Raw genomic sequence first — 72,089 nt, forward strand, 5'->3', positions numbered from 1 at the left:
CTTTAATATCGAGGTCTAGTATGAAGTTCTCGCTCTTCTTGGTAGCAAATGTCAACACTTCCTCCTTTAGAATGTGGAACAAGCCCTCAGTTGAAATTCCATTTCTGATGGTTACGTCGCGGCAGGGGAAATGTTTTCCTTTTCTCCGAAACACTGTAGGTGTGCTTGTATGACTAAGTCGAAAACAACGTAAGTGAAATGGGTCTGAGTGCACCGTAGGTTGGTTTCTTTCCTGGTTTACGCACTGTGATCATCGTTGCCTCTTCCCATTCTGTTGGGGCGTGACCTTTGGACAAACAGTGCTCGTTTGAGTAATTGGTAATCTCCTCAGTTGAACTGAACTTTTCGAACTTTTTGCGTGACCGTGGCCTACTGAATAGGGTACTGTGCTCCCGCTCTATGCATTCCTTTTATTTATTTGTGTTTTTTTTTATCGCGTGTCTGCTTTTCTCTCTTTTCTTTCCATCTTTCCTTCCCTTTCCCCCTTCCCTTAGTGCAGGGTAGCAAACCGGATGCTAAAATTCTGGTTGACCGCTCTGCCTTTCTCTCGTTTTATTATCTCTCTCTCTCTCTCTCACTCTCTTCCATTACGTTGTCACTAAGGTTCCTGATCATAGCGTTTGTAATTCGATCCGAGCCTGGAGCGGAATTTTCTTTATCGGCCTGTGCTGCTGTATAGACCTCCCAATTTGTTATGGGACTATCTAGTACTTTCTTTGGGATTCGCGAGTACGTGATTGTACATTCAGGTATCCAATTATTAGACGCGAAGCAGCTTTCTGCAGACGCGCGATGAACGATATTCTGCAGACGCGCGATGAACGCACGTGCTCCCGCGTGGCGTGGCGATGAACCCGCGTGACGTGCTCCAACAAGAGTTCGGGACGAGTAACAGCAACAGCAACTACAGTGAATTCATGGAGTGATCCACTTGCAAGGACGCGTTAACATCGGGCAAGGTGCCCGTGATGAATGGTCTACCCATGCGCTCCTTCGCATCCCCACGTGGTTCCCTTTAGTGGGAGATGGTCTAACTTTTTGCACGTGTCATGGTCCTTGAGTGCCTGAATAAGCTTCTTGTCCTCACCAAAGAAGTCATCAGCTATTCTTTCGAAGGTTCTCTTCATTGTTGTTCTGGATTTATGAGATTCTAGCATATTTATTAGGATTGCCCATGTCTTTACAGTACCTGAAGTGTCTTGCAGGGGGCTGCAAAACTCGATGCACCCTTCTGTAGCTAAGTTTTTGGCGTATTTATTTGCTTCTTACGATGGGGCCGTTATTCTTCTGAGAAGGCGTTTGTTGGGCGCTATTTTTTTAGATTTTTAAGAGTCTCCGCCTGCGAGTTCAGGATTTTCTTTCGGGAGTATCGCTACAACATTAATGAAAAACCCGTATTTTCTTTCTTTTGCCTTATTTTACACTGATACATTCGCAATAGTGAAGACACGAAAGCCTAACAAACAACAGAAAGAAACACACACAAACTACGCACTGCGTGCTTTCTTTTGTTTACATTAACGCCAACACAAGCTGCAAAAAGCCCACGTTGCACGCGTGATTGATTGCTGCAGCGGCTTGCACGCAGTATGGCTTCCGTTCGACCATCATTTACTAACTGGTGGTGTGTCTCATTCTATCTTTTCATTTGACTAGCGTATGTTGTTTGCGTATTAAGACTTGTTTCCTCTTGTGATGTATCCATGTTTCTTTTCACAGCTCACGCATGGTATTCGTTTGCGGTCGCTTCACGCTGAAAAATCTTCTGCGCACACCGTTCGCGCGGAATGAAGCCTGGCTGCTAGGGGTGTGCCGGTACCGAGACTTCGTGTACACCTACGACTTGTCTACGGAGTTGAAAGAGGCAGAAGCTCTCGAAGGCAGCCACGACTGGCGACGTGATCGCTGGCGCTATTGGGGCAGCAAGTTCCATCGCATCATGACCTCAAGTAAGCACTAAGCACCCACTTAAATAGTGAGCATGGTTTTAGGGGCGAAGCTCCTTATAGCATCACCTCGTCGGTCGTCACACCATCCGGCGTTCCCCCGCCGTCGCGTCTCCCGTATCATTCAATAGATGGCGCTGTCCCATAGAGATGCATGCGCCGGGTTCCGCGCCGGGTTCCGCGCCGGGTTCTGCGCCGGGTTCTGCTAGAGGACGGACGTGTTTTTCATGGGCTCCGGAATGACAGCGTCAGATAAGTTTTTTTTTGCATGATTCGAGCTTGTTTTTTTAGTTATATGAGTACATAAAGAACTAGATTGAAGCTTAATAAGGCTTACAACATTGTACTGTTTCCTGTGTGACAGTCGCCTGGGCTTTTTTATTATTTGTTTGTTCGGCCACCACGTGGCTGAAAGGTACACATGTGCTTTGAAGTGTAGCATACTTGCGGAGTTTTGTGATACCATTTGACTTTAAGTGTATCTAATCCGTCGTGTGAACGGTCTAGCCATGGTAAAAAAGACCGTAAAGTGTTCAGGGTGCGGAATGGGATGGAAAATAGAGGTTTGTACGGATGAGAAGACAGAGGGAGCTGACGCGAAGTGTAATCAATGCGACTTAGAGGCGAAAATGGAAATAATGATGGCTGCCCAGAATGAGCTCATGGTAAGAATCGCCGAGCTGGAGAATGCGTTGGCGACAGAGCGGGAAAAAACGATGGCTATGGGGGAAAGGCTTAAGTAAGCCGAGGAGGGGTTAGCAAAGGTAGTCATGGTGAACAAGGAAGCAAGCGACAGCGGGAACAGCGGGGCATCGACACCCACAGTGGTAGACGCGAAGGGGGAAACAGGTTTGGAAAATACAGGTGCAAGGGTCACAGGACCCAGCTTCCGCGAAGTAGTTTTGGGAAGGGGAGGGCACAAAACACCAGCAGTGGCACGCGCTAGTAACCGAGGCAGTGGCCAGGTGAGGGACAGTCCAGCAGAAAAGTCGGAGCACGTGAGAATCGCCGGGGACTCGAATTTAGTTAGATGCGCAGAAGGGTCAAGGAAAGGGTGAAAGGCGACAAACGAGTTTTAATAGGGAAGTTCCCGGGACATAGACTGGAAACAGTGATGAGACAAGGTAGCGCAAAACTCGCAACTAAGGCTAATGGACGTAACCTCGTGATAATCACGGGAGGTATAAATGACGTCTTGAATGAAGAATCAGCCGAACTAGCGACCACATTGGCGAAAGGGGTCGATGACATGCGCGCCATTTCCCCTCAGGTGCAGATAGTGGTATGCACAATACCGGAGGTAGCGGTGCGTGACGCGAACCTGCAAAGAGCGGTTGTCGACGCAAACAAAGAGATATGGCAGATGAGTCGAGAGAAAGGCATCGAGGTAGTGGAAATAAACAGAGAGGTGCACAGGTGGGGTGGTTTTCGAAGAGACGGAATACACTTCGATAGGAGGCTTGGTCATGAGGTGGGTCGGCGACTTGCAGGGCGCGCAGTAGCTTTTTTGGGGGGCACGTGGGCCCTTCGGTGCCCAGGGTAGCTTGTAATGAGGAAAACAACCAGGGGGACTCTTTGACAGGCAGTATAGCGAAAAACCAGAGAAAAGGTAAAAGAAGGGAGAAGGCGCGTGTTGCAATTAGTTACATTAACATGCAGGGTGGCAGAAAAAAGGCAAAATGGTTAGAGATTGAGGGACAGTTAAACAATGAGCAGATAGGTGTTTATGCGGTTACAGAAACACACCTTAGAGACTCGGAAGAGCCACCACCTATTGACAATTATATTTGGGAAGGATGTAACAGGATCACATCAGAAAGGAGAGGTGGGGGTGCTGGAATGCTAATTAATAGCAGAACAAAATGGGACAGAGTGAAACAAACGTGTTCTGAGCACATATGGGTTTCGGGCACAGTAGGTGGAAAGAAAACTTGGCTAGGTGTAGCTTACTTGTGGACGGGGAATAACTGCAGAGAAAAGAATCTGGAGATAGTGAAATGCATAAGCACCAATATTAAAGAATTTGGTCATGATGCCGAAATAATCCTTCTAGGGGACATGAACGCTCGCATTCATTACCTTGACGGATATTCAGACGCCAATGGCAAGTTATTGCTAGATCTTTGCGAGCAACATAGTCTTGAGATAGTTAACGTGGGGCCTAAGTGGGAGGGGCAGATCACGTGGGAAGTCGGAAACAGACAATCGAGCATTGATTATTGTCTCATGACAGAAGGAATATATGACAACGTTAGAGAGATGAGAATAGACGAGGAAGGCATTAACAGCTTGGGTAGTGATCATAAACGCATAATCTTACAAATGGGATATAAAACTGAAAATAAGAGCATAGAATCAAAGTTTGCCAGCTTGTATCTAAATGACAAACAAATAACAAATATAGCCGCAAGAGTCGAGGAAAAAATAGACGAACTACCAGGCAAAGACTGGAAGTATAGTGAGCTGCTACATGTAATCACGAAAGAAATGGAAAAAGAGAAGAAAACTATTTGTTGGAAAGGAAAGAGAAAGCCAAAAAAGTCACAGTTTCGCCGCAAGGGCGAAGCAATGAATGCAATAGCAAGAAATTAATGTTATACGAAGTGAGGCTCGCCGATGGATACTCTCAGTTTGAACAGCGCTCGTGTTGCAAAGGCGGCCGAAGCAGCGAAGAAAACTAGCGTGCTTCAAGTGTCGAGCTGTGACACTTGATAGTTCTCGCTCATCTTCTGTTTGTTCGTTTAGCGGCGTCCCTTGAGCTCGAGTGACTTTCGTACGCTCCGTAACATGAGCGCGGACATCACGGTGAAAGCTTGAAACATTACTCTTCCCCTCACCACCAGAAAACCGCGCGAGCAGACAGCGGAATGGCAAGGTTCTCCCAGCGCAAATATAAGAAGCGAGCGAGCTCGCCGAAGAATTTTAGATGCGCCCGTCGCGCTCCCAGCGCCACCTCGCTGGTAATGAAGAAACGCTTATTATCGCCTGCCGTCTCTGAGTCCGTCCAGCGGTAAAGGGTGTGTATATAACGCTCGCCGTTAGCTACGTAGAGGATCTGCGTTTCGTGGCGTAGTGGATAGCGCCACTCGCTGCGGAGCAAGAGGTCCCTGGTTCGATTCCGCGCATCGGAAGCATTTTTCTGAAGTATTTTTCTTTGGGGCTTTTATACATATATACATACTTATACATATATACGGTGCATGACGGCGGCGACGGCGACGGCAAAATCCAGCCGAGACTGTCCATATAATTGCTATCGCAATAAAAGTTGGTGGAACAAAGAAATCCGGGAGGCGATCGAGAAGCGACGTGAGGCATCACGGGAGCACAGACAGGCAAAAAAGGAGAAGCGGCCACAGTACGGAGTCAACCAAATGTGGGAAATATATTTAGAGAAAAAATCCATTGTGCAGAAATTAGTTGAGGCAAAAATTAAAGGTGAAAGTGAACGCTGGATGACAGAGATTCCCGAAAAGAAGGAGGCCGCGCCTAGGATATTTTGGAGCCACCTAAAAGCGCTGGGTAGGAAGTCTGTCACAATGCAACAACGTTTGGTAGATGAAGGAGGAAATCAATTGGAAGGGTATGAAGCGCTAGGTTACATCCGAAAGATAACAGCCGATTCGTTTAAAAAGGTCGCCCAGGGGATTCCCCCGGTGAGTAAAAGTACGCAAAGGAGTGCAACCGACGAAGATGTAGTACTAGAGAATTTCTATTGGAAGAAGGCAGAAGGAAAAATTCCTAAGCGCACTACTCCGGGCTTAGATGGGGTTCCCGTCAGCCTCATTAACGACCTCGGACATAACACTACAAAAGCACTGCTGAAAGCCGTAGAAAAGTGCTTACGGGAGAGAGAAATGCCAGACAGTTGGCGAAAAAGTAGAATGAACTTAATCTATAAAGGCAGGGGAGAAAAGGATAACATTCGCTCGTATAGACCGCTAACCATTACTTACATCGGTGGTATACAGGTTGGCGATGCAGGCGGTAAAATAAAAAATAGAAGCGTGGGTAGAACAAAATGATATTTTGGGCGAACTTCAGAATGGATTTCGAATCGACAGGCGGTTAGATGATAATCTGTTTGTTCTTACCCAGTGTATAGAAATATCGAAAATAGAAAACAGGCCCTTATACGTAGCTTATCTAGATATCACCGGGGCGTATGACAACGTTAATCAGGAAATTTTGTGGGATATATTGAAAGAAGTGGGCATAGGGGACGACTGTATACAGCTTTTGAGGGAAATATACCGAGAAAATACAGTTTGTATAGAATGGGAAGGAATAAGTAGCAAGGACAGCGTTGAAATTAGCAAGGGGCTGAGACAGGGATGTCATTTGTCCCCGCTGTTATTCCTGCTGTACATGGTGAGGATGGAAAAAGCGCTAGAAGGTAGCAACATTGGATTTAATTTGTCACACAAACAGGTCGGCACGATGGTTGAGCAGAAGCTTCCAGGTCTATTTTATGCCGATGATATTGTCTTATTTGCGGACAGTCAAGATGATATACAGCGACTGGCAGATATATGCGGAAGGAAATATGAGGGTCTAGGACTAGGATTTAGTTCAACAAAATGTGGATTGATGGTATTCAATGATCACGAAGGCCATGCGGTCTTAATACAGGGCCAAAAAATACCGAGGGTAAGCGAGTACAAGTACCTCGGAGTATGGGTAAATGAGGGGGATAAATATATGGAAAGAGGAATGCTGCAATTATGAAGCACATAGCTTTATGGGGATAAAATAGGTACGAGCTGCTTCGAGGGCTGTGGAAGGGTGGGATGGTCCCGGGGCTTACATTTGGGAACTCAGTGGTGTGCATGAAGTCAGAGGTACAATCATGAATGGATGTAAATGAAAGGACGGTGGGCCGCCTCGCGTTGGGCGCTCACGGGAAGACGACAAATGAGGCTGTAAAGGGTGATATGGGATGGACAGGCTTTGAAGTGAGGGAAGTTCAGAGCAAAATGAGATTCGAAGAGAGGCTGAGGAAAATGAAGAAGAGTAGATGGGCAGAGAAGGTTTTCAGGTATTTGTATAGAAAAAGCGTTGACACGCAGTGGAGAAAAAGAACTAGGAGGCTCACCAGTAAATATACGGCTAGCAGTGTGGGCGATATGGCAACAAGGAGCATTAAGCGGAAGGTCAGAGAGGCGGAGAGGACTTATTGGATGGCAGCGATGGAAAAGAAGCCGGCTCTGAGTAACTACCGAAAGGGAGAAAACGAAATAAGGAGGGAAAGGTTTTATGATAATTCAAGGGGAAGCGCTTTACTGTTTGAAGCAAGGTCGGGCTGCCTTAGAACGCGTAGTTATAAAGCGAGATTCAGTAACGAAGAAGAACAATGTACATGCTGCGGGGGAACTAAGGTAACGATGGAACATGTACTGATTGAATGTGGCGATATTCACCCAGGTATACGTGTGGGCACGAGTCTACATGAAGCATTGGGTTTTAGGGACAACAATGGAAAGCTGAACACGTCCGCGATAGAAATAAGTAAGAGACGGTTAGAGTATTGGTGGCAGAAAAGTAGAGATAAAGTACAAAAATAAATAGGGAAAAATAAGGTCATTCTGCCTTAAGAGGCAGAGAGATGGACCGTGAATTTATATTTTTTTGGTATAATAACGCAGATTTAATCAATGTAGATAAGGTATTAGGACAACATGAAACAAGGAAGTTTTTTTTTGTTTTTTTTTTCATCAAGCCTGGTGGAAGACATGTCACCGCCCCGTTGTAAAGGGGACGCTTATAGCATCCATCCATCCATCCATCCATGCAAACTGCAGTTGGGTGACGATATACTAGATGGCGCTGTCCCATAAGATGTGTGCAATATGTATGCAAAAAAAAGAAGAAAAATAAAAAAAAGAAGAAAGAAGAAAAAAAAAGAGAAAAAAGAAGAAAAAAGCAGCGGCACCCTGCACGCTAGATAGCGTGCAGTAATCAAAGCGGCGTATCGCTTTGATTACTGCTGGTCGAAACGACTGAACATTTCACGGTGTAACCATGATTGCTTCAGGAGCTTCGCCCAAGCTCTTCATCATTCACCCGTGGATATGCTGTAATTTGTTTCTTCTTCCAGATGCTAGAAGCGTTAATACAGATTTGGTATTACCTTGGAGCCCATGCATCCAAAGCGGCGGCTCAAGCCAGCGGATTCATTTCTCGCGCTCCCGTGCTGCGGCAAGCTTTAGCGTTTATTTTTAGAGTGACTACTGCTAAGATGACGTCAGAATCGAGTGGGAAGCACCTAGAAAATGAAGGTAATCGCTTATTGCACTGCACCGCATCTCTGCTTAAAGGGGCCCTGCAACACTTTTCGAGCATGCTCAAAAAGCGCTGCCGATCGGTAGTCGAGGCTCCCGAGAACACGCCAGCCAAATATTATAGCGATGCGCACGGCCTGGAATTTACAATAAATTCTCAAAGTCAGCTGAAAATCGCTCCCTCTTCTCTCGACAAATGATGTATTAGTCCGCAAAATATGACGCGATTGTCGGCAGTTCCACCATTGGCTGATGTTATAATCACGATAACACCCTCATTATTACTTTCGTTGTTAATTTTGAGTTCAATAAGTACATAATATGTACGTTTATATTATGTTATCGCGTTAAAAACACCGAACAAACATTAATATTAGCACTTCCGGTCTCACCGACAGCTCGTCTGCTCGTTGTTGCGTGGTTCCGTTTTCTTCGCCATGCGCAGTGCCGAAAACGTGAATATTTCTGTGCTTTTGACCATCGCCGGTTGCCGTTGAGAGTGGCAGGCGTTCGAGTGTTGCCTCGTCAGCTGAGAACTGCATCGTCGGCACGTTCTCACGACCGACCGAGGCACGGGCGCAGCGTGTCTCCGATAACAATGCTGGCGTCCGGTAATGGCGGCGCTTCGGGGTCGTCTGCCAGTGCCGTCTTACGAGGCGGTGTATCGGAGTATGGGCCGAAACCGATCTCAGCTGTCATTCGTTCCAAACGAGCGCGCACGTTTGCTTCCATGGTTGGCAGAGCGATGAAAACACTACGGCGTTCGAGGTGCACACCCAACATTACCAAACCGACACGCAGTTTTCAAGCACGCGCGATACACAACGCGATCGACTCCGCTCGACGAGAACGACGCAAGCCGACCGGAAGTGGCGGCACAGACCACGTAGTTGCGCCGAGACGCCAGAGAGAAAAAAATGAAAAAAATGCCGCCGGCGCTGACGTCGCCTCCTCGCACCTCCGCCCTCCCTCCCTCCCCTCACGCCGCGCGCAGCTTTCCGCGCGCTCGCTGCGTTGAGTTGAGAGAGAAAGCTGCGGAACGTGATCTCTATAATTTGGTAACACCACTATGGTCCCTTGAATACTGGCTAGTCTACCGTCCGCATGGCGCACCGTATGGAGAGGGGTTGACGCTTTCTAAATGACCCCGCAGGGGGCGCTGCACGCTTTCGGAATGTCACCCTCTGCCCTCGCCTGCTTGTTCGTTGTGTTGTGTTGCGGTGCTGTGGATCTTCCGTTGTGTTACTATGACCACAACTGCGACGGTGTGTTTGCTGGACTACGTGGACCTCACCTCATCAGTCTGCGGGAACGAATGACCATCCAACTGCAGCACAATTTTTAGTGATAGTTCACCAGCATTTTATAACATTGCAAAACCACATAAATCAGGAAATTGTGCCCCAGAAGTTATCACCGCTCTGGCTTCTCTTCCTGAGGTACAAACGGAAAGCAAGATTGCTGTACTGGATAATTTGATTGATGGAGGAATGTTTGGTGATGCTGAAAATGCACTGCAAGGTTGCGCCTTGCGCAATATCAGTTCGTCGGACCACGCGTCTTCTGTGACGGCAAAAAGCCATGAAATGCTATGATGTGGCAGGGTACACAGTAAGAATTACAGGAAGTATCCCTCGGAAGATCCCGAGGGACACTTCCTGTAATGAGTGTACACTGCTGCTCTCTGTGGAAAAGCGTGGTGCTGTGTATGATGCTTCTGAATCCACGTCAAATTTCGACAATGGAGGTTTGATATACCCTTCGGGCCCTCTTAGGGATATTATAACCATCCTTGAGAACAGCTTAACGACATTTTTCAGGGTAAATAAGCTACACGAGCAAAGAAGATGACTCTTTTAAGGGCCCCCTTTTTTTTGTGAAACACACTATTTCATGAGAACTAACAGACAATAATGTGAGGAAAAGCATACGGGATATTATTTGTAGTAATTAGGATATAAATGTGAAGAAAGTAAAGTGGACGAAAAGATAACTTGCCGCCGGCAAGGACTTTACTATTTCACATTTATATCCTAATTACTAGAAATAACATCCCGTTTCTCTGGCATTATTGCCTGTTAATTCTCATTAAAATAGTGTGCTACACGAGCAAAGCATTCTCGACTTTGCCAATTTCATTACGTGGGTACAGCGGCCTGCACTAACATGCACTGAGCATGCACAGCAAATTACTTGCCAAATAGTGAAGTTTTACATTCTTCTACGGCTGCGCTTTTTTGTGAAGACCCGTTAACAATGAGAGAACAGCAAAAAAAGAGCAGCTGAAGCATTTGAAAATGAGAAGATGTAAATAATTTTCCTACCTGTGCAATTCTTCATATATTATTTGCTTTCATAACCACTTTCGTTTCCCCGTTTTAGTTTTTTTTTATGCTCATGCCAATAAAATTTTTGAAAAAAAAAGTAAACTGGTTCTTTCAATGTCAGTTGGTGCCGTGCCACCTACTCACCTACTCACAACCTACTCACAGTACTACCATGCATTCTTTTGATATATGTGCCTCGGCAAAGCAAGCCTTTGCGAACGAAAGCACGTGAGAACGTGTTAATCGAACCGGTTAGTATTTGCCATGGGCACAATTACGCTGCAGCAAAAAATATTGCAAGAAATTGTCAAGCTGAACTATGCTGAACGTGCGCCCGCGCTTCGGCGACACGCAGCTGGTCGGCGGAGCGCCGCTTCCCAGCATGAGGACTGCTCGAAGCGCCACCACCCGCATCATTCGGTAAGCGTGCTCGCTCCCCTCGGCGGACGGCAGACTAGCCAATATTCTAGGGACCCTAACACCACTTAGACTTGACGGATTCGAAAAATGTTTGCGGCATATGGCTCGTGAAGAGTCATACGTCAATAATGGGACTATTCCAATATAACAAAGAAAGGTGTTGCAGGGCCCCTTTAAGCGCCTGAAAGTTTTAATAGCCCGGCGAGGGAGGAAACGTTCACGACAGGAAAGCTGACTTTAGAATTTGTACAAGATTACGCATATCTAGTTGATTTACTAATCGTAGAGGCTGCTCGTGTGAAGAAAAAAGAAGGAAGGGCTGTAAGCAGACTTGTACGTGTTACAGAAAATAAGTAACCGATTACAATTACAATTATTTCCTTTCAATCGCAGTTGATTACAGTGGTCAATTACAACCCCTGAACAGTAACTGAGCAATTACAGAAGTCTAATCGGTTACTTTTGCGTTGCCTTTCTTCAAATTTTTTTGCCGTAAGACAACAACACAAGTTAACTCAATCTACAACAAACAACTGTGGCTTGCATGGTAGAGAGAAGGCTACACGCTAGCGTGAAGGCTGGGAGGCTTACTGTGGCTTCTGTGATACAGTGTTACGCGTTGTTGACTTTCAACAGGAGTTATTTTTCATAGCTGTTGTCGCTGATTCTTTCAGGTTTCCTCGTTTGAAGGTCAGCTGCTACACTGAACACTCTCTCAATGCATACGCTAGATGGAAGGCGGTATTACAACGTAGGAAAACCTTGCGCGCAAGCTCGTAGTTTAAGATAGGTTGCGGAATATTGCGCTGCATTGGCGTAACAGGGGGGACACTAACGGAGGCACAGAAAAACACAACCATAACAGGTGGGCGCAAACTATCAACTCTAAATCTTTCGTGAGGCGCCACCTGGGGCTGCCCCACGAAAGAAAGAAAGAAAAGAAGGAAGGGGTGATAGTGTGAAGAAAAAATGTGATAAATCAAGCTAAAGTAGTGAAACTGATATTAAACATGGTGCGCGTAGCAGTGTTGCGCAGCGCTCCTCAGCTCGCTCGTTTTTGCAAGGGTAGAAACGTGTCGCTTTGGGATTCAAATTTACTTTGCTGAGCGACAATGTAGGAGTGGTTACGCATGCGCCGAATTCTCTCGATGCCTCGCTGTAGCCCCCAACTATTTCCCTCTTTTGCTGTTTTTTCGTGCGAAACGAGACACTGGTCTGTTCAAACAAGGCCATGCATCCGCGCTCTCTGTAGTGCGAGGCCAAGTTCCCTGGCCCGCTGACCTGTCCGCATGCATAGCGGTGCTCTCGCAGTCTGGTGTTCAGGCATCTGCCTGTTTGTCCAATGTAGCTGTTGCAGGTCAGGGGAATGCGGTAAACCACACCAGCGGAGCAGTCGACAAATTTGGTTTGGTGTCTAACTTCGCATTTAGATTTTTTCGACGCGTTAACCTCGTCCTGGTTCACTCTCTTGCAAAGGCCTTTGAGTTTTATTGGGGCCGAGAACTCTACGCCCACATCGCGCTTAGCAGCAACTTTCTTAAGCTTGTGTAGAATCCTGATAGGGGTGGAAAAAAATAGCTGGGCGGGTGTCGTAAGGCGTAAGAGAAATAACGGATGGTAAATGAGAACGACGGAGTGGATACCAAGGTATGGGAAGCGCAGCCAAGGACTGTAAAGGGTTGGGTGGCGTCATGAAATGAAGAAATTTGTAAAATGTACAGGCATAATAACATGGATTCGGCTCGCGCAGTAAGTGGTAAATTATTACATTGAAGTTATTAAAATGTTAAAATTACGGAGCAGGGCAAAAGTGACTAAAGAGCGTTTTAAGATTCTGATGTGAGTTATTCGTTTTATAGTGTTTTGAGTTAATAAAAATTTGGGCCAGCTACAGATCTACTCCATGTTTGTAAACAGCGGTAGGCGTCGTCGATATATCTAGGGCCCTTGTAGCGACGTCGAGGCGCGTAGGCTCCGCCCAGCCGGCCCAGCTCGAAGCTCGCTACCGCCCTCTATGATCACTTGACAACTGGTGCAACAGGTGCGAAAGCTGCCTCCGAGCACCGCGCGTCGGGGAACCTCCCGCATGTTTACAAGTGGCCGCTGCAACAGAGGAAGTTGCAGTGGCTGTAAGAGGGACTCTGAATTGAACGAGCCATGTTGACCTGTAACTCTAGCTCTGAGAACCTCATCATAACAAGAGGTATCTTAACGGCGGGAATGTGACTCATTTGCGAAATGTCATCGCCGTTGTGGCAGTCTAGGTCGCACATGCAGGTTTTAATTTGTTAACTAACGCGAGAACGACCGACCCAGTTCAGCAAGAGGCTCTTGGCTACGATATGCAAATGCGCGGAGTAAAAATACACAGTTGCGAATCGTTACGCTAAATCTTCGCATGTAAGAAATTTGCCGGGGAAGCTATTCATGCAAACGACAAGGGAGATCTCGGCGACACTTTCATCCGTGATATGCTTGCGATAATGCTTCAACTGTATACATGCTGTGGACAAGGCGTTTCCGTACCTGTCAGGTCTGCTAACCGCGGGCCGCTGCTTTCTCCGTACGCTGAAGTCGAGACTGCGGATTGCGTGCAGCCCTTAAATAGACGCGGCAAGTTTCCCGATTGTTGTTTTTATGTGAATTCTGACAGACATGGAAATTTCGCGAAGCGCAGCGCAGCCAGAAGAGCCCTGTATGATACACTTGTGTCACGTGTGTCATCGCAGCCACATACGATTTGGAAAAGTATGGTCGAAGTCATTCTTTCGTTCGCTGCTGCGTTAATGAACCGTGCCCACGCGGAAAGAAACACATGTACCATGCGGAGCCACACGTTTAGTTCACGCGAGTTCAACGAAAGCTTTTTGACGCGTCTGTAGTTATATCAACAATGGCAACCGTGAAGAATTATCCGCATATGACAATGCCATCGACAACGTTAACGTGCTTTGAGGTAAATGTGCTTGCTATGCCTCCACACAAGGCTTATGCCAAGAAATGTGGTGCGGTACATACAAAGACAAACGCTTGACAAGGCATGGCATGGCATAGCAAGAACCTTATTATGGTCCAGAGAAACTACGGCCCGAGGGCAAAGCCCCCAGGCTAAGTCGGTGGCTCCGCCCACGTCGGCACCGGTAGGCCAAAGGCTGTCCCGATGACATGAGCTCTCGGACGGCCAGGAGTTGATCTTGGAGGTCTTTACTGGTTATACGCCGACTCCAGTCCTCCTCACTGGTGAGATCCGAGGCCCCTTGGTTGGGGCACAGCCAGAACATATGATCAAGTAGACACGGAGTGTGTCCACAACGTTTACATTCGGCGGGAACATCCCCGTCAATTTTGCTAAGCACAAAGGGTGTGGGATAGGGTTTGGTTTGGATCAATCTTAATGTGACTGCCTGAGCTCGGGTAAGCTTTGATGGGGGGGAGGAAAGAATCTTCTAACGTCCCTACAGTGTGAGGTGATCTCATGAGAAGTGCTAAAAGGGTCTTTGTAGGAGCCGCAGTCATCCTGGAGCAATTCTTGATCTGGTGCGCGGCATGTGAGATCTCGCACAGCAGAGTGAGCTTGCTCGTTAGGATTGCAGCTATTGGGGCTGACCGAGTGGCCCTGATGAGCTGGAAACCAGATTAGGTGTGTGAGCTAATCCTTTCTTCTGTGTAGGCAGCCCCAAAACATAACCGATCAGCCGGCGTCGGAGACGAGTTCTCGCGTTTTATAGCTGCGGCTAATTTCTTGCGACGGTCTTCGTAAACAGCTACTGAAAAAAAAAAACATAAAAACTTATTCCGTCTTTCTCGTGCCTTCCTGCGCGAATAACCGTGACACTGTTCGTCGGTACACCGTTTTTTTCTTCTTTGCACGACGGCAAACAGCGCACGCACCAGCGAAAACACGGCAGCAACTGCGGCAACTGCGGTAGGCACCGCGGCGTTTGCCTATCGCGCGAAACTAAACGCCCGACGACAGCGCCACCGCATTTTCGTGACGTATGTCCGGTGGAATTCGTCTACACGCACTAGCGGTGCGAAGACTGAGGAAAGAGCGGAGCTGGTGGCTCTCACCTCCTCATTTCCCTCCTCCTCACCTTCCCATCTCTTCCCCCCCCCACCCATTCCTATATTACACTACACATTGCTAGGCTATGTTTACCCTCTCCCCTCCTCCTCACCCTCACATAACGCCTCCTAACCCTCACTTAATTGCCTTTCTCATCCCTCTGTAAACATACTCTGCATGGTTATGCTATGCTAGGAGCTGGCGGGCACATATATTCCTTTTCCACGCCTTGCTATGTTGCACGTTACATGATTATGCTATGGTTTACCCTCTAACCTCTCCTCTTCTTCCTCATTTCGCTCTTTCGCACCCTATCATCAATTCTCTTAACCCTCACATTCCATTCCCACACCTGCCAACTCTTCCGATTTGCCCGGGAGACTCCCGACCAGTGCTCCCGATTGTATACGGGTGCGTCCATCAGTCTCCCGATAAAGAACCCCTATTCGACCTGAAATGAAAACAACACAGCAGAGCTGTTATGAAAATTTCTGGCCTTAATGAACCCCTACAGCTTGCCGCGCAATCCGCCTCTCTTGCCCATTGATGCAAATGGAGGGGAGGCCGCAGCGTTTTTGTGTGGCCTTGGTTATTTACGGTTAGGCACGTTATCTTTATCTCGACGACGAACTTGCCGTGACACAACACGACAGCGCTTGCAGATGCCTTCGATGGCATACGATGTTGTGCGGTGAAGCGTGCTAAGTGTGGGAAGGGGCTACTGAGAAGAGCTGTAAGGTGGGCTACTTTGTGTTGATTCATCTTTAAGTGCGCTTATTTAACACAGACAGAAACGAAAAAAATACAGAACATCAGGCAACGAGCGCAAACTACCAACTGGTTTATTGTCTGTGAAAGAAACGTGGCCCAGACAAAGGGGTGTGTCGAACGAGCATGCGCAGATGCTCATGGAAAAGACTGACGGGGCAGGGCAAGAATGCACAGAGGGGGAGTGAGAAAGAAAGGAAAAAGGTGAAAAAAGAAAGGTAAAGAGAAGCCACGATTCGCAGAAGCAAGATCGAGTCAAAATTAGCTCGTAAGTTTTGCAAAATCTACCTCGGACGCCGTTAGGGCAATAGAAGGAGCACTAACACAAGCATCCTCGCCATCTTTCCCAATGTTGGACGTCTCTAAAATTTCTGGGACCGTTTTTTCTTCGGAGCACGCTACTACAGCTGTTCTTTCGAAAAGAGCATTACAGCAGCATTTCTTGCAATGTGTCGCTAAGTTACTAGCGGCTGGCAGGCGTACCGATGCTCTCTTAGCCTTAGATTAAGGCATCGTCCCTTCTGTCCAATGTACGACCTACCAAATGATAATGCAACCTTATAGACCACCTCTTTCGTGCACTCGACGAACCTGACTCTGTGGTTAACATCGTAAATTGGCTTTTCAGTCAGTTGACGTGCATTCACTTTTTTGCACAAGCCTTTCAGCTTTTGCGGGGCTGGAAAGATAACCGTAATATCGCATCGCGCAGCGGTTTTCCTCATTCTCTGCGAAAGATTATGTACGTATGGCAAAACGACGGGCCTCTTGCTTTTATCTATAGGTAGTTTAGCCTTGTTGGAGTCGCGTTTTAGTTCTTCTATCTGCTTTTCACACATTTGTGTAGTCATTCCTTTAGGATAGCAACTGCTCTGAAGTCGCTTAATCGGGGCTGCCATGCTTTCCGCTACCCTATGGTGGCATGATTTCACAAGGGCGTGCTGCAGGGACGTGGTTGCGATTCCTGTTTTAATTATTTTTGAGTGCCCCGAATCGAAAGGAAGAAGCCCATTTTCACCCCGCACTTTGTACGACCAAGAAGTATGTTGATCCCCCATTTCGATTTCCAAGTCAAGGAACTGCAGTCTACCTTCCACTGGAAGTACATGGCTGCTCTATACTCTACCCTCCCTCTCCTCATCTTTCTCCTCTTCACCCTTACTTTGCCTTCTCCCTTGCTATACACCAGAGCACGCCTGTCTTGCGCCCAGGCTGCTGACGAGCCGAGCAGATACTCTCGCACCCAGACGCCGGGCTGGGCGCGCTACCAAGGGGCGCATGGGTTGCGCCAAGTAAACAGGGGGAGCTGCAGTTCTGAGGCTTTAAGGTGCGAAAACAATTGGGCCATCTCCCCCGAAGGACCCCGATGGGATGCGAAGCAGCAGCGTTGCGCACGGGTGGCGTCACGGGTTCTGCAGTTCTGCGTCACGGGTTCCAGCGTTTGAAGCGAAACTCGGTGTAGCGTTTACTGGTGTAAACGTTTGTTTGAAACGCAGACACGGGAGGCGAGCGGGCGTTGGAGCCAGCAGCTGCGGGCGCTCTGGCGGGTGAGGGAGAGAGTGACGTACGTGCGCACCTGCGAGGGAAGCGTGCGAGGGGAGCGTGACGTCAACGCCCAGCTGCGGCGTGACCTACTTGGCACCGCCCCAACACCTGCGCCGAGGGAAGCGCGTTGCCTCGCGTTTGTGCGGACGGAGGGACAGCGTTACACAGGCTAGTCAAAGAGCTGCTTCGCATCTAAAAGTACCCGTTCACGACGCTTCCGCGTATAAGAATTCGTCTGGGTACTACTGCGTCGTCTTTGGGTGCCAAAGCAAGCAGCGCAACAAGAGGATATTACTTAGCCCTGTCTGCGAGGATCACGACACTCCAGGGGAATAGTGCCGGTGCGCTGTTTTCAGCTTCGCCGCGAGTGGATAATTGTAATTCAAGCAGAAAAACTAGGAGCCGAGTGAAAATGCGCGAGTTAGTACACTAGCTGCGTGTATTCTATAGTGTGATATCCACCTATTCCATTTTACGAACCTAATCTGCGTGACACGCCGGTGGTTTAAAGGCAGACGCAAGCTTTGTGTGGGGGTGCACTTAATAGCTTTGAGCGTTTCCTTTGACGAAATTGTAGTGCAAGGTAGTGCTTTCAAGCATAAGCAATCAGCGTGCTTTGCCACTTTCAACGTAGTATCAAGCTCTCGTGCTTTCGATGGCATCAACGCCTTCAGGGATACAAGCTTTCGTCTTCAAACGGTAGCAACTGGTACGATGTTCCTCAACAGCTGACTAGAATTTCGTGCTTTCATTTCAGTGTTTGATGTCCACAAATTTATTTGGACGCGAGGCATCCAGCCGCACATAATACATATATTGGCACGTAAGTAAACAGTACTCGCGCCAGGTAGCTTTACGTTGCAGGCGTAGCGCTAGCTCAAGCAGCTGAATTTTTAGCATACTTACGCAGCACACATTTAATAAGAGACAGCTGAATTCCGCCCATTTCAATATCAGCTTAAATAGGAGTAGCGCACTTTCGCTTGTAAAGCATCGCCGTTAAAGGATTAAAATCGCGTAGATAGCTTCCAAAAGGAATCGACGAACGACACTGCCGGTGATAATCTCTAATAGCACGCTTTTGTGGGCAAGACGCATTATTGTAAGAGCGCTGGTGAAATAAAAATTATGTTACGCGATACTGCCCGCAAAGCGTACTCAATTATTACGCGATGCATGTTAAAATGATGAGTTTTCACGAAACTTTGTGCACAACTTGTAATATGCGGCAACAAAAAATCTTTTCAGTCATCTGCGAGCTGCACTGGAATTATTACGCACGCCTACTACAGCGAGGACGTTTTTTAACAAATGTAACAGCGTACGTACCTGACGAGGTTGTTTCCGTAGCCTGCTCAGCACGTACTGTATACATTGTGGACTTGCATGAGAAAGGTCTTTTTGATGTTCCAATAAAAACGGCGAAAATGTCCAGGCTAGAAAAAGCACGAAACACGCTCTCCGACGGGCTGAGTTTCGGGAGTTTCGTGTTTCCTCTGTGTAGCGTCTGCTGGCATGGCAGCCCGGGCATGTTGTTTCGTCGCGTGCGCGATAGGTGGCGCGACGCGCGATGTAAATGTAAATTCGCTCGTATAGACCCCTAACAATTACATCGGTGCTATACAGGTTGGCGATGCAGGCAGTAAAATTAAAAATAGAAGCGTGGGTAGAACAAAATGATATTTTGGGAGAACTTCAGAATGGATTTCGAATCGACAGGCGGTTAGACGATAATCTGTTTGTTCTTACCCAGTGTATAGAAATATCTAAAATAGAAAACAGGCCCTTATACGTAGCTTATCTAGATATCACCGGGGCGTATGACAACGTTAATCAGGAAATTTTGTGGGATATATTGAAGGAAGTGGGCATAGGTGACGACTGTGTACAGCTTTTGAGAGAAATATACCGAGAAAATACTGTTTGTATAGAATGGGAAGGAATAAGTAGCAAGGACAGCGTTGAAATTAGCAAGGGGCTGAGACAGGGATGCCCTTTGTCCCCGCTGTTATTCATGCTGTACATGGCGAGGATGGAAAAAGCGCTAGAAGGTAGCAACATTGGATTTAATTTGTCACACAAACAGGTCGGAGCGATGGTTGAGCAGAAGCTTCCAGGTCTATTTTATGCTGATGATATTGTCTTATTTGCGGACAGTCAAGATGATATACAGCGACTGGCAGATATATGCGGAAGGGAGTGTGAGGCTCTAGGACTAGGATTTAGTGCAACAAAATGTGGATTGATGATATTCAATGATCAAGGAGACCATACGGTCTTAATACAGGGCCAAAAATACCGAGGGTAAGCGAGTACAAGTACCTCGGAGTATGGGTAAATGAGGGGGATAGATATATGGAGGTACAAGAGAAAGCATCGGTAGCAAAGGGAAAGAGGAATGCTGCAATTATGAAGCACAGAGCTTTATGGGGATACAATAGGTACGAGGTGCTTCGAGGGCTGTGGAAGGGTGTGATGGTTCCGGGGCTTACATTTGGGAACTCAGTGGTGTGCATGAAGTCAGAGGTGCAATCAGGAATGGATGTAAATCAAAGGACGGTGGGCCGCCTCGCCTTGGGCGCTCACGGGAAGACGACAAATGAGGCGGTGAAGGGTGATATGGGATGGACAGGCTTTGAAGTGAGGGAAGCGCAGAGCAAAATGAGATTCGAAGAGAGGCTGAGGAAAATGAAGAAGAGTAGATGGGCAGAGAAGGTTTTCAGGTATTTGTATAGAAAAAGCGTTGACACGCAGTGGAGAAAAAGAACTAGGAGGCTAACCAGTAAATATACGGCTGGCAGTGCGGGCGATATGGCAACAAGGAGCATTAAGCGGAAGGTCAGAGAGGCGGAGAAGACTTATTGGATGACAGCGATGGAAAAGAAGCCGGCTCTGAGTAACTACCGAAAAGGAAAAAACGAAATAAGGAGGGAAAGGTTTTATGATAATTCAAGGGGAAGCGCTTTACTGTTTGAAGCAAGGTCGGGCTGCCTGAGAACGCGTAGTTATAAAGCGAGATTCAGTAACGAAGAAGAACTATGTACATGCTGCGGGGGAACTAAGGAAACGATGGAACATGTACTGATTGAATGTGGCGATATTCACCCAGGTATACGTGTGGGCACGAGTCTACATGAAGCCTTGGGTTTTAGGGACAACAATGGAAAGCTGAACACGCCCGCGATAGAAATAAGTAAGAGACGGTTAGAGTATTGGTGGCAGAAAAGTAGAGATAAAGTACAAAAATAAATAATTGGGGGAAAAAAGGTTATTCTGCCTTAAGAGGCAGAGAGATGGACTGTGAATTTATATTTTTTGTTATAATAACATAGATTTAATCAATGTAGATAAGGCATTAGGACAACATGAAACAAGGAAGTTTTTTTTCTTTTTTTTTTCTTTTTTTATCCTTCGAGCCTGGTGGCAGACATGTCACCGCCCCGTTATAAAGGGGACGCTCATAGCATCCATCCATCCATCCATATGGCGCTACGCACGCAATTTGCTGTGTTCTGCTCAATACTGTACATTACTCGCGGACAACGTTTCTTGGCAATCAAGGAAGGGCTAGGGGGGCGGAGCTACTGCACATGTACTGCTCCGCGATGCAGTCCGGTTCAGTGCGCGTTTCGAATTTAGTTTCAGTTTCTGAACCTTCCGTATCTTCTGTGACGGCCCTTTTATTATTAGAGCGGCCGTCGCAGGCTTATAGGCAGTCAATTGCTAGCGAAATTCGTCACAACCTCCTTCGGCGAGTCGTCGGAAAAGCTGGAGGGTGACGAGAGCTCACCTGAAGACTAAGACGCCATTTTGACAGTGCCGTGCACGCAAATGGTGCGACGTGTTCACACCCGGAAAAACGCGAAATGGAACTGCATAAAGTAAAAAAAAAATATAAACATCTTCTTGGTGCGTGGTGACCTTTTCAAACAGCGTCCCGTAGAAAATAAAGTAATGTTTTTTTATCCTCACGCAGAAAACACGGACGCAATTGTGGGACTATATTCTTCAGCGGTAGGCACGCGCGTAGTTCAGGTCTGTAGCCTACCCTTCATTGCGAAGAAAAGTTGTCCGCGAGTATACACATGGCTATGTTACGCCTTACCCTCCCCTTCTTTCCCTCACCCTCACATCACTGTTCCTCACCCTCACTTTCGTTTCCCACCCCTTGCTCTACTGTAGTACACATGGCTATGCAAGGCTGTACCGCGGCCGCTGGGTAAAAGCGCACGAGGTGCGGCCTGCTGCGTGTGCCGAAAACAGCAGGAGAGACCTAGCTCACTCGACTGTCACCATGGCGCCACTCGTCAAGGACAGTTTGCGCGGAGGAAGCGGTGCGCGTCTGGCCCTCGCAGGCTCGCTGTGTCCGCTTCGCAGTGCTACGAGCGGACACGTCGAGTTCGATGCCCGCTCAGTGCATTCTTTGATGCCACAACAGGCAATTTTCTCTGATGCAAATGGTTTCCTTTTCCTGCGGGCGACGGCGTGGTCTTCACTAAGTTTGCCCTTCCCTGCGGAAGCCAACTTTGACCTCATGTTTGAACATTAGAAAGCCTTAATGACAAGGCCTGTCCCGTCTCCGCGTCTCAGCATTAATACATGTCTTTTAAGTTCTTTTGCAAAATGTCCTGAAAGCGCTATTGGGAGCTTTTGTGCTATTTGAATATTGCACGATGATTTCAGCAACTTGAATATCACAACGTTTTTTCTGCTGTTTGAATACTGCCCAACGCGCAAATTCTGTGCGTAAAATGAATCGTATCACAATCAAGCGAAAATCTCCACTCGCAGAAATCTCCAGGCAGCACAATAATTTTGTGTTGCAAAGTAAATAAAAAAATTGAAGTGGGTATATGCCGTCATGGCCTCGAAGGCGCTGCACTTTTCTGCAGAGGGGCTTGTGTGCCAGCTCTCGCAAGAGATGCTGCACAGTTGAGTTAACGTTCCCTGTCTGGTTGGCTCTCAGTGGTCGAAGCAGAAAGACATCACAGATGTGGCTGGTGTGCTGCCAGAACCACACCGTAGTGCAGGGCATGTTACAAAACGTGAGAGGATGGCTGAGTGAGGAAGTTTACACAGATTTCCACTTCTCCGGACTTCAGTGTGCCTCTTCACTGACAAATCACATGCGAGCTTGCAAATTAGCACCATCTCCATTTGGTGACACCGAAGTCGTCCATTATCAATCTTCTTTATGAAGTCATACATGCCGCTACATGGCTTTGGTTCTTGTGGGAGAACCTTGCACGCTTCGCAAATGAACTGCAATATAGTGAAATCAAGGAAAGAAGAAATTGCATCAAAAGCACAATGCAGCGAAGAGTGCATCGAATACCTTGCCTACTTGGCATAACAAAGCAAAAACATTATCCAGATTTTTTACAGCGGGCAGATGAACATCATGCGGAAAGAACAGTGGCACTACATGTATATCTAGTGGGGACAGTTATAGTGGCCGCACCCCATCATGACGAAACCCTTGTCTTGGTCAGGGCTTAAACTTTTTCGCCGGGCTGACCTGGTTCTCAGTACATGTCAGACCGGTCCTTGGTTTTCAGTCTTTAAAAGAGGGCGAAGGGAGAGCAGAGTTGCGAAATAGGGGCCATTTTTAGTTAACAAATTACGGATAGCATTTCGAAGAATGCGAAATCGCAGTGGGCAGGGTTTGAGACACCCTCGGCCTGGACTGAACAATGCGTTAGCGCAGCGTTCGAAGCAAGCCCGCAAACAGTGCAAAATGTCAATGTATTCGTCTGTACATTGTCCTCACATGCACGTGTGAGGTATCCGGCCAGGTAAGCTAGGGGAGCTAGGTACGTATCATCCGGTATAATAAAGGAGACGTTTAAGAACTCCAGATCATGGGAAAGCCGTTCAGCACCACGCAGTTACCGGAAGTCGCGCCGATTGCGCGCTAATGACTTACTTTCCTACGGTTTGTTGACTGACTTTAGGGCTTTCGCCTTAATAATCGGCGCGCGAATCCTTTGTGCTTGTCCAATATAACGAGGCTCCTTTGCGCATTCTATATTGCTTCGCCAGTGTGTTAGTGCAGTGGTTCTCAAATGGGGACCCGCGAAACCATTACTCGAAAACACAAACACACACGCACGCACGCACGACACGACACACAGCACGCCACCACGCTACACACACACACACAACACAACACACACACACACAACACACACACACCACACACACACACACACACACACACACACACACACACACACACACACAACACACACACACACACACACACACACACACACACACACACACACACACACACACACACACAAACGCGTTTTTTGGAGGCACATTATGTGCCTTGACAGCGGCCCCTTCTGACTTTTCGTATCCTTCACAGTATAGCATTTTTGATCTGCGGTGGAGCTGCCTTATGTTTCCCCTTCTCCACAAAATAGCCGTAAAGCTTTTTTTGCAGTTTTTTACGTCATATGCTCGTCAGCATACTTTTTCTGGGCTTGTATATTCGAAAAGCAAACATAGCCAGAAAAAGGTTGAATGTGGCTGCAGACCGCACAGCTTATTGTCAAGCTGTTGAGATCGAATTGACGTGGCACTTTAATTGACCTTTCTTTGCCAAGAAGAAATGAAACGCACCGATTTCATGCTGCATGTCGTGTTAATTTATGACCCCCCCTCCCTCCATCTTTTTGCTGTCACTGTAAGGGGTCCCTCACCACTTCAACCGGTCCACAAGAGGCTTTCCGAGGCATCCATGGCTGAGAACACTGTGCATGTTAGTGCGTTAAGCGTTTACGCGTATGCGGAACTTAGCTAATCTTGTGGACCGTCTGTGTGTTTTCCCACTTTCGCACTCTTTGTGCTTGTTGGTTTGTCACGGGTAGGGTGTGGCCTGTTCAGAAATGTCACCACCCATTCCTTTAAAGCATATCACTAAAAAAACAATATGTAGCAAAGAATGTAAGTTTGCGCTGAGCCAAATCGGCATTTACTTGGACCGCAGAGGAACCTGGAGCTGCCCCCGATGACGACGAGCTGCTCAGGGAATCGGAGGCTTACACCGTCATCCTCCGCAGCAAACTCGGATCGCACTCTATTGTGCTTGGTGCCGAAGTGAAAGCGGTGGACCCCTCCGTTGAATGCGAGCCGGGATCCACGGCTAGCTACGTAGAGTTCAAGGTGACTCGGGATCAAGGCGGCTCAACGGATGAACGGCGGGACAGTTTCAAAAGGTGCGTGTCTGCCACGATGAAGTCAGTGCACGGGGAACGACCGCTTTTGCTCGCCTAAGCACAAGCGAAACAAACTTCTGAACAGTTAAAGCGTCCGTGGAATTCTTTGAACTGGTGTCTAAAACTGCCATGATTGGCTAACTTGGCGTTATGCAGAAATTGGAAGAATGGGAATTTTAGTGTTTTCGGGACATATTTCGGATGCGCATTTTCTCGCGTTGTGGGTTCATGTAGCAGCGATCAGTGCATGCACAAAGTTAAATTCGCAAGTGTTATTTCTAAATGAATGCATAAGTACTTGCTGAAAGCGGTTGACATTTTGTGCAATGATTGTCTCTTTCCGCAACTTGCCATATGCTTACCAGATAACGAGGCAGCCAAAATGCATATCATCAAATAATGTAAAGTATACATCATTTCGGAAATCAATATGGATGATTTGCAGCAAAATATGCAAACATGTAATAAAGTTAAGATGCTAGGCACATAATACTTATGCGTGCGCTTGCCATGTCGCGCGAAAGAATGAGGCTTTCTGTGTCATTCCTTCAGTGCGAGACAGCGTTCACACACACAGCGTGTGTCGAACGGACTTGCCCAGAAGAAAAAGTTGCCAAACAGATGCGTGAAAAATGACGAAAATCAGGGAGTAGCAACAAAAAAAAAAAATATTGCCGTATTGGGTACGCGGTAGGCAATGAAAGTTTGCTAGAGCTGCGCGAAGTTTCCGTTTTATCGGCCGCGCTCTTTTCATGCTAGGGCCTGTGCCGACTCTCTTCGGAGCTGTAGGCGCTTGCATGCGACAGCAACTATATGGACACTCTCAGCGGCGTTTTGCCGGCGCTGTCATGTTTTGCATATGTATATGTATCCATATGTAAATAAAAGCGAGAAAGAAAAGCGATTCAGGAAAAATATTTTCCGAAGCGCGCGACTGGGGATTCCAACCTGCGACCCCTCCGTCCGCAGCACGCTGTGTTTGACGACTCCGCCACGCAGCATACGTCCGTCAGCATACTAACAGAGAGCTGCCTATATACGCCATTTACCGCTGGCGGTACGCAGAGCTCGGAGGTGCTTCAGCGTATTTACTACAGCCGCGAGAGGGCGCGAAGGGAGCTCTTTAAAGGTCGTCGCCCCCCTCGTGCTTTGCCGGAGTTGGGATACGCGCCTCTGACATGTACTTTGACGTACAGAGCGTGGTCGCCCGTGCTAGCGCGCTTTTCTCTTGAGGGGTGCGGGGGGGGGGAGGGAGGGGGGCTGTACGCCTTGTGCTTTCATCGCAGAGTTTGTGTTGAAGCTGTAGACCTCGCGCAGGTCACTTCGCTCGCTGCAGCGGCAGCGTTTGCCAAAGGAGTGAGCTGCTAGGTGGAAGAGCCGAAGTAGAGGCTAGTTGAAATAACAATTGTGATAGTCGCGCTCGTCCTGTGTTTACCTTTGCGTTCTTTGCGTGCGTCTTTTTTTTTTGTGCTTGAGCAGCGTACTGCAAGTGTCGAGATATGAGAGTTAGTTCGCGCTCGTCTTGTGTGTATTCTCTTCGTGTCTTTTGTGCTTGAGCAGCGCGCTGCAAGTTTTAAACAGGTTGCCGTTCTTCATGTGACATCCCAATTTGTTGTTAGCGCATTCATTGCTTCGCCATTGCAGCGAAACTGTGACCTTTTTTACGTCGAACAGCAGATAACATGCTATTTATTGGCCAATAGCCGACATTAATCAAGAGTGGCGTTACAGAGAAACATCGCAGAGTAGCCTCACTTGCATTCAGAGGAATGACAAAGGAAGAGAGCGATCGCGTTTCATCATACGCGCTGAAGGTCATGAAGCACGCTGTTGTAACTTCTTTCCTCCGTGCCATATATTCGTGTGTAGCTTCCAGCGCTCTCGTTGGAACTAGAGATGAAAGGGCTTAAAGCGTGCGACAAATAACAGTAACTCCGCCCTGTCTTGACGGATTCGTGAGGCAATCGATTCGTGAGGCAGTCAACCCTTATACTGAGGTCATTCGATAGTTACTTAGAAAAGTGGTTCAGGGACTGTTAACACACTGTAAGCCGTAGAACGTATACATACATGTGTTCCTGCAGTTATGTAAACGTGAATGACAGATATCGCACTGCTGCAGCTGCTGTCTGGGTGACGTAGCCTAGTCAGACACCTTTCGAGCCTTTGGCTGCGTCCCCTAAGACAATTGTAAATTGTCTTGAATGAATGAATGAATGAATGAAAAATCTTTTTCTGTACATAGCTATTTCCTTTCTCTATTGCGCTGCTTCACTTCTGCTTCACGAATAAGGGCCGCGATGTTCACTAATCCTGTTATTTCTAAAAGAAAGCAGTAGGTGGTGCTATATAAAAGCGCCAACATCGCATTAGGAACATGGAATAAAGCAGCAGGTTTTCTAATCCAGTTACCAAATTCAGCAAACATATTTTAAACATCAGGAAGCGTCAAGAATGTAGGACACAGAGGAACAATACGCGAAAACATTTGAGGGACTCGCAGTTCAGTACACTAACTTTACGAGTGGCCGTACCTGCAACGGCTGGACACCGACTGCGTCACCCTCGCCATTCCCCCGCTTTTAAGTGCGAATGCACTTTATAAGCGACCCTGAATCCGCCGTCCCATAGCAACGGCGCGAGGAAAGGAGAGGAGCGTCTGTAGCAACGGCGCAGTGACGTCACACCCCACGTGACTGCGCGCGCTCCGCCTCCTCACCGCGGTTTGCGCGGGCGCGCCGGCTCCGCACCGCTCTAGTGCTTCGCCGCTCCTTCTCTCGCCGTTCGCTCTCTCTCCTCCCTGCGCCCCACTCTCCCGTCCGCTGGCTGGGCGCCTCTCGAAATGTGTGCTCGAGACGCCGCTGTGAAACGCCAACGGCGACCACAAGGCTGACATTATGGCCGTCAGGTACAATGACAACACAAACAGGTGCTGATGAATGTGTAAATAAATGGTTACGGTACAAAATCCTCGTCTCGTCATTAATTTACGCCATTAAAATTACTGCGCCGTGTACTCTCGGCGCAAGAAATGCATTCGCATTTCCTCACGATTCCCTTCGGGGAGGTGGGGGCATTTTTTCTTTCTGTTCTTTGTTTTGTGCAAGGGACGCTAATAAATACGTGCTATGATAAGTATTAGGACGCATACAGGTGACATACATGCAGTGTGCGTAGTCTTTCTTGATTCTCCTCCGTAGTGTTTTACCTTGCTTTAATTATGGATAAGCAGCTAGGCCAAGCCGCCACTACTAATTGGAGGCCCTAATGCAGTCATTTTGTTTCATTGGTAGCAGTCAAGTAAGCGGCAATCTTCTTGTATTCGCACACTACACCACTTTAAAACTTGCTTGGAAGAATTATCGTTTCAGTAAAAAGAAAAGATCGTTTGTTTATTTGTCTATCGTCTCCTCACCTATAGTTGCGCAACGATTGAAACTCCCACAGCCCACTCCTTCTTGATGTCCCTCACAATACGATTCTTTCCAAGGCCATGCGAATAGGCATTGTGAGCTCGTCAGTGAATATCGCCGAAAATATTTGCCATGCCTTGTTCCCTTTTTAGATGCGAAGTATCTTAAGGCGGAGCTCAATCCGGTGGTGGTGGTGTGCGGCGTGACCACCTTTACTGCGCATGCGCGTACCCTCTCCACTCCCCCTCACCATTCCCCCTGTCTTCTACCCCTCTCCCCTTTTCCCCTTTCCACTCACCCTCTCCCCTTTCCGCTTTCTCCTCTCCACTCACCCTTTCCCCTTCCCCCTTTCCCCTTCCCCCTTTCCCCTTCCCCTCTCCCACGCCCCTCCCCACTTCCCCTCTCCCCTCCCCCTTTCCTCTCTTCCTCTGAAACGCGGGCTAGACATGCCGAAATTCTCTCCTGCGCAACGCCGCGATGAGCTCGAGCGCGTGCGCGTCCCCTCCCCTTCTCTCTCCTCTACTACGCTGCCCCCCTCTCGCCCGCCTGTCGACCGCGCTCCCCGCGCGCCCTGTGAGAATTAACGGCCAGGCTAGATGGAAGATACGACGCGCGTAGCGTCCCTCTTCGCGCTCCACGACGCGAGGTCGGTAGCATGCCCAACGAACGCCAACGGAACGCGATCGTGCAAGTGCTCCGGCTTCGCATCGCCTCATGGTCCCCATTAGCGGGAGATGGTGTAAATTTTTCTACTTAATGTGGCTGCAGTTGTTACATTATTTTTCGTTTGCTGTTTTTATTTGGTTTCACCCTGCCTTGTGGAAGGTCTAATACTAGGCTGTATATAATCTTTTTGTCTGGGCATATGTGGGCCCCAAACGGAACATCGAATTAATAAGCACTTGTCTAAGAAGAATATCAAGTTACTAATGTAACCATGCGAAACAGAAGATATTTTTTCGTCATTCAAATTGTGAATTCCCCTCCCCTTTCCGTCGCCTCAGATACACACAGTAGATTCTCTCAGCCTTTACAGCTGTTTCTACTGACTCTACAGAAATGTACCTATATCGGTTACTGTTTAAAAATTCACACAAATGCACTTATTAACACGAAAGTGTTTTATGCCAGGGTCCACCACGGCTCCACTGACGTATTTCCGTCACGGATATGACGTTGTGAAATATAAAGACTAAGAGGTGGCAAAGAAAAAAAAACGAAGAAAAAGTTTTCACCGGGAGTCGAACTTACGACCCCTCGCTCCGCAGTGCGCGGCGCGAAACGATCAAGCCACAGACGGCACATCCTTCGCCATGCTAAGGGCGAGCTGTTTATGTACACCCTTTGCCGGTGCCGGTACTCGGAGGTCGGTGGTACATCAGCGTGTTTTCGTTATCACTAACGAGATGGCGTGAAGGGCTCGAAGAGCGCGTTTTAAAGATCGACGCCCCACGCGTCGCGATGAGTGCGCGCCTCTACAGGGCGTGGTCGCTTGTGCTCGCGCTTATCTCGTGATGACGGTGGTTTGTATGTCTTGTGCTCTCACCACAAGTTTGCATTGAGAGCACGAATGTCACTTTGCGCAGTGCAGCGGCCGCGTTTGCGAAAGGAGCGCGCTGCTCACACAAAAATAAGTTACAGCTGTGACAGTTCGCGCTCAACCTGTGTATGTTAGAGCACTGCACGGGCTCGGGCCTACCCGAAAACCCGGGCCCGGCCCGGCCCGTGGGCCGGGCCGGGCCGGGTAAAGTAGTTTTCACGGCGGGCCCGGGCCGGGCCCGGGCCTGAAGCTCCGGGCTTAGGGCCGGGCCCGGGTTTGAGGTGGCGGGCTCGTGTCGGGCCGCGCTTGGACTTTGCACTGTTCTTAAAGGGTCACTAAAGTGAAACACTGAATGGGTTTAGACCGATAAAGTGTACTCTGAGAACCCGAACGTCATTAATTTCACCATCAATGAGTTTATTAATAAAGGAGAAAATCAAGGTCAAAGTTCCATTTTCAAATTTCGCGCTGAAATCTCCGCACGTGACGTCACGGATTTCAAACTGTATTCGTCGTATTTTGGGGATATTGGCTCAACGAAATTTCCAGAAATTTGGTATGTTAAGTGTTATGGCCCCCTCAGACGCCAATGTACTTCATTTTTACCCACTATAAACTACGTAGGGCCCAGTAGATGCTGTCAGAATATATGATGTCACGGAGTTTGCTGCGTGAATTTCAAGTTGGCGTCGTTACCTGCATTTTCCTGCGAGTTTTCTCTCTTACCAAGAGTCGTGTCGCGGCGAGCGTGGTGCTTTTGGAATGATACGTAAAAGAGTAATTTACTGATAATAGAAAAATCGTTTTTCTCTTTAATGTGCCTTATTCCGCATACGCTGTGCATACATATATGCCCCACATTTTATCTCGAAAAAACGCTTTTTTTATGTGGGGTAAGCTATTTGGAGGTTTCATGAGGGATAAGTACTGAACTGCTTTGCTTCTTGCATAGGAGCTACTTGATTTATCTGAAACGGGCGAGCTAAAAGTAAACAGACCAGGCACTTATATGCAACATCTCGCTGTTGCGTGCTTTATTTCCTTTCGTTACTATTTTATATCCTAACTGTTACTCTGTAATCGCAGTAATAAATGTAATATAATAAAATCAGAGCTCCAAAGCGGGGAAACGTTGTTGAATGTACAGCCCCCCTCTAAAACGATAAGACTGCACGGAGTTTTGATACATAGAATCCCTATAAAGGCACATTGTTTTTCCGTGACGGCTCCCAGTGGTTATGAGGCGCGAGATGGACATGCACAGCCTGCTTTGTGTGCCCACATTGTAAACGTCTGAGCTTTCGTCTTGCTCCGCCCTATCAGGGGTCTCAAACCCACCTCAGCTAACGGGCCGCGTTCGCGAAAATTAACTCCCGCAAAGGCTAGGGCAATGACGAAGGTAGGAGGGTGGGAGGGGGGAACAGGTTGTTTTAAAACTACCGTTATTTCACAGCAGACCTTTCCCATATCTCATACACGGGATCATTTCTGAAGGGGATTTGGCGGCAGGATTCCAACAACATATTGTTGCAAAATAGTGCGGAACGGAGCAACTTGGAGCGCGCCAGACTCTATCGAAGAACAGGAAATCGATGGTCATCGAGGGCACGTGCACATGCACGTGGCCGGCGCAGCAGTTCGCGTTTAGTATTGCCATTAACGGACGTCTCTCTTTCACGTCTGAGGAACCAGTCATTTCGTATCACCCATAGGGACTAAAATCTGGACGCCGATTCTGAAATATAGCTTTTGTTTCACGGTTATGTATCAACACACGGTGACCACAGGGGGTGCCTCACGAAAAATATGCTTTCGATCTGTCATGCATCTGTATCTCAAGAACATACTTATATAAAAAAAAAAATGGGATGAAGACAGTCATGTGCGGGCGGAGAGCCGCTAGCGAGAGGTCCGCGAGCCGCGTGTCTGAGGCCCTATATAGTGCGCTATATAGTGCGAGATCTACATGATACTGCCACAAAAGCGTTGGAATGTGCAGGAATAGAACAGGTCCATTAAACAAGGTGTGGGGTGAAGTATATTCGCTTGACGAAATATCTGGCTTGAAAAAGGATAATGACAGATTCCGTGCCGTGTGATGTCCCCTTACCTCGAACCATATGCATCCAATGAGTAAGCTTCGAGAAGCTTAGTCGCGCATTTATTACCAAACTCGAGCGAACCCCGAAAATATATCGAAATTGCTTCGTCCTACTCCTGCCAGTCCTAACCGCGTAGTCCAATGGCCAGCTTCTACCGATACAACATCGCTGGGAAGGCATAAACCATTATAATATGGGTAAAACGAGCACGGTGGAAACCGTGCATAACATACACTGCTGAAAACTACAAGGAGAAGCCCTCAAAAAGGAGTTTTATAGACGACATCGAAGAGTGGCACGACGTTCGGGAACGAGAGAAGTGAAGGGATGAGCTGGACAGCTATGGTCATTCTGCAGAGGTCCACAAAGACATCCTAGATTTGCTCCAGTGGTGGAAGCTAAGAACAACGACTGCCGACGCCTTCGCAATTGGCAAGGCAGATGTGGTGCGCCCGTCCGGCCAGCGCGAGCAGTGCAAGAAGCTTTAGCGCGGCAGGATATGTGATGCAACAGCGCATGGCGTGCTTCAATCGGGAATCTCTTGATACTTTGATTTTTCGCACAATAACATGTGAAGAAATAAACTGTAAACTATGCCATGAGAAACTTACAGTCTGTATATACTAGCAGTGGTATGGTATATGAAAATAGTGCTATGACAAATAGTTTTTTCTTCCTTTTGGCTGATTTACGGATACACGTGGTGCACGCGGTTCCATACCTTTGCCCAGATTAGTGTATTTACAACAAAGGTCACAAATTTGTTTTTTCCCCCTGTTTCCCTTGCTCTGGCAAGGTGCTACAATGGTGAAGACGGGTACTACATATCGAGAAGGGTGCATGGTTGGCTTTGTGGCTAGAACATGCTATAAATTTCAATAGGTTATAATGTGCAATAAAAACAATGTGAAGTGAGCGTTTTGTTCTCTGCCAAGCCAATCTAGAGCACATGCTCTGGCGGTGCTCCGTGTTACGCGGCGGCGAAGCCATCACGCTGTCCAAATGGGAGGCTGCTATTATATACCAGCTCCGCGCTAGAAGAGCAACTATATGGGCAGGCCAACGGGCCCGCGACGCAGCAGAGAGACTTGGTCTTTCTGTTCCGATGTCGGAGCGGCCCGCAACGTGCTAGAGCGCGTTCCGATGGACCATAATAAAGTTTATCCATCCATCAATCCATCCTTTGTTGTTATTGCGCTCCCTATCGAAACTAAACTCGTGCTGAAACTCAGTTTTCTTGCTGCAATGTCTGCTACAAAACACCCTTCATGATCCCCAGTGTATTTGCAGAAAAAATAGGTACAGTATACCATTGCCAAACAAACATTCATTGTATTCAGTATGTCCGCTCAACTGTTTGCACCGTGAGCCCCTTTTTACAAGAAATTACCGTAACTATGTTAAAGTATAATTGTTAGCAAAACATGCGCCAACAAGGCGTAGATATTTGCCACTTAAAACACCGTGCTGTCGACTCCATGTTCGGGCATCACCGCCTACATTACTGGGTCGGGCCTCAGTCGGGCCTGATCTGTGGTCGGGCCGGGCCGGGCCGGGTAGGCGAAATTTTTTCTCGGGTTCGGGCCGGGCCCGGGTCTCATTTTGAGTCACCGGGCCGGGTTAGGGCGGGTAAATTTGAACGAGGTCCGGGCCCGGGCCGGGCCCGGGCCGAAAATTACGGCCCGTGCAGTGCTCTAGTGTATGTTCCTTCCGCGCGTCCTTTCTGCTTGAGCAGCGCGTTCCAAGTTTCGAGCTACTTGCCGTTGTTCGCGTGACATTACAATTTGTTGCTATAGCATTCAATCCATCGCTAGGCGCTCAACTACGTCTGTGAAGTCACGTTTCTCTTTCGTGTTATACCGATTCCTATGGCAGAGGGATCAGCCGTGTTTTGCTTTTTTTTGAAATATTCTTCTATTGGGCAGTGAAAATATTGATGACCCTTGTTGATCCGGAACAATACATTTGCGTGAAGAAGCTTAGTTTTTTAGCTAAAAGAGAAGTTACTGGGATATTAAATATGCATCGAAATTTATATACTGTCATTTGGCATCTTGTCGATGCCTCCGCAGGCACGCGTTGCTGGCGTGGTGGGCCCAGTGCCGCTTGGCTGGCGTACCTAGGGCGCTGTGCGGATACCGTAACGAACATGGGATTCTGGTCAACATTGAAGATATTGACGTCAATGACATGCCGAAAATGGCTGAGGTGAGTTATGCTTGTCTGAACTAGGCTACTGGATACCACCGCACTTTACACTTAAATCATAGTATGAAGTTCTTACGACAAAGAGCGCAAGAAACAGACCGCGAAAGACCGAACTTCTACAGCGAAAGCTGTAATGAGATTATTTCAACGGCCGTTTTTGGCACCGTAGTTTTCCGCGACCGCCGCCACCGCCGGTGTCCGTAACCCCAATCGCGCGAAAATAACACGAAATAAGAAAAAATATTTAGGATGGAACAGGGGTTCGAACCTGCGCTCTCTGCGTGGGAGCCCACTATTCTACCTCAGAACCATGCCGGTGCTTGAAACGTTTGCAAAAAGACCCTATACAGGATTCATGTCGGGAATGAACCACATTAAGATATGAAAAAAAAGTCACAGTTTCGCCGCGAGGGCGAAGCAATGAATGCGATTGCAAGAAATTAATGCTATACGAAGTGAGGCTCGCCAATGGATACTCTCAGTTTGAACAGCGCTCCTGTTGCAAAGGCGGCCGAAGCAGCGAAGGAGACTAGCGTGCTTCAAGTGTCGAGCTGTGACACTTGATTGTTCATGCTCATCTTCTGTTTTTTCGTTTTGCGGCGTCCCTTAAGCTCGAGTCAGGGGCGTAGCCAGAAATTTTTTTCGGGGGAGGGGTTCAACCATACTTTATGTATGTTCGTGCGCGCGTTTGTATGTGTGCATGCCTATATACGCAAGCAAAACTGAAACATCTCGGGGGGGGGGGGGGTTGAACCCCCCAACCCCCCCCCCCCCCCACTTGGCTACGCCTCTGGCTCGAGTGACTTTCGTACGCTCCGTAACATGAGCGCGGAAATCACGGTGAAAGCTTGAAACATTCCTCTTCCCCTCACCATGAGAAAACCGCACGAGCAGACAGCGGAAGGGCAAGGTTCTCCCTGCGCAAATATAAGAAGAAGCAAGCGAGCTCGCCGACGACTTTTAAATGCGCCCGTCGCGCTCCTAGCGCCATCTCGCTGGTAATGGAGAAACGTTTATTATCGCCTGCCGTCTCTGCGTCCGTCCAGCGGTAAAGGGTGTGTATATAACGCTCGCCGTTAGCTACGTGGAGGATCTGCGTTTCGTGGCGTAGTGGATAGCGCCACTCGCTGCGGAGCAAGAGGTCCCTGGTTCGATTCCGCGCTTCGCTAGCATTTTTCTGAATTATTTCTCTTTGGGGCTTTTATATATTGTCACGTTATTACGAACGGTACAGAACCTCTGTCTGTCGGGGCACCAGGACGTCGAGCTGAACCGACACAGGAAACACGACTTCTTCGTCTTTTCCACTTCCTTCTCCTCTCGTCAGTTTCACAGTGGCACATACACACAGTGGAATATCCCAATGCCATCCCATGCTCGTGGCATTACTCCCCTTCCAAAAAAAAAAAAAAAACATCGTCCCGATGCTTAATGGTGAATAAAACAGAAAATAATCGCACACGCACGCACGCACAAATGATGCAGCAGTGTTGAGGTGTTCGAACGATCATCCAAGTAGACTGGACGAATAGTCAACGGGGGTAGTACGGCTTCATCCTCGATACATGCACAATGTCTGCTTGCTTTAAACGACGAGATCGGCGAGGCGTGCTTTCAAGCAGGACTTCGTAGTTGACGTCGTTGAGGCGACGTAGAACTCTATAAGGACCGAAGTAGTGGTGGAGTAATTTTTCCGAGCGGCCCCTTTGGCGAATAGGAATCCACAGCCACACTTGATCACCGGGCTGGTAAATAACCTCGCGATGACGAGAATTGTAACTGTGCGAGTCGATGTGTTGCTGGTTTTGGATTCGCTCGAGTGCAAGCTTGCGAGCTGCGCCTGCGAGTCGGATAAAGTCGTTCGCATCGGTGGTAATGTAACAGCTGTCGGGTAACAGCATGGCATCCAGCATCGTAATTGCTTCTCGGCCGTGAAGCAACCGGAAAGGGGTGAACCCCGTGGTCTCTTGTACCGCAGTGTTATAAGCGAACGTAATGTATGGTAGAACGTCGTCCCAGTTTTTGTGTTCTTGGTGAACGTACATAGAGAGCATGTCAGCGAGGGTCCTGTTTAATCTCTCCGTAAGACCATTGGTTTGTGGATGGTATGCGGTAGTTTTGCGATGAGCGGTTCCGCTAAGCCTCATGACGTCTTGCATCATTTGCGCTGTAAAAGCTGTTCCACGGTCAGTGATGACAACTGCTGGCGCTCCATGGCGGAGGACGATGTTGTTCACGAAGAAGTACGCAATCTCATTGGCAGTGCCTCGTTGTAGGGCTTTTGTTTCGCAGTATTAAATGCGAAGCATTTCTTAGCGAACCTCTGGCACTTTGAGCGTTTCTATCTACGTATCTATCTATCTATCTATCTATCTATCTATCTATCTAGCCGCCTACGTCTGGGTGCTCTCATGATCGCCTCTTTAATTTGGTGTGGACCAAAATTGGCATGGGAGGGTAAGAGTATCTGGCGAATATGACTGTCGCGTCATGACATGAATAACGTGAAAATCCTGTCGCGTACGTCGTCAAACCCTTTCCTCCAGACACGTGTGGCACATACCCGTTTACCACGGGCCCCGGTGTACGGGTATGCGCCACAGGTGATTGACAGTTTATATCTACGCAGGAACGGCGAGAACAGACATTGGTAACTTAAATGCGAGGGCGTTAGGAAAAACCGACATCGGCAGCGTTGACTCGACGAATGTAAAGAATGAAAATTGGAATCCCAGCAGGAATCGAACCCAAGCACTCTGCGTGGCAATCAGGTATTCTACCACAGAGCCACGCCAGGTGTCTAAACTGCTTTGGAAAAACAGCCTATGCAGGCGTAATATCGGTGCTACGTCAATTGCGGTTGTGGTGCTTGCTATCTAATTTTATAAGCAAGCAATAAACACTACATGATATTCCGACGATATGTACTCCTACGATACAGGCATCATATGAGATTAACGTCTGTGGTTCCAGTGTTGACTCCGCTTTTATAGCAGTCTAATAAACATTACATTTGTATTATTATGAATAAATAAGCTATATTGAAGCATTGCTCGACCCCTGAGGAGTACATGAACGAAAGTTACGTATGATCTTCACATCACCGCACCGTAAAGTGCACTCAGTCCGTCAGGACGACGCTGTGTTCTCTTCATTTCTTGCGAGGCTGGGCGATGGCCTCATGCTGACCGAGCATGATGCCAGACTGATTGACAGCCGCTTTGTAGACTAGTCTACGTAGGCCACATATGCCCAGGTAGTCTAGGAATACGACAAGCGCCATCCGCTGATGTTGGTCTACGTAGCACTATCCAGGCCTAGCAGCCTCGACGGCCCATACCTAATCAACGCAAAAGATGACTTCAGGTTCCGACATGTCGCCGGCTCTATCGAGATACAATTTGTCGACAAAATGACCGAGGCATCCACGAATTCCAACAGCTCTACTATACCACATACTTCACTACACATGGATCCCTCGTCACCGCGATCACGACAGATTCCTATAACAAGTCATGACCAGCTGCTCGTGTGCGCAGATCCCGGTGTTGATGACCTTGTGCTCGCACGTTTCACACATGTTACCGCTTCTGGTGTTGGTAAGACCCACGTTGCCGTTGGCAGCGTTACCCAACTGTAAACAACTGATTATATAACACATATGCGGCTCTTCAACGTATATGTGTGCGTATAACATTTATATAAATCTTTAGTGTCATTTTGTGCCGTTTCGCCAGTAAACAAAATTGCGCCACGGTCACCTTTCCGCCGCGCGCTTCGCATAACATCGACTCCCACGGTACGTGGGATCTGCCGAATTTTTCGTCAAATAATCAGTAGCGACTACGATCCAGCGCTTGCCGTCATGAGACTTCGGGAAGGGTCCGAGCAAGTCCATGCCGATTTGTTGAAACGGCTCTGCTGGCGGTGCAACAGGCTTCAGGAAACCAGCTGGACGCATAGGTGGAGCTTTACGACGCTGGCAATCATTACAATATATATATATATACATACTTATACATATACGGTGCATGACGGCGGCGACGGCAAAATCCAGACGAGACTGCCCATATAATTGCTATCGCAATAAAAAATCACAGCATATCCACGTGGTGAATGATGAAGAGTTCGGGGCGAAGCTCCTGAAGCAATCATGGTTACACCGTGAAATCTTCAGTGGTTTCGCCCAGCAGTAATCTCGCTGCGCACGTTTCGCAGCCGCTTCCCGCTCTCGCAGTCCCGGGTCCGCTTCTCGCTGCGCACGTTTTGCAGCCGTAGCACGAGCCGTCGACGTCTCCGGGTACGCTTCTCGCTGCGCACGTTTCGCAGCGGTCTCCTTGGCGCGCACCGTCGCGGGATCCGCCTGAGGCCGCGCGCGCTTGGCGGCGGCTTCGCGGGCGCACACCGCCTCGAGATCCGCCTGGCGCCGCGCTCGCTTCGCGGCGGCCTCTCGAGCTCGCACCTGGGGATCTTGCCGATGAGCACGAGCCGTAGCGGCCTTCCGCACCCGGCGCTCCTCGTCGTCCATGGTCCGCCAAGCAGCACGATCCCGCAAGCGCACTCGTACGGCGACGATCCGGGGAATGAGAGATCCCCGCGCAGCAGCCAATCGGAGAGCAGCTGCACCGCCAACGCCATCTAGCGTACTTTCACCCAACCGCCTATTGTACGCATGTCTATGGTACAGCGCCCTCTCGGAAACGAGACGAGAAATGGAGATGACGACACAGAATGCGTACAGCGCCATCTAGTATATCGTCACCCAACTGCAGTTTACATGCATCTCTATGGGACGCGTCCTCCATTGTACGATAAGGGAACACTACGGGGCACGCCGGATGGATCGACGATCGACAACCGACCAGGTCTCGCTATAAGGAGCTCCACCCCTAAAATCCGTAAACAGGGGGTGGGTGCTCGAGCCGACGTTTCGACAAGTGGACTTGTCGGCTCCAGCTTCAAGGCTGGAGAGTTCCAGCCTTGAAGCTGGAGTTCCAGCCTTGAAGTTCTAGCCTTGAAGAAGACAAGTTCCGTTGTCGAAACGTCGGCTCGACCACCCCCTGTTTACGGATTTTATCACCGCAAGCTTCCATCTTCCACTTCCTGCCGTTTTTCAAATTAACATATGTAATATAGCGTGGTAGAAGCGTAAAATAACAACCAGGCGTCACACAACGCGAATTGTGTAACCAGGCGTCACACAATGCGAGTTGCGCAACGAGTGGGTTGTTGAATGCTTCCAACCCATTACAAAGGGCTCTGCCATAATTCTTTATCGTCATCAGGCACAGCGTTAATGCCTTACAGGCACATGCCTTACAGATGTTTAGCGGGTACCACGGTTCTCCTCAGAATGATGAAAAATGGCATAGTGGCTGCTTCCCTACTTGAAAAAAATTATGATTTATAGCGTAGTGGGTTCCTCGCAAGTGCACTTGTATTGGTTACCGAGGAAGCCCATAAGGCCCCATAAGGTAGTCGAACCATGGACCTCTCGCTCCTCAGCGCACTGCATTAGACAACTCAACCATGTTCCATGCATGCGTCGGCGAAATAACGGCGAGCTATTTATATACACCATTTACCGCTGGTGATAAGAAAATGTAGGAGGAGCTTGAGCGTGTTTCCTATCACGGAACGCTCCTCATTTTTATTCACTTTGAAAAGTGCCCTTGAGATGCGCACGACAAAGTGGCCCTTTTCCGTACACACTCGTGATGTAGAAGGAAAAAACAAACAAACAAAGAACACCGGGCACATCTTGCATCAGACGCCTCCGTGTGCAGGAAACGCAGGCGGTCACTCAACGCGCCGCAGTTTAAAAGAATAAATATCTAAGAGCATCTGATTCTCCATTGACGACACTTGCAGCGCGTTACTCAAGCACAAAGACGTAACAACTGCGACATTTGTTACTTCACGATTGCCCTGTGCATGACTGTGCGTTCTGTTCGGGCGTCTTTGTGCTTCAGCGGCACGCCGCAACTATGCAGCTGCTTCTCGTTCATCGTATGACATTCCAATTGCTTGCTATCAGATTCATTGCTTCGCCCTTGCGGCGAAACTGTGACTTTTTCTTCTCAGTCGAATTATTGATCCTGTCCCGCCGCCCCGAAAGCTTTGCGCACCTAGCGTTTTGCACTGCCTCCAGGATCGGATGCGCCTCACCTGTTTCGCACTGCCTCCGCGATCGGCGCATCTTTCACCAAGCTACAATGTTATGTGAAGACGGCATCATGACGTGATGATGAGCTTTTGCATCACTCGAGCTGTGCCCGATGCCGCTGGACGCCGACGCCGACGGTCAATTTGAGCGTTTGATGAGGTATCTAAGGTTTTCGCCTTAGAGGAGACTGGCTGACTGTTTACGTTCGGCCACAGCGACCAGCACCGTCTTATTTCTCGACCTCTACTGCCTCTAGAGCGTGGCGTTGACTTCTTCCCACACACACAAAAAAAGAGGCATCGTCTCGATCCCCCGCTTGAAACAAAAATTAATGCTGAGCCATAAAATTTAGCGACGAGTTAAACAGTACAAGGATAAAATAAAATAAACGAGAAAAAGAAATCCAATGGGCCTGAGGGCAGGCTAGGCCCCACAAAGTTTGTAACTTGCAGTCAGCTCGAATAGTACGGCTTCATCCTGGTTACATGAACCATATCAGATGAACGTGGTCTACGAGAGTGGCGTGATGTCTCTGCTGAGACAACCACGTAGTTAACTTTGCCTAAGCGACGCAGAACACGCGAGAGTCCGAAATACCGGCCCAACAATTTTTCTGAGCGGCCTCGTGGTCGTATAGGGGCCCAAATCCAGACTAGGTCACCCTTCTTGTATTCTACAGCTCTGACATCCTGGCCTTGCCGCGGCAAAATGCATTTGGCTCGCAAGCTTCTGCGCTTCCTTGGCACGCTGAACAAAGAAGTCTGTATCTGGAGTGGCGGTAGAGGTTGAGAAAGAAGTTTGTGGCTGCGTAAAGCTGAAGCGAAATGGCTTGTTCCTTTGTTGGCTAGTCATTTTGCGTGGCGCAGTGGCTGGGATCAGCCAAGAGCTTGGCTGTGGTTAAGGAGGTGGCACGTATCCTGGTGGCAGAAGCATTTTTTTTTCTTTTCAATGCGACCTTTTTTCTTTCTTGTTTATTGTACTAGTGCTTTCTACATCGCCTTCAATACAGATTTACGTGAGGTAGAATGGTTTTGACGCTGGAACGCCGCTTTGCGTTCCGTCATCACATGCCGGCATCTTACAGCATACACGGTTCAAGATGATCTCTTTCGCTCGTGTTGTCGCTGTGTCTTTGGCCGACACCTTTCTCACGCGGGAGGTGGTGTGGTGTGGTCACCTGCGCAGTCTGTCTGTGGATGGGATTATGACCAGGCTCGTATCGCACATTGCTGGGCCGGATGGCGCCGCTAACAAGAATAAGAGAGAAAGAGGGTGGCGCCTCTTGGGACTCGGCGGCCGAGCAGAGTCGTTCGAACAACGACAGACGACGTATCCTCTTTCAGCTCCCTAACCCAGTCGTAAATATGTAACATAAACTTGTATCAATTTAGAAACGTCAGCGTCATCGTGCTATTGACAGCGACCCTTTGTATAACATACACCATATGCCACCATCCATTACCACAATCAATCATGTATCCTGGAATCCATTTTCAACAGGGAATCTACAAAAGAGGTTACCAAAATACTCCGTTTCGTAGTCGACGTGTTTAGCCCTAATTCATTTTCGCACTACATCTCCTATTTGTCCTACGAGTGCCACTCGTGAAATATGTGTTGTCTTCGTTTCATTTCAGGGAATGTGGTCGGAAGGCAAATGCATGCTCTTTTGCGATCGGCTCCTTTCATTCATCAAGCAGCACGTAAAAGTGGACGACGGGAGGTCAGTAAAAACCCCTGTTCATTTTTTTTCGATTACTTTTTGGAATTATTGCGCCGGTTATGTCTTCGGAATCTTTTATTCGTTGCGAGGAATTTTCACTTAAAACAAAGTTGAATATGAATTGTAACCTGGGGTCCTGAATTCTAACAATGCGCCGCAAAGCGATTACAACCAGCCTTTTCAACGAACACTGATAACGAATTCCCTTATGCAGATACTTGCTTTACTCGGCACAGTTCGATGTAGCGAATGCAGGGCATAATTGTTTATGCAGGCTGCCTTAAATTGTCATGCCGCGCTTTTCCATACTAGCATAGCCACGGCGTGCGGGTTGGAGCAGTTACGAGGCACATACATCTCGTACATAAAAAGCATTTATAGCAGAAACACGGCGGTGGCCTAGTGGCGGTGCTCGCTGCTGACCGAGAGTCGCGCCCTCGATCCCGGCGTCGGCGGTCGCATTTTGATTGAGGCGAAATGGGATGCTGTGCGATTTCCGTGCACGTTAAGGAACCCCAGCTGGTCAAAATTCTGGTGACCTCCACTACGGCGTCTCTCATAGCGCGAATCTCTTTGGGACATTAAACCTCATAAACGTATCATTTCGGAAACTATCTCAATCTCCAAAGTATAAAGGGAACTGGGAATGGGGCGAAGGACGGCAGACGTATCGCGCATGCGCGGGATTCTCGTATTACGCGGACATAACGCGTACTGAATAACTACACATGGCTGTCTTGTTATTCACAGGTGCACACAGCCGAACGCTTGTTTAGCTAAAAGCACCGCATAAAAAATTAATGAAGTCATACATGAAAGGCTGTACTTCAACGATTGGTTCAATACTGAAAGGCACTTGGCACTTTGCGTTTGTTCTGATGCCTATAAATCCAGGAAATGAAATGACAGACCAAGATTGTCACCGTGGTGTGTGATGGAACCGTATGGCGAGCTAGCGGTGCGTCTTTTTAGAGCGACGCCATGTACGGCCATTTTATTGCGATAGCAATTATATGGACAGTCTCGGCTGAATTTTGCCGTCGCCGTCGCCGTCATGCACCGTATATGTATAAGTATGTATATATATATATAAAAGCCCCAAAGAAAAATAATTCAGAAAAATGCTCCCGAAGCGCGGAATCGAACCAGGGACCTCTTGCTCCGCAGCGAGTGGCGCTAGCCACTACGCCACGAAACGCAGATCCTCCACGTAGGTAACGGCGAGCGTTATATACACACCATTTAACGCTGGAGGACTCAGAGACGGCTGCGCTTATAATCGTTTCTTCATTACCAGCGAGATGGCGTTAGGAGAACGACGGGCGCATTTAAAGGTCGTCGGCGAGCTCGCTCGCTTCTTCTTATTGCGCAGGGAGAACCTTGCCCTTCCGCTGTCTGCTCGCGTGGTTTTCTGGTGGTGAGGGGAAGAGGGTTGTTTCAAGCTTTCACCGTGGTATCCGCGCTCATGTTACGGAGCGTACGGAAGTCACTCGATCTCAAGGGACGCCGCTAAACGAACAAACAGACGATGAGCGCGAACTATCAAGTGTCACAGCTCGACACTTGAAGCACGCTAGTTTTGTTCGCTGCTTCGGCCGCCTTTGCAACAGGAGCGCTGTTCAAACTGAGAGTATCCGTTGGCGAGCCTCACTTCGTATAGCATTAGTTTCCTGCTATCGCATTCATTGCTTCGCCCTTGCGGCGAAACTGTGACTTTTTTCTATGTGTTTCTTGTGTTGTGTTAACATAAAAAACAATTCTCCAGATCCCATGTATGTGGAACTCATTTTCATGCGAAGCGGTTACGCAGTGGCAACCTATATGGAGGAATTTTCGCTTTGAGCCAAGTGTTACGAGGTTGTTGAACGTCTTTGTGTCCTTTCAGTAGTTGGGCTCATATCGTGTGTTTACCAGGCACGCGGAGTACACTGGCGTGTAAAGGAATGAAAGATGACTTTTAAGGGCTCGTTTTTCTGTTAGACACAGTATAATGAGAACTAACAGACAATAATCCCAAGGAAAGCCAAGGAATATTGCCAAGGAATGCCAAGGGTAGCTCATGGTTCGGCGGAACTAGAGTGAACTAGAACTGTCGAGTGGCGTGAACGCGCCTCGTCGCCTGATGCCTTCCGCGTCGACCGTAGCGGCGGCGCTGCAGTCGCTCGGTACTGAAGGCACGCGGCGCCGCGCGCTAGAACGGGCCGCTAGAACTGCTGGACGCGTCGGCGGCACCCGGCAAATCGGCACTGATGTGGCTTTCGTTGCGTGTCTATCATTATTAAGCGTAGGAAACGTCGTCTTAAGCCTTGATGGACGACACTTCAAAGCTTTTAATGGATGCTTGCTTCATATATGCCTTTGAGAGATACTGCAAATCAGTTCTTGTAGCCGAAGTGACTGCTGGAAAGTACGCAAAATATAAAAATGAAAACAGGCTGACACCGACCGTGAATATTCACGATCTCAGTGTAATTGAGCCGAACTCATTGCTTGGCTATTTAGAACAATTACTCTCAATTAACTAGACGCCGAACGACGGCCAGAAGAAGGAGACAGAGGAAACAAAAAGGGCGTGTCTTATTCTGATTTCTTCTGCCTTAATGCTTTTTTTTGGTGGTGATTCGGCGTCTAGTTTATTCAGAGTAACTGAGCTGCTCTAATGGAATTTAACTGTGCTCAGAAAGCTGTGTGCTGATATTGTGCCGAAAGCACACCGAACATTAACCGCGCGTTGGCGAAGCTGCGTATACGGCGCGTATCTTTACAAATGCGCTGTAAATATGACTTCGACGTTACGAGGGCTCAAAGGTATTGGAACTCGAAGTTAACTCGACCGGTACAAATAACGGTCGTCCTCAGGTTCCTTGCATGGATATTTTGTTAATTGCTAGGCGCCGGGTGGGGAGGGGATACCTTACTGTCCGTATTTGTGCGTGTAAACGTATACCCACGTATATATATATATATATATATATATGCGAGGATGAAGTTCAATGGATCCGGTGGGAAATGCAGTCGAGAAAGGAAGACAAAACGTACGAAACAAGCTTTACTAACGTTTCGGCAGGAGGGCCTGCCTTCGTCAGAGTGAATGGTTTGAGATGCCACGCAGGGCATATATACAAGGCGCTTGCTTCCATATCGCAAGACTAAGTGATTTTCACTTTTTTGGACAGGCGATATTGCAAATCAAGATATATACGTGGTTATACACAATGCACGTGCCAATGTACAATAATAGTATGGCACATCTTGGATAGATAGAAACTTGTGTGCATTGAACAAAGTATACAAAACAGCAAACAAAACTGCAAACTGCGCACAAACCAAAGAGAACCGCGAAATTCGTACAGTAGTTTATATGGACATAAAGGCAGCAGGATAATCTCGGTCAAACATGGATGAAAATAATACAAATAAATAAATTAGATACAAGAAGCGCGCAAAGCATGTACGTTCAAAATAATGAGTGACAGGCCGCAGGCGCTGCGTACGCGATGATAGCCAAATAGTGAACCGCGCGCAAGCAACATACGTTGTCATAAAATAGTGATTAACAAGGCAAAATGCAAGCAAGTGCACCCGAGCTCTCGTTCATTCCGTCAGACAAAGTTTTGAATTTATGAATTAGGAATGATTCTCTAACCTCGCGTTCATGATGTGATTTAAAACCTGATTCAAGTATTGTGGCTCTGATATTACTAAAGGAATGGCCTGCGTCGGTGACATGCCTCGAAACTGGTAAGTGAGGAAGGGCATGCACATGAGCTTTATGATTGTTAAAACGGTACCTAAAGGCAGTTTCAGTTTGACCTATATACTGTATATGACAGATGGAGCATTCTAGCAAATAAACCACATTCGCTGAGTCACAATTGAAATCGCCCCTGATTTTCAACTTGAAGTTAGTCGCTGTGCCGGTTGCCAGGGTAGCCGTTGTCATGTGAGCGCACACTTTGCAACGGGGCTTTTTACAAGGATGGCAACCAACCATGTGGGTGTTGTCATTGCCTTTGGTTTTAGAGGAAGTTAACAAATCGCGCAAATTTTTGCCTCGTCTGTAGACAACACGGGGTGGTTCTGGAAAGGCTCTTGTAAGACGTTCGCTCTGCATAAGCATGTTGTGGTGTTTTCGAAGAATAACTGCGACATTAGGGGCCGATGCACTATGGGTTAACACCAAGTTAATCTGTGAACGACTCTTAGCATTTCCTTCGTTCTACTGAGTGCTGTTCGGTCTAATGCGTCGGCGCGCTTTACTGCGTCATCGATTAACTTCGGCGGATATTTCTGTTGAAGAAGTGCAGTGCGTAGTCGGTTACAATTAGCATCAAAATCAGACTGTTCTGAGCATATTCGCTTAAAGCGTAAGGCCTGGCTATAAGGTATGCTCGATTTGCAATGCCTTTTGTGGCTGCTTTCAAAATGTAAGTACCTGTGTCTGTCGGTGGGCTTGCGGTACAGTTTCGTGGTTAATTTCGTACTACTCAGACATACTGTCACGTCGAGAAAGTTAATAGTGATTGGTGAATATGTGTGCGAAAATGATATGGAGGGGTGAACATTGTTAAAGTCCGAAATGAAAGACAAAAGTTCCGCCTCTCCATGTGACCAAATTATGAATATGTCGTCAATGAATCTCTTATAGTAAAATGGCTTCAACGAACGACCCGACAAGAAATTATTCTCAAGGATTCCCATGAAGATATTCGCATAATTTGGCCCTATTTTTGTACCCATTGACGTACCGCTTACCTGAACGTAATGCACTTCGTTAAATTCAAAGTTGTTATACCGTAGTATCATTTCCAGCAGGATAGCTATAGTGGAGCTATCAATAGAATTATCAAGAGCGGAGTGATCATAAGCCTCAACCACGGCCCTTATACCGTCCAAGTGAGGTATGTTTGTGTAAAGAGATGCAACATCGAGAGTGACAAGGAGAGAGTTGTTGGGTACAGTAAGGTTGTTAATATCTGACAGGAAGTGGTCAGTATCACGTAAAAATGATGGAAACGTGGATGGTATCCGGCTGATCAGGCCATCTACGTAACGTGATAGGTTTTCTGTTACTGTACCTATGCCGGAAACAATTGGGCGACCAGGGTTATTTTGTTTATGAATCTTTGGCAACAAGTAGAATCTACCTGCGACCGGATTTAGAGGGATCAAAGAAACTGCCCTTTCATTTAATTTTTTATCCTTTATCAGTGCCCTTATTGTGCTATCTAGCATTGCTTTATAGTCTTCAGTCGGATCGGCATCGAGCCGTTTGTAAAACGACCTATCATCCAGTTGGCGTCTAGCTTCAGCGATATATTTATTTGTGTCCATAACCGCAATGGCACCACCCTTGTCAGCAGGTTTGATTGTGATATCAGTGCGCCCACTTAGATTCGCTATAGCTTGCAGTTCTAGGTTCGATAAGTTTCCTTTGAAAGAACGTCGTTTGTTATAAGCCTGAATAATATCTCGCGTCACCGCTTTAATAAACATGTCAAGATGTTTGTCCCGTTGTGGCGCAGGTGTCCAGCGTTTAGCCGAAGGCAAAGCTGTTGGATCGTCGGCCGGAGCCGGCTGATCGAAGAAGTATTCGTGCAGCCTCATATTTCGTGCGAAATTATCTAAATCTTTGTACAACTGAAATTCATTGTAATTACCGCTTGCAGGACAGAAGCTTAGGCCACGGGATAAAAGGCTTAGTTCTTCTTTAGATAAAGTAGCGCTTGAAATATTAATAATATTATCGGCTACAGGTGCACGTATTGTTTCCTGGACCGAAGATAGAGGCGTTGAGCTTTGAAGTGTTACGCCGTCTCTGAGCAGCTTTTTACATTTACGTGAGTTAAGTTCGTCGCGTTTCCTTTGCTCATATGCACTTAGGGACAAAGATTCTTCAGGAGAAAGGACAAACTGATCGAGCAGTTGACGTTCCCTGTTCATTAAGGATTTCAGTGAAGACCGATAGTGGTTTAATACGATGCGTACTAGATCAAGTGAGGCGTTCCTTAGCGTCTCAAGCCACTTCTTCGCGTTGTCCTTAGACAACTGTGATGTTGCCGGCTGCAGACAGAGACTTAAACCCCTAGGCGGAATGGACACCGCTAATACGCTTCTAGAGTGGACACATGTAGCTCATAACGTACACGTTTCTCGACAGACTTTCTAATTATTTGAAACTCCTTAGAACAATTAGAATTCGCATTATTCGACAACCCGCGCTGTAGTCATTATTCGGTTTCTTTTTTAAAATAATCCGAGTATTTGTTTCGAAGTGGGTACCTGGAGCCAGTAGGGGGAATGGCCGTCTTGCTGGGCCGTTGGGGGAGTAGAGCCGGTAAGTGTCCTTGGCGCAGTAGTCTTCCGAGAAGCGGAAGTGTGGTCTTCCTTGTTGCGGGACGCGTAAGGACGACCCGATGCTCGCTGGTGACAGAAGCCTGGAGGTCAATCGTCGACCGCCCGGCGGGTTGTCGAATAATGCGAATTCTAATTGTTCTAAGGAGTTTCAAATAATTAGAAAGTCTGTCGAGAAACGTGTACGTTATGAGCTACATGTGTCCACTCTAGAAGCGTATTTAGCGGTGTCCATTCCGCCTAGGGGTTTAAGTCTCTGTCTGCAGCCGGCAACATCACAGTTGTCTAAGGACAACGCGAAGAAGTGGCTTGAGACGCTAAGGAACGCCTCACTTGATCTAGTACGCATCGTATTAAACCACTATCGGTCTTCACTGAAATCCTTAATGAACAGGGAACGTCAACTGCTCGATCAGTTTGTCCTTTCTCCTGAAGAATCTTTGTCCCTAAGTGCATATGAGCAAAGGAAACGCGACGAACTTAACTCACGTAAATGTAAAAAGCTGCTCAGAGACGGCGTAACACTTCAAAGCTCAACGCCTCTATCTTCGGTCCAGGAAACAATACGTGCACCTGTAGCCGATAATATTATTAATATTTCAAGCGCTACTGCGGTAATTACAATGAATTTCAGTTGTACAAAGATTTAGATAATTTCGCACGAAATATGAGGCTGCACGAATACTTCTTCGATCAGCCGGCTCCGGCCGACGATCCAACAGCTTTGCCTTCGGCTAAACGCTGGACACCTGCTCCACAACGGGACAAACATCTTGACATGTTTATTAAAGCGGTGACGCGAGATATTATTCAGGGCTTATAACAAACGACGTTCTTTCAAAGGAAACTTATCGAACCTAGAACTGCAAGCTATAGCGAATCTAAGTGGGCGCACTGATATCACAATCAAACCTGCTGACAAGGGTGGTGCCATTGCGGTTATGGACACAAATAAATATATCGCTGAAGCTAGACGCCAACTGGATGATAGGTCGTTTACAAACGGCTCGATGCCGATCCGACTGAAGACTATAAAGCAATGCTAGATAGCACAATAAGGGCACTGATAAAGGATAAAAAATTAAATGAAAGGGCAGTTTCTTTGATCCCTCTAAATCCGGTCGCAGGTAGATTCTACTTGTTGCCAAAGATTCATAAACAAAATAACCCTGGTCGCCCAATTGTTTCCGGCATAGGTACAGTAACAGAAAACCTATCACGTTACGTAGATGGCCTGATCAGCCGGATACCATCCACGTTTCCATCATTTTTACGTGATACTGACCACTTCCTGTCAGATATTAACAACCTTACTGTACCCAACAACTCTCTCCTTGTCACTCTCGATGTTGCATCTCTTTACACAAACATACCTCACTTGGACGGTATAAGGGCCGTGGTTGAGGCTTATGATCACTCCGCTCTTGATAATTCTATTGATAGCTCCACTATAGCTATCCTGCTGGAAATGATACTACGGTATAACAACTTTGAATTTAACGAAGTGCATTACGTTCAGGTAAGCGGTACGTCAATGGGTACAAAAATAGGGCCAAATTATGCGAATATCTTCATGGGAATCCTTGAGAATAATTTCTTGTCGGGTCGTTCGTTGAAGCCATTTTACTATAAGAGATTCATTGACGACATATTCATAATTTGGTCACATGGAGAGGCGGAACTTTTGTCTTTCATTTCGGACTTTAACAATGTTCACCCCTCCATATCATTTTCGCACACATATTCACCAATCACTATTAACTTTCTCGACGTGACAGTATGTCTGAGTAGTACGAAATTAACCACGAAACTGTACCGCAAGCCCACCGACAGACACAGGTACTTACATTTTGAAAGCAGCCACAAAAGGCATTGCAAATCGAGCATACCTTATAGCCAGGCCTTACGCTTTAAGCGAATATGCTCAGAACAGTCTGATTTTGATGCTAATTGTAACCGACTACGCACTGCACTTCTTCAACAGAAATATCCGCCGAAGTTAATCGATGACGCAGTAAAGCGCGCCGACGCATTAGACCGAACAGCACTCAGTAGAACGAAGGAAAATGCTAAGAGTCGTTCACAGATTAACTTGGTGTTAACCCATAGTGCATCGGCCCCTAATGTCGCAGTTATTCTTCGAAAACACCACAACATGCTTATGCAGAGCGAACGTCTTACAAGAGCCTTTCCAGAACCACCCCGTGTTGTCTACAGACGAGGCAAAAATTTGCGCGATTTGTTAACTTCCTCTAAAACCAAAGGCAATGACAACACCCACATGGTTGGTTGCCATCCTTGTAAAAAGCCCCGTTGCAAAGTGTGCGCTCACATGACAACGGCTACCCTGGCAACCGGCACAGCGACTAACTTCAAGTTGAAAATCAGGGGCGATTTCAATTGTGACTCAGCGAATGTGGTTTATTTGCTAGAATGCTCCATCTGTCATATACAGTATATAGGTCAAACTGAAACTGCCTTTAGGTACCGTTTTAACAATCATAAAGCTCATGTGCATGCCCTTCCTCACTTACCAGTTTCGAGGCATGTCACCGACGCAGGCCATTCCTTTAGTAATATCAGAGCCACAATACTTGAATCAGGTTTTAAATCACATCATGAACGCGAGGTTAGAGAATCATTCCTAATTCATAAATTCAAAACTTTGTCTGACGGAATGAACGAGAGCTCGGGTGCACTTGCTTGCATTTTGCCTTGTTAATCACTATTTTATGACAACGTATGTTGCTTGCGCGCGGTTCACTATTTGGCTATCATCGCGTACGCAGCGCCTGCGGCCTGTCACTCATTATTTTGAACGTACATGCTTTGCGCGCTTCTTGTATCTAATTTATTTATTTGTATTATTTTCATCCATGTTTGACCGAGATTATCCTGCTGCCTTTATGTCCATATAAACTACTGTACGAATTTCGCGGTTCTCTTTGGTTTGTGCGCAGTTTGCAGTTTTGTTTTGCTGTTTTGTATACTTTGTTCAATGCACACAAGTTTCTATCTATCCAAGATGTGCCATACTATTATTGTACATTGGCACGTGCATTGTGTATAACCACGTATATATCTTGATTTGCAATATCGCCTGTCCAAAAAAGTGAAAATCACTTAGTCTTGCGATATGGAAGCAAGCGCCTTGTATATATGCCCTGCGTGGCATCTCAAACCATTCACTCTGACGAAGGCAGGCCCTCCTGCCGAAACGTTAGTAAAGCTTGTTTCGTACGTTTTGTCTTCCTTTCTCGACTATATATATATATATATATATATATATATATATATATATATATAGAAACATAATCTCGCTTTACAGATAAAGCAATGAAATTATAATACAAAACGTTGTCAAAAAGAAGTTTTTCTAATGGCATCGATAGAAGATCGGGAAAAGTGCAATATAAGCTGTCCATTGAAAATGAGAACTGGCTGTAATGAATTTAGGCAGAATAACCGACGGGCTACATTTCCATCTGCGCATTTTAATATGCTTGAGATAAGCCCTGATGCATGAAGTTTGTGACTCGAAGGCGAACACGCGCCTTCGGCTCGGCTTCCTGGCTCGCCTTCCTGGTATTTTAAGCCCTCAGAGGTCGCATAACCGATGCATCGTAACCGCGGAAGCATGCTGTTTATACAAGATAGCCTTTCGGCATTAAAGAAGCAGCGCAACACTGGCAGAACTCAGCCGTCACTAACATAAATGTTGCGATTGAGTCATTTGTACTCAGGTTACTCATGAAACAGTCGAGCGCATTGGAGCTCATACAGAGATCAATGCTCTGGGTATATATCGTATAGAGACTGCCGGCAGAAGAATTGTAGGCTTTTTTTCGTCGCTGGTTCGTTAGTTCTTCGTAGTCAGTGTTCGTATAGTGTAGCGCGGCTCGAAGTGCTGCTTGCAAACCGCACAGCAATCAGTGAGCAGCTAGATGCATGTGCGCAAAATCCCATTGTCGCCTTCATTGGGGGTCGGCAGGCTCCAAGAACAGAAAATATCTCGGCGCAATTTTGGCACGCCAGCATATTCACTCATGCACCATGGCGCGTAGCAGGCGTTGAGACACCGATTGAAGCTCAGTAGTGCATTAAACGCGCTCAAAACGCGCATTTACACGCTTTCGTAGGCTGCGACGAGCGCGCGCCAAATGCAGACGGTCTCCACAGCTTCAGTACAAAGTGACTACAGCGCCGCCGCTACTGTCGCCCGTCGGAGCATCACCCGAGATGCGGCGCGGCCGCTTCGTTCGCTCCACTGCCCCCTTCTAGTACACTGTAGCGGAACGTCAATTACGGATGGAGCGACAATTATATGTGATAAATTGTAATCTAACGCGGTCGCATTTCACGATGCATATTCTCCAAGACAGCATACATAGAGCTTTAGACGCATAACATATTGCAGTGAAAGAATGCGGACGAACTACGGTACACAAAAGCTAACGCGTATAATCCCTCAATACTGGATGCACATCCCACAATTACCCCGGTAGTACAAGAGAGCCGATCGGTAATTTCGTTTAAGAAGAAAATACACACATATCTACTAATGCTTCAAAAGTGATTTTTTTCCTAGATGGCGTCACTCAGGTTGCCGTTAAAATGGACGTGTATGAATATCTGTCACAACTTCATTTAGTGAATAGTAATGGCGTGGTTTTGTATTCAATAAGTCCAGGTATTTGCACATATTCCTTGTTTTGTCTCTTTGAGGAAAAAAAATGTTATGACACACTAACATTAACAGCGACATGGGTAGCCTGCCGGCTTCAATTTATCTGAGCATCGGCAAGCCTTAGATGACCACGGCCAACATCGACGTAAGCGACGGCCTCGTTAATGGAAACATGGGCAGGCACCTTGTGGTACATCGAGCGTGATCAACAGGGCAACCTCTTGCGACTGTGGCTTGAATTTCTAGCCTCCATGGTAGGCATTGTCGTCCCACCCAGGACGAAGCATATCACACCCCACGCCATTCAATAGAATTGAAATGGTTGCCCGTGGGACTGCGAACCACCATAACCACGGCATACGCCAGAAAAATATCTCGTGTAAGAGGGAACAGTTTCTCCTTGCGCAAGCAAGCGCCATAACTATATATAAGTCACAGAAGGCTAAATACGCGCAACCCCTTCCGCCACCTTGCGGGATTCCGCAGAACTGATTTGCAATATGTGTCCAGTTGCTTTGAGTTGTCGATGAATTCGCCCTCGCGCTGCCAATTGCTAGCTTCCTGGTTAGCTCAATTGGTAGAGCGACCGCCCCGGATAGGCGTTGGTCCCGGGTTCGATCCCCGGACCAGGACGAATTTTTCGGCAACTAAAAGGCTTTATTTCTGAGAAATCCGTATGGATTTCCTTGTGGCTTCGTGCTACAAATGGGTGGTTGTCTTTTTTCCCTTTCTTAACCCCTTCCGCCACCTTGCGGGATTCCGCAGAACTGATTTGCAATATGTGTCCAGTTGCTTTGAGTTGTCGATGAATTCGCCCTCGCGCTGCCAATTGCTAGCTTCCTGGTTAGCTCAATTGGTAGAGCGACCGCCCCGGATAGGCGTTGGTCCCGGGTTCGATCCCCGGACCAGGACGAATTTTTCGGCAACTAAAAGGCTTTATTTCTGAGAAATCCGTATGGATTTCCTTGTGGCTTCGTGCTACAAATGGATGGTTGTCTTTTTCCCTTTCTTAACCCCTTCCGCCACCTTGCGGGATTCCGCAGAACTGATTTGCAATATGTGTCCAGTTGCTTTGAGTTGTCGATGAATTCGCCCTCGCGCTGCCAATTGCTAGCTTCCTGGTTAGCTCAATTGGTAGAGCGACCGCCCCGGATAGGCGTTGGTCCCGGGTTCGATCCCCGGACCAGGACGAATTTTTCGGCAACTAAAAGGCTTTATTTCTGAGAAATCCGTATGGATTTCCTTGTGGCTTCGTGCTACAAATGGATGGTTGTCTTTTTCCCTTTCTTAACCCCTTCTGCCACCTTGCGGGATTCCGCAGAACTGATTTGCAATATGTGTCCAGTTGCTTTGAGTTGTCGATGAAATCGCCCTCGCGCTGCCAATTGCTAGCTTCCTGGTTAGCTCAATTGGTAGAGCGACCGCCCCGGATAGGCGTTGGTCCCGGGTTCGATCCCCGGACCAGGACGAATTTTTCGGCAACTAAAAGGCTTTATTTCTGAGAAATCCGTATGGATTTCCTTGTGGCTTCGTGCTACAAATGGGTGGTTGTCTATTTTCCCTTTCTTAACCCCTTCCGCCACCTTGCGGGATTCCGCAGAACTGATTTGCAATATGTGTCCAGTTGCTTTGAGTTGTCGATGAATTCGCCCTCGCGCTGCCAATTGCTAGCTTCCTAGTTAGCTCAATTGGTAGAGCGACCGCCCCGGATAGGCGTTGGTCCCGGGTTCGATCCCCGGACCAGGACGAATTTTTCGGCAACTAAAAGGCTTTATTTCTGAGAAATCCGTATGGATTTCCTTGTGGCTTCGTGCTACAAATGGATGGTTGTCTTTTTCCCTTTCTTAACCCCTTCCGCCACCTTGCGGGATTCCGCAGAACTGATTTGCAATATGTGTCCAGTTGCTTTGAGTTGTCGATGAATTCGCCCTCGCGCTGCCAATTGCTAGCTTCCTGGTTAGCTCAATTGGTAGAGCGACCGCCCCGGATAGGCGTTGGTCCCGGGTTCGATCCCCGGACCAGGACGCATTTTTCGGCAACTAAAAGGCTTTATTTCTGAGAAATCCGTATGGATTTCCTTGTGGCTTCGTGCTACAAATGGATGGTTGTCTTTTTCCCTTTCTTAACCCCTTCCGCCACCTTGCGGGATTCCGCAGTACTGATTTGCAATATGTGTCCAGTTGCTTTGAGTTGTCGATGAATTCGCCCTCGCGCTGCCAATTGCTAGCTTCCTGGTTAGCTCAATTGGTAGAGCGACCGCCCCGGATAGGCGTTGGTCCCGGGTTCGATCCCCGGACCAGGACGAATTTTTCGGCAACTAAAAGGCTTTATTTCTGAGAAATCCGTATGGATTTCCTTGTGGCTTCGTGCTACAAATGGGTGGTTGTCTATTTTCCCTTTCTAAACCACTAACTCATAAGGTGACTGCAGGTTCCGACATGTCGCCGGTTCTATCGACACAGTCTGTCGACATGACCTGGCTAGCAAACAGGCCTCTAGACATTGTCTTGGACCGGGCTACCACCTTCATTCGGTGCCACAACCACAACAATTGCCTCACGCTCGCCGCTGTGAACGTGCAGTCCGTGCACACGCACGTGCACGACCTCGAAAAAGACGCTCTGCTCACAGAAATTGGCGTGTGAGCACTTTCTGAAACCTGGAGCGATGAGCCCATTGCAATTATGGGATTCCAATGTGTCGTCCACAGCAAGCGGCTTCATTGCAGGTGTGGCGGCGTCGGCACATATAAGAACACGGCGATGCGCAACTTCAACAACGTAGGCAGCATCCCACTTCGCCGGCCGCCAGACACGGAACACACTCATACAAGCAGCAGAATCGGCGAGGTCTGCGTTGCGCGCATCAATCACAATTACTAAGACATTCCGCACGCCGCCATCTACCTGAGAACTCTCAAGAACCCCTTCCACACATGCACACGGGTTCGTGAAACAGAGGTGCGTTCTCCATCATACGGAAGAAGTATAAGCACTACATGTCAGCTTACTGCATCTGGTGTTGTTAATACCCATGTTGCTGTTGGCACCGTTACGCAGATGTAAACAACTGCTTAAATAACACATGTGCGACTCTTCAATATATCTGCGTGCGTATACCGCTTGCACATATCTGTAGCGTCATTTCGGAACGTTTCTCAATGTAAAAATTACGCCACATTCACGTTCTCGCCGCATGCTTCGCATAACATCAATTCCCACGGTACGTGGAATCTGCCGAATTTTATTGCGATAGCGATTATATGGACAGTCTCGGCTGGTTTTTGCCAGCGCCGTCATGCACCGTATATATATATATATATATATATATATATATATATATATATATATATATATATATATATTCCCAGAGAAAAATAATTCAGAAAAATGCTTCCGAAGCGCGGAATCGAACCAGCGACCTCTCTCTCCGCAGCGCGTGGCGCTAACCACTACGCCACAAAGCGCAGATCCTTCGGGTAGCTAACGGCAAGCGTTATATACACACCCTTTATTGCTGGCAGGACTCAGGGACGGCAGGAGCTTATAAGCGTTTTTTCATTACCAGCGAGATGGCGCGAAGAGCGCAACGGGCGCATTTAAAAGTCGTCGGCCAGCTCGCTCGCTTCTTCGAATATTTGCGCAGGGAGAACCTCGCCCTTCCGCTGTCTCCTCGCGCGGTAGTTGCTGCAGGGGGGCAGATGTTCTTGCAGCGTAGCAGCGCGTCCATCACGGGCCGCTTTTCTTGCTATCGCATTCATTGCTTCGCCCTTGCGACGAAACTGTGACTTTTTTTCTTCTTTAATTCCATCGCGAGATTCAACCAATCGACAACACCGCCTACCCCTACATATCATTTTCTGTAACACTGGCTCCTCCACACGATCGTGTTCAGATTTCAAATGCCTGTGTTGATGTAGACTGATAATCACTTGTGGCGCATACCCGCCCATTATGGGCCGCGGTAAGCGGGTATGTGCCTCACGTGGGTGATGGAAATGATTTCATGTCGTACGGGACAGGGAATTCACATTATTCATGTCTCGATTTGCGAATCGCGTTCACCATACATTCACGTCCTCCTCTGCCAGTTTTGGTATGTACCAAGCTAAGGAGACGACCACGAGAGAGTCAAGACGTAGATAGATAGATAGATAGATAGATAGATAGATAGATAGATAGATAGATAGACAGATAGACAGATAGATAGATAGATAGATAGATAGATAGATAGATAGATAGATAGATAGATAGATAGATAGATAGATAGATAGATAGATAGATAGATAGATAGATAGGTAGGTAGGTAGGTAGACGGATGGACGGACGGACACAGAGACAGACAGACAGACAGACAGACAGACAGATAGATAGATAGATAGATAGATAGATAGATAGATAGATAGATAGATAGATAGATAGATAGATAGATAGATAGATAGATAGGTATGGTCAAAGTGCGTTTGGTTTTCTAAGAAATGCACCGCGTTTACAAGATGAGCGTAGGCCGATCGCGAACACCCTGCAATACCATGCTGAACCGCGGCGGAAGTGAGATAGCCATCAAGCGCTCTGCCTGTAAAAACAACAACAGTTATAATAACATTGATTGTAATAACAATGATAACGGTAATATTTCTGGGCCATATTTTCCCTGATAAGTCACTGATCTACCTGTTTTCTGACTCCCAGGACAGTGTACCTGTTTGAATACATGCCAAGGTCTCAAGAAATCGTCTGCAAGCGCCTGAGAGATCCCGGAGAGACTTACAAGCCGTGGGGCAGCTTACCAGAGGTGTTTGAAGGCTGTGGAAGTGTGCAGACCAGCTGAGCGTCTCATCGCACCTCGAGCTACGCATTTGCAAACAGCTTTTCTGCTTCTGTTTTGATTTCTTCAAAGACCGAAGGTTTCATGTTGTGCGGTAATCTATTATAACTGCTTACTGTTATTGCTGCAGATGTAACACTGCTATAATATCATTGGACATGCAAACCGTATATTGTGTTCCCACCATTTAAATTGTAACATCTGAAGTTGCAGTAAAATTCAGTTGCTGGTCCAACGTTGTCCTGTGTTGCAACTGGCCTGCTGTGGGAGCAGATCAACGGGTAGCGATTATCTGAGCGGGAACATCATACCGCGGGCACTGGGACATCGGGAGGCATAGGAAGAGCCAGATACGATACTGGATAAAGAGAAGCGTAACAGCACTTTATTACACGGCTTAAATGTTGACATATTCGTGACGAGAGTCGACTTAATGGCTCGTTATAAAGAGCCTCTTCTCCCCAGGTCCCTAGACGGAGAAGCTGCTCCGAATCGATCAGTTAGATCACATCACGCACACCACTTTCAATGATGTCGCCCACACCGGCCCAAATAAACGCCCTCGACGGGCACAGACCCTCTATTTTAAGACGTCTCTGAGACCTTTCCTCTACATTCTGAGTCTCAGGATGGTTCTGGGCTATTCTGAGACCTTTCGTCTTCTGGTTTTTTGTCACGTTGGAGTAGATGTAGTCTTACAGCTGCGAGCTCTCGTTCTGAGTCCTAGTTCTCTTTCGCTTTGAGTTGGCTGGTCTCCCGACCACATTGCTCGCATGCATGCAAACCTGATCGCGTGGCTCGTGGTTTCTCCTAAAATATTCGTAAGGAATTCATCATCAGGGTGCCACGAAATACTTGTGTATTCCAAACGAGGTCACACATATCACGAGCAGGCTGCTAGCTTTACGTTGATGGGAGCGGAGTACATTGTCGGCTTACAAAGCTCAATAACTCACTATAAAGTATTCCGTGTAAGAGGGCGAGGAAAACTGTAACAGAAAATAAAACAGGTAGCTCCTCGACTGCGACGTCATAGCTGTTCGTTCACCTTTTTAATAGTTTCGTTTATGATGTCGCGCATCATGGATTCGGCTACCTCCTTAATTATGCCTTTGAATATTGCTGTTGCCGCTTCTAAGATCGTGTTCGTGGCTGGATCTGTCAGCTTCAACGCTTGTAGTCGAATCTCAAGCCCCTGAAGTGAGATGATCTCGAAGGATTGTAGAGCGAACTCTGCATCGCTAGTCCTGCGTGAAAAAAAAAGTTTATTTGAAAGAACCTGAGCGCGAAAGTCATATTGTTCAGCGCCCAGGGCAATGTCTCACACACGGGGCAGGTTGAAGTGCGAAATAACGAAATGGTACCAATGTATGCACAACCGAACGTGCATCTTCATTCACGTGTGTTGGCTAACGCGCTGTATATACAATTTGCCTTGAAAACGAGAACTAACGTTTGAATACTATGACCATTCCTCAAGAGCCTTAGCCAGCTGTGTGGTTTGTGTCGCTTTCCCAGTGAGCCTAATTGTGTCATCTACATTGGGCTACTGCGACTGTGCTGTAGCGGGCCATCTGCTACTACAGATGGTCTAGCAGACATTTCAGCTAGGTAAATGCGCCACAGCGTCGGTCTCCTAGTATACGACTTCGCTACCGCGTATGCGATGTATGTATGTACGTCTAATTCATGAATGCCCCAGGATAGATGTCCTTATTTTACAAGGTGCTGTATATAGTCGCTCGCGTGTCAAAACAAACGCTTATCACGGATAACATTCACCTCACCATTAAGCATGACGGAAAGCGAAGAAGCGTGCGCTAGATGGCGCGCCAGCCCCCGACAGCGCGAAAGCCTGATTGAGCGGCGGCGCCATTGCTTGGCAGTATCGAAGATACATGTATCCTAGACGCTATTGTCACTGATACTGTTTGAGTATCTTGTAGCTGTGTTGCGATACATCGCGCAAAACCTGCATCAATATCTGTATTGCCGGTACATTTAATAATGTGTCGTGTATCTTAAAATTAAAGATATAGCTTCTTAAACTGATACCGCGTCATTACGCCGACTGAATAAAATTAGGGCTTTGAAATTCTTTATCTTTATGCGAGAGTTCTCCAGCAAGGCCAGGGGATGAGGTCTACGCGTCCCTATTCTTGGAGCATAGTCATGTGGTGGCGCTCGCGCTGTCTCGAAAAATATAATGGCGTGAACGCTTAAGCCCAGTTGACCTTTTGATTCCTCTTTTTTTTTCTTTGTAGTTGTGTTAGTGCCACGGCACTCGCTCTTATCCACTGTTCTTTGCCGCGTACTTTCTTGCTGTGCGTGTCTATTGCGCAAATTCTGATGCCGCTATAGTGTGGTTATGAAAGTTTCTCTGGTGTGCTGCTTCGTTACGAAGTCCGAATAATGTAAGAACAGGGTTGCTTTGCGTCTCGTGGCTTTCACACACCAGTAGTTTTAAGGATCTCGTGGATTTAAATCTAACTTGCACGCTATGAAATTCACTTTTATGCAAATAAGATTCTAATAAATATAATACCACCGGTAGCGATGCTAGATGCAATGGAACAAGCATTTGCTTAACGGAAGATATCTCTGCATACCGTATGTTTTTTTCCTGCTATCTTTATTCGAAGAGTTCTTAAAATGATAATTTGATTGGTAGCAAAATCAGTGCTTTTTTTAGGTGTCATTCTTTTGGATCTCATGCATTAACTAGGTCTCAGTACTGTTTTTTTTTCGGTCTTTTTATCGCAATGTGTGTTTTGTTACGTGCTGGGATAGTACGCACCCTGATTAATTCTTACATTTAACTGTCTGCGTCACTTCAGCTGCTGATTTACATTCCACTCGAGTTTACTGTTATGTCCAGGCATTGTTGAGGATCATTGTATAATAATCGGGGCTTGCCTGAACGATAACAAAAATTCCTCTTACTTCTTACTAAAATAGTGAATCTGAGTTTGCAATATAATAATAACAATTATTAGGAGCCACCTTAAATATGTTGCGAAGTGTTTTCGAGGAATATTGCTATACCAAATCATCCGTTTTGCTCATTTGTCCGGGTGATCCGTTTTAGGCTATTTTCCATAGGCACTGAATTTTCTATTGTCTTACCTTAACGGATGAGTTCACGATACTTCATATTTAATTTTGATAACTATTAAAGGTGCCGTGCTGTGTCGTGGTTCTACACTTATTCACTGTGATTGTGCAATACGGAACAGCCTTTCTATTTTACTTAAATATATTTCTTTTTATTTTTATGCCTGCCTACTTTTTTTTTAACTTTAACTAATCATCAGGTTATCGGAGCTATAAGTGGCAACAGTGTGAATAACGGCTGTTGCCTGCGAGGTTGTGTGAAACTATACCATACGCCGGAAACGTTTCTGGGCTGCGCATGTTTTCTCGCGGAAGAAAAATTGTTAATAAAAGATTGAATGTTAGTATGTCGTTAACGAACGCGTTACGCTAGAAGATTTTTTAAAATTCACATGCCCTAAAGGCCCTTCACGGGCATTACATAGGGGGAGGTTACAGTGAAATAGATGTACACTCGTCAACAGCAGCATAAATTAAGGAGATAATAAATAACACTGCGGCACAGAAATATTATTAGAAGGTTTAGACATACGGGTTAAAACAAAGTTATCAAGGGAACTATTTAACATTTGTGCAAATGCGTCGTGGTTTATTATAGACACAACATCGTGTGGTAGATCATTCTAATGACTGATGGCACACAACAGTGGCGAGTTATTTAAGAGGGTAGCATGCGCATACGGCGCTAAAACTTTGAAGGGTTGATATAGGCGCGGGAATGTGTGATGGGTAGGAAATATGTAAGAGGTAGGAAATGACGAATGATTATGACAAAGCTTGTGGAAGTGAGGTAGCAGTGCCCGCAGTCTTCTATTCTCTATAGTGACGGGAGGTTCAGTGATGCTTTGATATTAGGGACACTCGAATGACTAAAGTGTTTTCCAGACTCAACATTAATTAGAACTAGCAGACAAGAAACTAAGGAAAGTACAGTGGACGAAAAGATAATTTGCCTCCGGCAGGGACCGAACCTGCGACCTTCGAATAACGCTTCCGATGCTCTACCACTGAGCTACGGCGGCGGTTATCCTGCCGTCCACTTTGTGGGGTATATATGTGCATTTAAACCTAGGAGTATTAGCGTCGCTATAGCCATGACGGCGAGTGTGGAACACCTTTTCTGCCTGCCGGCGTCACGAAGCACGTGATCATTTTACGAGCTAGCAGCTGACCAATAATCCCTCGAAAACAACCTGAATGCATTCAGTCTCTAGTTATAAATAGTTTCTAGTTAAAAATCGGGCAGCTTTATTTTGGATAGACCGTAGTTTAATAAGTGCATTTGATGTGGGTTCGGAATGAATCAGGCACATTCTATTTTAGAGCGAACCATTGAGGCGTATTCTGTAAGTTTTCTCTTCCAGTTAGATTGATATAAGTGGCGTCTGATGATTCCAAGTGTTCTGAATGCTTTAGATGTTATTATTGCGTCAATGTAAGCATTTCATGTCAGGTCGGCGGAAAGGGGCACGCCTAAGTACTTTATTCAAGAACGTGTTCTGTAGGCATTGCGTTAATGACGCAGGAATTCAGCGGTGCTTGGTAGTAGTCGTAAAAGTTGTAACTTTTGTTTTAGAAGCCTTAATTTTCATATGCCGTTGATCGCACCAAGTGGAAATGCTGTTGAAGCCTTTTTGTAAAGCAGTGTGGTCGTTGCGGTTAGAAATCTGTCTAGAAATCACATAGTTGTCGACAAATAAGCGAGTAGTAGATGTCAGGTTGTTTGTAATGCCGTCAATGTAAACGAGCAACTGTTTCGGTCTAAGTACTGAGCCTTGTGGTACCCCGCATTTAACTTCAATTAATGAAGAGGAACATGCAATAATTTACACTCACAAATTGATAACGCTTACTCAAAACGTTATTTCTCCAGTTGGTAACGTTTCGGTTTATGTTAAGGCAGTCTAGCTTCATTAATAGACGACTAAGATGAAAAGTCATTGGAGTTTTTCGCCGTCTACCTGAACACAATGCAACACAAAAAGTGTCGCTGCCAGCGTTCTTGCTGCTATACACCTGTTCGGTGATACAGTATTTCTTAAACGGTAGTGCGTTCACGGAAAGTAAAACACCACACCACTATTCGGTCCGCCTCGCGGGGGCGTCTCATTGAAGTTCTTGTAATTAAATGGCACTCCCGCTAGCTGGCCGGCAGGCAGAGGAGCTAGTCTAATTACTTACTAAAACGGCGAGGAAGAAACACTGACAGTGCAGCTTATAAACAACTTTCATGTTAAGCAGTTAAAGCAGCCCCAATGAGCTGACTCGTAATGAAGCAGATATATACTTTGAGCAAGAAATACAAAACCTTTGAGATAGATACGAACAGATATTTCATTCAAATAAAAAAATAGTTGGTCACAGTTAAGAAATTTTCAAACAAACAATTCTGTGAATACGCGTGTGCCGCTACAGTATCTAGATTTATAATAACAAATTTGTGAATGTATCGAATGCATCTTCACATACATTCGGAAAGTATCGTATCGGATAAAATAATTGCGGTAGTACCTCGTTTCTGTATCTCAAATACTTGTCGCCCGTGTATCTTGTAACGTATCATGACAGAATTTCAAAGCATCCTTGCCCAGCCCTAATCTGAGCGACACGGCGAAGCTAGGCAACATCCTGCAGCCCTTTCTAGAGATCGACATGACCACCGCGCTCGCGCTACGACAAACCGATCAGAACGAGGAAGGTAAAGACAGGGATTGTTTTCAAATTGTTTTTGTACTTTGTGTGACAAAAAACACCTAAACTTCGAGAGCCAACTACAAACTTCATGTTATGCGGAGAAGATAGGCAGTTGTCTACACTGCACTTTTAAAAGGATAGAGTGCGCAAGAAAATTAAGAACGTGCATCACACAAGCAACTGAAGAATCGATACGACATAATCCACATGGCTTTAGGGAAGGCCGTCTACGAGGTCAACAACATTTCGCAGCAGCATTAAAGCCAGCGAGTGACTGAGTGTCAAGTAATGCTCTATTATTTGCCCACCATGAGAACTGCTGTGTTATTTTTCCTTCCGCAAACTTACTCATTTATCGTAAGCGTGATGCGAGTGCTGTCGACATCCACAAAGATGTACACGTCTACAGACAAGAGCAGCACAGAAAGAGTTGTGGTGTAGTTGATTGCGAGACGCCCAGTGCCCATGTCGACGTGCATTTCCAGGCCGCGATCGTCAGATCTCACGTAGTTTGGCCCAGTGCTCCGAATGCTGCCGAGGCCCGAGAGGCTGCCGTTGTGTAGCTTGATGCCACCCAAGACTGGAACTTCGATGGCCTTATCCGGCAGCTTGAGTGGGTCTAGTTTCATATTTTTAACACTTAGCCTTAATATTTTGACCAGTGCTGAAGGTGTGTCACGTGCCCTGCATCTTTTTATGCCTGCGAGTAACGAAAAGGAAAGAAAAAGTTCCCTCTAATGCTCGCTATAAGTTCTGCCTAAATATTATTGCGTGAAGCCTTGAGCCATGCTGTGACGGTGGCGATCTAATGCCGCATATGGAATCGGCGGGTCACAGGAGCACTTAGCTGGAAGCAGTCGAAATTGTCATTCACCCTTAGGTGATCTTCTAGAGAAGGAGCTTTAAAAATAACTATGCAGTGAAAACATGACGAGTTCATCACCGGCAGTTCATCACCTTTACTGAAAGGGTTAAACTTGAGATTATAAAAACTGCGCTACAGTTACTGCAAAATACGAAGTTAAGGGGGAGTCACGAAACGAAGTGGACACTACAAGCGCAAACTATCAACTGAATTTTATTGAATAAAACTTGAGCGTAAGAAGACATCCAGGAAAGGGAAAGATCAGTTTACGGAGAGGGTAGGGTGGCGGCAATCTTGCTGAATTGTCTTCATGTGCTCCACGTGGGGTGATTGCGATGAGGTGAAAGGGTGATTAGGATTGCGAGAAGTGTCGAAGGCTCGAAGTTCTTTTCCCAGTGTGCTGATTCATTGCTAGCTCTGCTATTTAGCAGTAACTGTAGCGCAGTTTTTATAATCATGAAAAACCAACTAGCCCAATACCTCACTTTGCTCAAACTTGAGATATTATAATGATGACAGACTTGTAAATGAACGTGTACGTAAGCATGTACCCTTCTCTTCACCCAAGCCTGTCTCTTCCATGCGATGAGCTGAGAACAGCTGCCTCTGTAGTTAAGCTGCTATATTGCTTTCCCTTGAGTGCCTAACGTCTTTTCTGAGTGCGTCATGTCCTCACGAAGAGGCACTTCCGCCCTGCGTAAAAATAGTCTTCGGAAAAGAACTATGCCGTTCTTTATATTCTTCGGAACAAAACTATGCTTGCTTAGCGTACTTGAAAATAACACTAAAATCATCTGAAATGTTCAGGCGCTTATGTATACATGTATGGGACTAAAACGCGACACTGGAGCGCGTGGCTGCAAGCAGTGATTGTGCCAGTCACGTCGAGGCCGTTCCTGACACATGGGGACTGCATCCGGTAAACAGTCTGTGGTTCTCGGTGGATCCCGCGGAGCGCTGTAGTTATTCGTAAGGCATGCCCGCCCGTTTCAGCCGCTTCACGAGGCATGGCATGTGAGCGTAGTGTGTTGAAGCCATGGCAAGCAGCGCTCCCTTGGCGCCACCAGGAACCACGTACTGAGCGGCTGTCTACGGCATTCACTCACCATGTGCCACGAACGCTTGCACTCTCACCGCAAGCAGCCACGTATAATTTTCAGTATCGCGTTTCAATCGCCGATCACTACGCGTACGAATGTCTGTACATCTGCATACGTTTCAGTGCTCTTAATTCTTAAATGTAGGAGACCCCCCGTTTCTTTCCCTATATTATGCACAAAGTCGAAAAGAACATGATCCCGGCCGCGGCGGCTGCGTTTTCGATGGAGGCGAAAATGTTTGAGGCCCGTGTACTTAGATTTAGGTGCACGTTAAAGAACCCCAGGTGGTCGAAATTTCTGGAGCCCTCCACTACGGCGTCTCTCATAATCATATCGTGGTTTTGGGACGTTAAACCCCAGATATTATTATTAATATTATCGAAAAGAACATGCTTAAAATTCAATGCATGTTGGTTAGTCTTCTGTTGAAGCTTCTCTTGAAGGACCGGAGATAAAGTTACTTAAATTAAACTAATTAGGTCACATTTTCTTGTTCTGTAATCATGAAGATGCCGATTTTTTCATTGTTTACAATCGTGTGATAACGTGAAATTATGCGTATCCAGCGAGGTAAAGATCGCCTATTCACTTTTTGTTTTGCTAATAGAAAAAACAAGCCCACAAAACGTGAAATTTACCATCGTCACTGAAAATTGGCATGTGACTACGCAGTCGTACACACCGAATGGCAGTACGATAAAGCAATCTCATTGGAAACCAATATGACCTTATCTTACTGGACCGAACGGCGAAGATGACAACACGCTTGTTCCTTGCATCGTGTAGTTTTAAATTGCTCGATAGAACACAGTAAGCGACATCTTTCAGGAACCATAAAAATCACAGCATATCCACGGAGTGAATGATGATGAGTGGGCGAAGCTGCGGAGGTTCATCGGTAAACCGTGAACCTTCCGTGAATTCTGCCCAGTACATCATCACCGGCGTGAGATAGGGCGCGTTTATACTAAAGGTTCGATGAGTTATGACGACTTGCAGCTCACTTTAATTTTACATGTACGCTGTGAATTTTCATTGTTTAGAAAACCATTGCTTTAGAAAACATCTGGCGTCTTTCGTTAAGCAGCTGGCGTCTTTTCCTTTTGCTTTAGAAACATCTGGCGTTCTTCCGTTTTGCTTTTACAAAGCATCTGGCGTCTTTCGTTGGTTTATTTCATCAATCAACGGCGTTTTGAACAAAATTTTTATTGTTTAATCACGCACAGGAGAAATCTCACCAGGCACTACCTTGGAGGTAAAGAATGGCTGCTAATGGGAATGAGAGACCGAAGAAGTCGGCTTTTAGCTACCGCTGCGAATTTTTTATTGTTCAACAACGCACAGGAAAAATCTCCCACCGGCACCACCTTGGAGGTCAAAGCGTAAGACTGGTTACGGACTACGACTACGACTACGAGGGACGAACGGGTGCCGCCTTAAGGAGCTTCGCCCCTAAAACTATGTCTTCGCTTCGCGTTGTGGCTTAAAACGTTTTGGGTGCTTTGTTTGCTACAATGTATTTGTTTTATTGAGGAGAACATAAAAGCCATCGTAGTTTCATAAACGCAAGACAGAAAAACGACTAGATCTGCATACTTGCACGTAGAATTGGGATGTCCGAACTTTTACCGAAATATTCCGCGAGAACGAAAACTACGTTGAGTCAAGGAGAAGTAACCATTATTTCGTGAGCTGACGAGGATAGACCTCCACAGGTGAGCGGAGTCTTCAGTCCAGGTCATCGCCCAACGGGGGCCAAGTCTAGGTAAGTCTAGAATCCATAATAACTGCCGTATTTTACTGAACCGTCATGCTTGCTGCTCCCGCAAACACTTGCCCCACAGCGTGTTCTATTAAAATTTGTAAGAAGCTGCTTTCCGCGACACTTGAACTGCTGCCGGCGCTTATTAGATGTCACGATCAAGGAAATTCACGACCCTCAACGGCAAGCTTGCGCTTTCAAGGTCTCGTCGCGACTGTGCAATGGCGGTACTATTTTGTGTCTGAAGTCGCGCACTGACATGGTGTGTCTCATATTTCACGGGCTTCCTCCATTTCTTGTAAACGTGGAGTAAGCGGTGCGTTCCTGGCTGCAAACACCTCAAGATGGTTTGTCTCTGACACGGCTTAAATAACAATGACTATTACAGCAGCAATTGTGTCCCCTATGCCCTTCAGTTGCCCTGTGCGCTGCGTAGCGCCAATATATCGCATCCGTGCATTGTCCGAACAGAGGCCAGAAAGTGAAAGCGCAAACATAGCTCTCGCTCTAAATGCATCGCCTTCCGCTTGAAACAACAGTTATAATCGAATTGATTTCAGAAACGCATTTAGCGAATGATCCGTTTATGAATACCAAGAGAACTTACCTGATGTTCCAGTATCGCAAGTGATGGAGAAGAAAAAGATAACAAACATGACCGATAAATTCATTGCTAATATCAATTCGCGTTGAATCATACAGGTTACGCTTTATATTGCGGTGACTGCGCTGGGTAATAAACTTTTTATTAAATTATTCCCGCCAAGCGAGCGATCCGAAAAGCAGTGCTTTAGATTTAAGAGCTTGAACTCTCATGGACAATTGTGGCCCATTAAACTGGATGGAAACAGCTGGCCTCCCCGTGATACATCAGATTGAGGCCACGAGTAAAGCGTAATATAGAGCATCAGCATGCGGCTGTCGTCTAAATGCGGGAGCGTGTAAACCTGTGGAATAATATATAGAGAAAGTGCACTGAGGTTGTTTAGGATAGTCATCAAGCGAAATATTTCACGATGTCCATCAAAATTATCGCGTATGCCTTGAAGCTTGAAGCACAAAAGATTGTCGTCATACGTTCATTTAATTGAACAGCACTCTAGAAAAAAAAGGTAGGCATATTCACTAACTAAATAATAACCGTTTACTTGGCACAAAATACACTAGCCTTTTATTAAGTGAAGGTAGTAAAATGCAGCTTTGTGGAACTTGCTACCTAGTTAGTGAGTGAATAGTACTAGTTCGAATGGCTAGTCCATTACTAAGTTGTTAGTAACCGCGCTAGCAACTTACTAACCGTATTAACTCTACTACATTTAGCCAATTCTGTCGCTTTCTTTATGGAGGACTATAGTGGCTGTGGATCCGCTGTAGATTTCTTCCATTATGTTTATATAGGCTTCGTCGATGCCTTGATTCCGCAGTGCCTGCATGACTGCTGATGTCTCCACCGAATCAAATGCCTTCTCGTAATCTATGAAGGCTATGTATAGGGGTTGGTTGTATTCCGCGCATTTCTCTATCACCTGATTGATAGTATGAATATGGTATATTGTTGAGAATCCTGTACGAAATCCTGCCTGGTCCCTTGGTTGATTGAACTCTAATGTCGTATTAATTCTGTTAGCAATTACTTTTGTAAATAGCTTGTAGACAACCGACAGTAAGCTTATGGGCCTGTAATTTTACAGGTCTTTGACGTCCCCTTTCTTATGGATCAAGATGATGTTGGCATTCTTCCAAGATTCTGGTATCCTCCCCGTCGAGAGGCACTTCGTATACAGGGTGGCCAGTTTCTCTAACATAATCTCTCCACCGTCTTTCAACAGGTCTGATGTTACCTGATCCTCACCAGCTGCTTTGCCTCTTTGCATTCCCTTTAGGGCTTTCTTTACTTCTCCTGTCAATACTGGTGGGATGTCAGATTCCTCTGCGCTATTACTCCTTCTTACATTATCATCCTGAATGGCTCGGCTGCTGTACAGATCTCTGTAGAACTCTTCCGCTACCTCAACTATTCTATCCATATTGTTTGTGACCTTGCCTTCCTTATCCCTTAATGCATACATCTGATTTTTGCCTATGCACAGTTTTGTCTATGCACAGGATGGGTTGGGGCTCATTCGGCAAGCATTATCAAATCACGAATGGTAATCTACCACTATCCCTCAAGAGGAAGGTATATAACAGCTGCATCTTACCGGTACTTACCTACGGAGCAGAAACCTGGAGCACGGCCGCTAAATAAAAAAGAGGTGCGGCCTGCCGAATGGGTGCGTTTTCAATGGGGGAACGCGTGACGTGCAGAGTTTTGAGACGCTACCGCGGGGGCGCTGCACATCGGTAAATCGCGGCCGCTAGTAAGCGAACGCTCGGCGCGTTGGTTCGGGCGAGCGCAAGCAAACGCTCTTGCTGGAAATGAGCAGCCGTACGCTTGCTTACGAGGTAGAAAAGGTGCGGGTTTTTCGTTGCATTGGTTCTATCAGTGAGTGCTTAATATGACTGGACATCTCACAATAAATACGATGCCCAAGACCTGTCGCCGTGGTGGAGATGGGTAACTGCGAAGAAGTCGCACATTCACTTCGTTCACTTCAAGCAGTACGACTTCAAGGTAGAGCGCAAGGTGCTGCGCCCGACAGCCGTGCCGACGATATTTTCATCTTTTCCAGCTTACAAGCTATCTGCGTCCTCATTGAGAGGTAGTCCACTTGTTCGTGTTTTGCCTACTCCTTCCATATCGAACAGCAAACAATTTTAACTAGACGAGTGCCAAAGCTCAAGAAAAGAAGTTGTCAATCCCTTGCGTGCAGAAGTTGCTGAAACAGAAAGCGTGGCGAGTGGAATGACGTCAAACGCGGAAGGATACTCTGGACTGGACGGCCGCCTACACAGCCCTGCCGTGGAAACCGCGTTAAAACGCGAGAGTTAAAACCCAATGATCCTCCAGTTCGTTGTGCAGCGCTGCGTGTCTTCCGCCATTTCTTGCTTTCGTTTTTCATCTGTGCTGTTTCTCAAGGACGTGAGTACAATATTGTCACGTGGTCGTGACGTCGATGAAGACAGCAGTCGGCGTTTGCAGGATGAAACTGTTTATTTGGCCGAACTTGTGGCCGGAAAATGAGAACTATAACTACAGCAATACACGCTGTACAAATATAGCGGCGAACAGGGCGTCGTCCGTCGATCAACTGACAAGCGGTCAATCGCGTCGGCTTTTATACAGGCGGTATCGAACTTTCCAGCAATATCGCTGGTGGCGGCGTTATCTCTAGACAAAGCTGGAACGTTCGCGTGCGGGGCGCAATCTTAACAGAACGATCTACTATAGACGTGAAGCTTCTCGAACAATGCTTCGCGGACAGCGTCGAGCGTTGATAACCGTCCCTGCCAGTCAAACCCGAATACATCAAAACAAGACAAGAAGTGGGCGTGGCATTGCCCCCCTCTGAAAAAGCATCGTCCCGATGCTTGTGAAAGAACATAGAAGAGAGAAAAAAAACAAGTGCATACAAAAATAAATTACAATAACAAAGGAAGAGAAATAGAGTCCCCAGGTTCGCTAACGCGCAAAAAACGGCTTAAGGCGCACGACATGGACGACTTCAGGTCGTGCGCGGCGTCGCTGGGAGTTCGTAATGCCGTCCGGGATCACCTCGTAGTCAAGAGCGCCGAGGCGTCGAAGAACCTTGTATGGCCCGAAGTATCGCCGAAGGAGTTTTTCGCTAAGCCCACGTCGGCGCATCGGCGTCCAGACCCAAACACGGTCGCCGGGCTGGTATTCCGCGAAGCGTCGTCGAAGATTGTAGCGACGGCTGTCGGTGTGCTGCTGGGTCTTGATGCGCAGGCGGGCGAGCTGTCGAGCTTCTTCGGCACGTTGTAAGTAAGCGGCGGCATCGAGGTTTTCTTCGTCGGTGACGTTGGGTAGCATGGCGTCGAGCGTCGTCGCCGGGCTCCTTCCGTAGACCAACTTGTACGGAGTCATCTGCGTCGTTTCTTGGACGGCCGTGTTGTATGCGAAGGTCACATACGGAAGGATGGCATCCCACGTCTTGTGTTCGACGTCGACATACATGGCCAACATGTCGGCGATGGTCTTGTTTAGCCGCTCGGTCAGGCCATTTGTCTGTGGGTGGTACGCTGTGGTCCGGCGGTGGCTTGTTTGGCTGTATCTCAGTATTGCCTGAGTTAGGTCAGCAGTAAACGCCGTACCTCTGTCGGTGATGAGAACTTCTGGGGCGCCATGACGCAGGACGATGTTCTCAACGAAGAACTTCGCTACCTCGGCGGCACTGCCTCTAGGCAGGGCCCTCGTCTCGGCGTAGCGGGTGAGGTAGTCTGTAGCTACGACGATCCATTTGTTTCCGGTATTGGACGTCGGGAACGGACCCAGTAAGTCCATCCCAATTTGCTGGAACGGCCGTCGAGGTGGCTCGATAGGCTGCAGAAGTCCGGCTGGCCTAGTGGGCGGTGTCTTGCGTCGCTGACAGTCCCGGCAGGTCTTCACGTAACGAGTGACGTCGGCGGAAAGGCGCGGCCAGTAGTACTTCTCCTGTATTCTTGCTAGCGTGCGAGAAACACCCAGGTGTCCAGCCGTCGGGTCGTCGTGCAGAGCCTGGAGGACCTCTGGCCGCAATGTCGAGGGTACCACGAGAAGGCTATCGGCTCGAAGCGGTGAGAAGTTCTTCTTTAGGAGAACACCGTTGCGCAAGAAAAATGACGGCAGTCCCCGCGTGAATACCCTCGGAACAACGGTGGTCCTGCCCTCGAGGTATTCCACAAGGCCTCTGAGTTCTGGATCCGTTCGCTGTCGTTCGGCGAAGTCGTCGGCACTTATGATTCCCAAGAAGGAGTCGTCCTCCTTGTCGTCCTGCGGCGGTGGGTCGACGGGGGCGCGAGACAGGCAGTCAGCGTCGGAGTGTTTCCTTCCGGACTTGTAAACGACGGTAATGTCG

The 72,089-nt window shown here is 47.2% G+C and overlaps 1 protein-coding gene across 1 annotated transcript; it reads left to right on the forward strand.

Moving 5' to 3' along the window:
• The first annotated feature begins 1,887 nt into the window (after window positions 1-1,887).
• Window positions 1,888-57,703, forward strand: LOC119386693 (decapping and exoribonuclease protein). Its single transcript, XM_037653985.2, has 5 exons — window positions 1,888-1,949; window positions 24,351-24,579; window positions 33,707-33,842; window positions 41,646-41,731; window positions 57,464-57,703. Exons 1-5 carry the CDS (start codon window positions 1,940-1,942, stop codon window positions 57,600-57,602), a joined length of 600 nt encoding a protein of 199 aa, XP_037509913.2. The 5' UTR covers window positions 1,888-1,939; the 3' UTR covers window positions 57,603-57,703.
• Window positions 57,704-72,089: the final 14,386 nt, after the last annotated feature.

Source organism: Rhipicephalus sanguineus, chromosome 3, assembly GCF_013339695.2.
Source record: "Rhipicephalus sanguineus isolate Rsan-2018 chromosome 3, BIME_Rsan_1.4, whole genome shotgun sequence".
Lineage (NCBI taxonomy): Eukaryota > Metazoa > Arthropoda > Arachnida > Ixodida > Ixodidae > Rhipicephalus > Rhipicephalus sanguineus.

Bases quoted from the DNA above. Each gene is read 5' to 3' on its own strand.
- LOC119386693 (XM_037653985.2), top strand. The intron at 33,843-41,645 runs GTGAGTTATGCT...GTTTCATTTCAG, and splicing joins ACATGCCGAAAATGGCTGAG to GGAATGTGGTCGGAAGGCAA. The intron at 41,732-57,463 runs GTCAGTAAAAAC...TCTGACTCCCAG, and splicing joins GTAAAAGTGGACGACGGGAG to GACAGTGTACCTGTTTGAAT.